Raw genomic sequence first — 72,089 nt, 5'->3', positions numbered from 1 at the left:
TACAGAAGTTTGTCTGGGATTTTTTTTTTAAACTTCAAGGATTTTTTTTATGCAATCACTATGAACTTTTTTTTAGGTTTTCTCAAAATGTTTTTTCTGGGATTCCTCCAGATTATCTCATACCATTACGCTTGAATATATCTTGTTATTATTATTGCTTCATTATAGAGATTTTCAGTCTGTTCATCTCTTCGGTTATCTCTTAGAATTTGATAAGAATTTTTCAAAGAAAGAGTTCCTAAGCCTTGGGGTCTCGAGTTAGCCTAATAGAGAAGGCACTAGCTCGCCAACTTGGAGATGGTGGTTTCGATTTCCTGTATTTTGTGTATTATTGTATTGAGCACTTAATATAAATATTGGACCGTGGATCAAGAAGTAGAAGAAGAAGTTTTTTACCCTTAGACATTTTTCAGTGATTCCCTCTTGGATTAACTCAGATGTCCCTTTTTTAATTTCTTTTGGAGTTTTTTCTGAGATTCTTTCAGAAATCCCAACAGCAATCTGAATTCATGAAATTAAATATTCTGAGTTTAACCAAGACATCTTCTTGAAATTTCTCAAAATTAGCTTTTGAGATTCATCAAAAGGTTGCTCTCAAAATTCCTGCAGAAGTTTCCCCGATTCTTCAAAACTTCCTACGGGGATTCTTACAACGTTAATTTCTAAAATCACTCCAGATATTCCTACGGCAGTTACTTCTTTTGTTTCCCCAGAATTTATTTCTGAGTTTCCTTCTAAGATTTCATCAGAAGTTTATTCGGGGATTCTTCAAAAGGATTCTTCGGGAGACTCCAAAAGAACATATGTGAAGTGATTGAAAGGTGGATGCAGTACTTCGATGAGCACGGCTATATCAGGACAGAATAGAGCAGGAATAAATCCAAACTTCCGAGTTGAGAGTAGTTAAGGGGGCTACCCTCCAGCTCAAAAACATAATGAAGCTGCTGGTTAAAATTGTATCGCAGTAAAACTCATCAACATAAGCCCACACCATAAGTTGACTGACCACCTGTTGTACCGGTTAAGCATCTAAGAATCACCACAACAACCGGGGAAGCTATAGGATGGACTTTATTCACAAGAACGGTGTTATAGTTTTTCACGGATTTTCAGTCTAACCGTAACATAATGCCGAAAAATCTTTTCACCTGTCCAGTATGAGGAAAACCTTATAAATTTGTGTTGTGTTTAATACATCACCATAACAGGATTTATTTTGAGACATGCTCAAAGGTTCTGAATAACATATGTTTTCCTACTAACCAATCATTGAACAACCTTCTGCTACGCTACCCAACATCAGAAGGTATCGATCACTGTTTGATATCGACACACATTTTACACCTCACAAGTCCTTTGAAAGAGCTCCCACACTCCATATTCATGCCGTCGTCTATAGATGGATCTCGAGGGTTTCCCCCCATTGAGCTCTTATTCTTGCAACGTCCTTCCCCTCCGCCACACACACTCCACCGCCTGAGAGTCGATGGCACAAACCAACCGTTGCGCAGCCAGCAAATAGACAAACGACGACGCAGGATAGCAAACATGAATATTTATCGTGGAAAACGGAAATTCCACTACATTGCTGCAAGGGCAGGTGTGACAAGAATGTTAGATATAGGCAGACAGGTACCCACCAACAACAGCGGCAGCAAAGCCTGGGCTTCCATCAAAATTCCTTTGAAGCAACAGGAATGCCGAGGGAACCCACATACAAACAGAGACATGCACACCGCAGCAGGAGGAGCCCTTGGGGGTGTTTTCCAACGCCAGTGATCGTCGTCCTACAGCGATGATGAGCGACTGAGGCTATTTTGAGCTTTGTGACGATTTCCGTACTAGGTATATAGATTGTGGACTTACAGTGATGTAATCGATTTTGAAACGACGAACTGCGAAAGTAGTCTGATCGGTGGCATTTTGAACTTTAAGCTGTTTGTGGAGATATTTTGGTTACAGCTTTCTCTCTTGTCGAGTCGATTAAAGCGGTTTGTTTTAAGATTGCTATCGGGAGATTTAGTCGGCGGTGGCGCGAAGCCAAGGAAGCTGGTCGGCGAGGTTTAAAGCTTCCTAGTCATTGCCGCGCCGCCATCGCCTTCGTTGCCATCGGTGCGTAACTCATTTTTGATAAGATCAGACTTTCAACCTGGAGGCGCTGAAGCGCCACTTCACTGCCACTTGGATGAAGGAACGCATCGTCTCGGGTGCGAGTGTATCATGAAGATCCAATTATTTCCATTCCTTCGTGTTACATCTTCAGTGTTGATATGGCTGGAGGCGACTGACTGTTGCAGTTTGCAATCACGCACCACAGTTTTGGAAGAAGCCAACATCGAACTGGGCGGCTGGAGACGCTCTGCTACAGGCAGCAGCGACGAGATGGTATAAAGATGGTCATTTTGATCAAATAAACTGGAAGCCTTGTAATTAGGTAGGTAAGAGGTAATTTTTACTTAATTAAGGATACTGCTTGGCAATTGCAAAGATGGCTGATTGTGATAAGCCCCATCGAGACAACGCAGCAAAAACGAGGTGGACTGAGTGCTGAAAGTTGTTCTGTGGAATGGCTCAGATTCACAGTTCCCTGTCGTAGTCTGATAAACCAGCAGAGTTTTTAATTTGAACAAAAGCGTTTACTATCATGTATCAATTCATACTTCGAATATTTTTTTTGTGTGGAATGCGGTAGGATTTACAATTTGGAAGGTTGAAAAACTATATTTTAAGATTCTCCGCAATCTATGCAGTCACTCTCATTTCTCATTTCTCATCTCTCATCTCTCATCTTTCATCTCTCATCTTTCATCTCTCATCTCTTATCTCTTATCTCTCATCTCTCATCTCTTATCTCTCATCTCTCATCTCTCATCTCTCATCTCTCATCTCTCATCTCTCATCTCTCATCTCTCATCTCTCATCTCTCATCTCTCATCTGTCATCTCTCATCTCTCATCTCTCATCTCTCATCTCTCATCTCTCATCTCTCATCTCTCATCTCTCATCTCTCATCTCTCATCTCTCATCTCTCATCTCTCATCTCTCATCTCTCATCTCTCATCTCTCATCTCTCATCTCTCATCTCTCATCTCTCATCTCTCATCTCTCATCTCTCATCTCTCATCTCTCATCTCTCATCTCTCATCTCTCATCTCTCATCTCTCATCTCTCATCTCTCATCTCTCATCTCTCATCTCTCATCTCTCATCTCTCATCTCTCATCTCTCATCTCTCATCTCTCATCTCTCATCTCTCATCTCTCATCTCTCATCTCTCATCTCTCATCTCTCATCTCTCATCTCTCATCTCTCATCTCTCATCTCTCATCTCTCATCTCTCATCTCTCATCTCTTATCTCTCATCTCTCATCTCTCATCTCTCATCTCTCATCTCTCATCTCTCATCTCTCATCTCTCATCTCTCATCTCTCATCTCTCATCTCTCATCTCTCATCTCTCATCTCTCATCTCTCATCTCTCATCTCTCATCTCTCATCTCTCATCTCTCATCTCTCATCTCTCATCTCTCATCTCTCATCTCTCATCTCTCATCTCTCATCTCTCATCTCTCATCTCTCATCTCTCATCTCTCATCTCTCATCTCTCATCTCTCATCTCTCATCTCTCATCTCTCATCTCTCATCTCTCATCTCTCATCTCTCATCTCTCATCTCTCATCTCTCATCTCTCATCTCTCATCTCTCATCTCTCATCTCTCATCTCTCATCTCTCATCTTTCATCTCTCATCTCTCATCTCTCATCTCTCATCTCTCATCTCTCATCTCTCATCTCTCATCTCTCATCTCTCATCTCTCATCTCTCATCTCTCATCTCTCATCTCTCATCTCTCATCTCTCATCTCTCATCTCTCATCTCTCATCTCTCATCTCTCATCTCTCATCTCTCATCTCTCATCTCTCATCTCTCATCTCTCATCTCTCATCTCTCATCTCTCATCTCTCATCTCTCATCTCTCATCTCTCATCTCTCATCTCTCATCTCTCATCTCTCATCTCTTATCTCTCATCTCTCATCTCTCATCTTTCATCTATCATCTCTCATCTCTCATCTCTCATCTCTCATTTCTCAGTCATTCTAAATCCAATCCAATCCAATCTAATCCAATCCAATCCAATCCAATCCAAATCCAATCCAAATCAAATCCAATCCAATCCAAATCCAAATCCAAATTTGATCCAAATCCAATCCAAATCCAAATCCAATCCAAATCCAATCCAAATCCAATCCAAATCCAATCCAAATCCAATCCAAATCCAATCCAAATCCAATCCAAATCCAATCCAAATCCAATCCAAATCCAATCCAAATCCAATCCAAATCCAATCCAAATCCAATCCAAATCCAATCCAAATCCAATCCAAATCCAATCCAAATCCAATCCAAATCCAATCCAAATCCAATCCAAATCCAATCCAAATCCAATCCAAATCCAATCCAAATCCAATCCAAATCCAATCCAAATCCAATCCAAATCCAATCCAAATCCAATCCAAATCCAATCCAAATCCAATCCAAATCCAATCCAAATCCAATCCAAATCCAATCCAAATCCAATCCAAATCCAATCCAAACCCAATCCAAATCCAATCCAAATCCAATCCAAATCCAATCCAAATCCAATCCAAATCCAATCCAAATCCAATCCAAATCCAATCCAAATCCAATCCAAATCCAATCCAAATCCAATCCAAATCCAATCCAAATCCAATCCAAATCCAATCCAAATCCAATCCAAATCCAATCCAAATCCAATCCAAATCCAATCCAAATCCAATCCAAATCCAATCCAAATCCAATCCAAATCCAATCCAAATCCAATCCAAATCCAATCCAAATCCAATCCAAATCCAATCCAAATCCAATCCAAATCCAATCCAAATCCAATCCAAATCCAAATCCAATCCAAATCCAATCCAAATCCAATCCAAATCCAATCCAAATCCAATCCAAATCCAATCCAAATCCAATCCAAATCCAATCCAAATCCAATCCAAATCCAATCCAAATCCAATCCAAATCCAATCCAAATCCAATCCAAATCCAATCCAAATCCAATCCAAATCCAATCCAAATCCAATCCAAATCCAATCCAAATCCAATCCAAATCCAATCCAAATCCAATCCAAATCCAATCCAAATCCAATCCAAATCCAATCCAAATCCAATCCAAATCCAATCCAAATCCAATCCAAATCCAATCCAAATCCAATCCAAATCCAATCCAAATCCAATCCAAATCCAATCCAAATCCAATCCAAATCCAATCCAAATCCAATCCAAATCCAATCCAAATCCAATCCAAATCCAATCCAAATCCAATCCAAATCCAATCCAAATCCAATCCAAATCCAATCCAAATCCAATCCAAATCCAATCCAAATCCAATCCAAATCCAATCCAAATCCAATCCAAATCCAATCCAAATCCAATCCAAATCCAATCCAAATCCAATCCAAATCCAATCCAAATCCAATCCAAATCCAATCCAAATCCAATCCAAATCCAATCCAAATCCAATCCAAATCCAATCCAAATCCAATCCAAATCCAATCCAAATCCAATCCAAATCCAATCCAAATCCAATCCAAATCCAATCCAAATCCAATCCAAATCCAATCCAAATCCAATCCAAATCCAATCCAAATCCAATCCAAATCCAATCCAAATCCAATCCAAATCCAATCCAAATCCAATCCAAATCCAATCCAAATCCAATCCAAATCCAATCCAAATCCAATCCAAATCCAATCCAAATCCAATCCAAATCCAATCCAAATCCAATCCAAATCCAATCCAAATCCAATCCAAATCCAATCCAAATCCAATCCAAATCCAATCCAAATCCAATTCAAATACGATCCAAATCCAATCCAAATCCAATCCAAATCCAATCCAAATCCAATCCAAATCCAATCCAAATCCAATCCAAATCCAATCCAAATCCAATCCAAATCCAATCCAAATCCAATCCAAATCCAATCCAAATCCAATCCAAATCCAATCCAAATCCAATCCAAATACAATCCAAATCCAATCCAAATCCAAATCCAATCCAATCCAAATCCAATCCAAATCCAATCCAAATCCAATCCAAATCCAATCCAAATCCAATCCAAATCCAATCCAAATCCAATCCAAATCCAATCCAAATCCAATCCAAATCCAATCCAAATCCAATCCAAATCCAATCCAAATCCAATCCAAATCCAATCCAAATCCAATCCAAATCCAATCCAAATCCAATCCAAATCCAATCCAAATACAATCCAAATCCAATCCAAATCCAAATCCAATCCAATCCAAATCCAATCCAAATCCAATCCAAATCCAATCCAAATCCAATCCAAATCCAATCCAAATCCAATCCAAATCCAATCCAAATCCAATCCAAATCCAATCCAAATCCAATCCAAATCCAATCCAAATCCAATCCAAATCCAATCCCAATCCAGTTCAAATCCGATCCAAATAATCTCAATAATAATTCAAATCCAATCTCTCTACGCGGGTCGAACTTTATGGATGCCTCCATACTTATGAAACCTTTCTTAAATTTATTCAAGCACAAGTCATTCGCTTTCTGGGGATTTAATAGAACATGACGATAAAAATTTCAATATAAATGCACGTCTTATACCAATACCTGACAAACCTGTTTCGACCAAATGTCACGTAAAGCTTTCGATTCCATCAAATAAATAACATTTTCAAATTCCACCGAAAAATCCTTCACCCATGTTAGCATTATCTTCGTGCGCGACCTTTGAAACCAACATTTTCCCACGCAAGTTCTTCTGATCAATTGTACTCCCCCAAACCACGTGCGCCCAAGTCGAAAATTCTTCGAATTCGATAAACTTCCAACGCCACGCCGGTGGCTCGTGTCGATTTTTGGCACAACTGATCATCATTTCGCTTCATTCGACACACTCCGTAAGAAGGCTATAAATTTATCTGAGTTGCAACACGGCGCGGCAGAAGTGAAGCCAGTTGAAGCAGAACCGAGAAGCCCAAGCAAGGATGAGCAACTGATGCGTAGCGGGAAAATTTTTCCACGCACAGTGTCGCGAGATGGGAAAGTTTTGGGCTCTCTGCTTGACGAAAAGGGCGGAAATGGGGCGGCGGATTCGTCACGGGGTTTTGTGACAGGCAAATTTAGGACCTTTTTCCTAATACGGTAGGAAGGGTTAAAGAACATTATTGATTTGATTCATTGTCATTGGATTGTCACAAAGTAGGGCCTAGCCGAGATTTTGCAAAACATGGAACGGATCTAGGTTTGATCTTGCGTTTTACTGCAGTCACAAGTAGACCTGTGCGCCGACTATATTTTGCTCGGCGGCGGTGTCATCGGCGTCACGCCGGTGGCAGTTTTTGGCGGCGGCGGCGGCGTGAATCGGCGTGACCAAAATTTGACCATATTTCAACATAGTCAAAGCAAAGAACATTACCATTATTGACGACATTAACTATTACGTTAGAATTAATACTTTTTTATTTCTGTTCGTGTCCATCACTGCCATTAAACCTACTGAGACACTTTTTTATTACTTATTCGATTATTTGGAAGGCTCGGGCGCCACATAGACATAACAGAGCCGAAATGATTTATACATTTTTGTTTTTACGTTGTTTACATTTTTCAAATTGTCAACAGCCATAATACTAATAGTTTGGGGAGCCGAAGTACTAGCGGCTGTTTCGAGGTTAGGGATAACAAATATTTATAATTGGAAAGGAATATTGAAGAATTACCGGTATCCTAAATATAATGCATGTTGCATTACTCCAATGCAAATGAAGGGCAATGAAATATTGATTTTGCTACAGTTTTGCCTTTCTCGTACACCAAGGTGTACCGAAAGGCTATATGTTCACTCCAAAAATAAAATTTCGATAGAGCCCCCAGAGGGGAAAGTTTCATATACCAATCGACTCAGCTCGACGAGTTGAGATGATGTCTGTGTGTGTGTATGTGTGTGTGTGTGTGTGTACAAAAAAAGGTCACCTCACTTTTAGATAGTAAATATCAACCGATTTTAACGATTGATGGCTCATTCGACGTGGCATCTGGTCCCATTGTTTCCTATTGAATATAGTTCGGATCGGTCCAGCCATTCCGGAGTTATGGCCATTTAGGTGCTCCGGAACCGGTACCCCTGGAAGGGGCCAGACATGAAAATGCACCAAACCCATGCAGGCGAACCATCAAACCACGGCATTTACGATTATCTGATGAACGGTAAGCAGGAAAATAGTCTCAGACCATATCTGAACCGGTAGTGTTCCAGGACCGGTTCTGGGTGTCCCGCCGGAAGTGGCCAAATATTAAATTGAACATAACTCATGCATGCGACACATCAAACAGCGGCTTTTTCGATAATCCGATGAACGGTTAGCAGGAAAACAGTATCAGACTACATCTGAACCGGTAGTGTTCCGGAACCGGTTCCGGATGTCCCACCGGAAGTGGCCAAATATAAAAGAGTACCAAACCCATGCATGCGACACATCAAACAACGGCATTTCCGATAACCTGATGAACGGTAAGCAGGAAAACAGTATCAGACCATATCTGAACCGGTAGTGTTCCGGAACCGGTTCTAGATGTTCCGCCGGATGTAGCCAAATATAAACGAGTACCAAACCGATGCGTGCGACACATCAAACAGAGGCATTTTCGACAATCTTACGAACGATAAGCAGGAAAACAGAATCAGACCATATCTGAACCGGTAGTGTTCCGGAACCGGTTCCGGGGGTCTCGACGGATGTGGCCAAATATAAAAGAGTACCAAACTCATGCATGCGATACAACAAATAATGGCTTTCCTGATAACCTGATGACTGGTTATTATATTATATTTGGTATGGGGAAGACTTCCAGAGTCCAAAATGGCGATCAGGATATCCAAAATGCCGATCTAAAATTTAAGATGGCGGCTCCGAATTCAATGTCGCGCCTGTTTAATTGAGTTTTAGGGCCTGAAACAATGCATTATTGGTATATTTGGTATGGGAATGATGTCTGGATTCCAAAAATGGCGACCAGAACATCAAAGATGACAATCTTTAATCTTAAATGGCGGCTTCAAATTCAAGATAGCGTCTTTTTCTTAAGAGTTTGAGGCTCAAACATCGAAAGCCAGATAAACGATATGATTTCTGGTATGATGAAATGGATTTCTGTTAATTGTATGAAAGTGCGATATACAAAAACATTTCACTTGAGTTTTATTGAAATGGGGTTTCGAAGGCACGAGAAAGGCGCCATCACCGCTAGGTGGATTAATTAGGGTTTTTTTTGTTTGGTCGACTCAGAACCTTCAGAAGCAATTAAACTTGATAATAAGGTCACACTTTTTACAATATGAAATCCCCTAATGATTTCAGGGAGGAATCTCAGATGGAATCCTAGGAGGAGCCTGAAAGAAACGTCTAAAGCAATCAATGAAGAAAATTCAGAAATAATCTCTGCAGAAACCGCTGTTTGAAACCCTGAAGAAATTTCTTCAGGAATCTCTGGTGGTTCATGAATCTCTTTTAGAGATTACTGCAGAAAATTCTGAATAAATCCCTGATTGAAGTATTCGAGGAACTACAGAAAGAAATCCAGGAAAATTCCCCAGGTTTATTCAAGCAGGAATCCCAAGGGAATTACAGCAGAAATTTACAAAGGTATTCCACGAGTAATCTCCTACGAAATCCCAGCGGGAGTTTCAAATAAAATTCGAGAGGAATCCCCAAAGGATTTCTAGGAGGAATCAACGAAAAATAGCGAGAAGGAACTCCAGGAGAAATTCCTGAGAGAATACTAAGAGGAATTTCCGAATGAATTGCACTAGGAAACCTCAAAGGAATTCCAGGAGGAATCCGTGAAGGTTCCCCGAAAGAATTCTAGGAGAAATCTCCGGAGAAATTCAAAGAGGAATCACAAAAGGAATCCCAAGATGGAATTCCTAAGGAATCTTAAGAAGAATCCTCGAAGGAAGAACCCCTCAAGAGAAACCCCTGAAGGAATTTTAAGAGGAATCCCCGAAATTACTATAGGAGAAATCTCCAAAGAAATTCCAAGAGAAATCCCCGATAGAATTTCAGCAAAACTTCTCGAAGGAATTCTAGGAAGAATTACCGAAGGAATCCCAGGAGGAAACCTTGCAATGAATTTTAGAAGGAACCCTCGAAGAAAGAGAAAGAATCCCCGAAGAAATTACAGGAGAAATCTTTGCAGGAATTCGAGGGGGCAACTCCGAAGGAATTCCGGGAGGAATCGTCGGAGGAATTACAAGCGGATTCTTCAAAGTGGAACCCCGGAGGAATTCTTAGAAGAATCCCCATAGGAAGTCCAGGAAGAATCTCCAAAGAAATTTAAGAAGGAAGAATCATCGAATACCAGGAAAAATTTCCGAAGGAATTCTAGGAAAAAATCACCGAAGAAATTAAAGAAGGAAATACCGAAAGAATTCCAGGAGGAATCCTGGAGTAATTCCATGAGGAATTTTTGAAGGAATTTAAGGATTTCTGAAGGAAATCAAAGAGGAAACCCCGGAGGAATTCAGGGAGGAATCCACGACGGAATATCAAGAGGAATCCCCGAAAAATCCCAGAAGGATTTGATGAAGGAAGTCCAAGAGGAATCCCCAAAGAAATTTCAGATTTTTTTTTTAAATTCGAGAAAAAAAAACCTCAAAGTATTTATAGGAGGAATCATCGAAATATACCCAGGTGAAATTCTCGGACGAACCCTTATAGGAATTCCATGAGAAACCCTTGATATAATTCTAGGAGGAGTTCCCGCAGGAATTCCAAGGGGAAAACCAGAAGAATTCCAGGAAGAATCTCCGAAGAAATTCGAAGAGAAATTCTCGAAGAAATTTCAGGAGGAATCCCCGACGGAATATTGGGAGGAATTCCCGAAGTAATTTCAGAAGGAATCCTCGAAGAAAGTTCCGGAGGGATTCCCGAAAGAATTCCAGGAGAAATCCTCGAAGGAACTCTAGGAGGAATCCCCGAAGGGTTTTAAGGAGGAATCTTCGAATGAAAACCAGGAGGAATCCCTGAAGGAATTTCAGGAGGAGTCCCCGAGGGAAGCCCAGCAGAAATCCCCGAAGGAATTCCTGGAAGAATAAGGAATTCCAGAAGAAATCCCTGCAGAAATCCCAGGAGGAGCACCTGCAGAAAATCTGGGAGGAATTTCCGAAGCATTTCCAAGCGGAATATTCGAAAGATTTTCAGGCGGAATCCCCATAGGAAGTCCATAAGAAATCCCCGAAGGAATTTTAGGAGAAATTAATGAAGCAATTCCAGAAGAAAACCCCAAAGGAATTTCAGAAAGGCTCCTGAAGGAATTCCATGAGGAATACCTGAACTAATCCAGAAGGAATCTCCGAAGGAATTCTAAGAGAAACCATCAAAGAAATTCCAGGAGGAAACCCCGAAGAAATTTCAGGAGGAATCCATGGAGGATATCCAGGAGGAATACCCGAAGGAATTCCAGGAGACATTCCAGAATGAATTCTAGGAGGAATCCCCGAAAGAAGCCCAAGAGGAATCCCTAAATGAAATGCAGGAAAAATCCCTGGAGGAAGTCCATAAAGGATTCAGGTGGAATCTCCGACGGAATTCTAAGAGGCATCAACAAAAGAAAATTGACGAAATATTAGAAGGAATCCCCGAAAGAATTGCAGGAGGAATCCACGAAGGAAAATCTAGGAAGAATCTCCGGAGGAATTTCTAGAGGAATCCCCGAAAGGATTCAAGGAAAAAGGCCAGGTGGAATCCTCCAAGGAAGTCCAGGGGAACCACTGAAGGAAGTCTAGGAGGAATCCCCGAAAAAATTGCAGGAGAAATCCTTACAGGGATTTCAGGAGAATGCTCGAAAGTATTCCGGAAGGAATATCCAGAGGATTTCCAGGCGGAGTCCTCGAAGGATTTTCAGAGGATCTTTCCGGGTAGGGGGAAGGATTTACAGCAGGTATTCTCTAAATAATTCCTCTAAAGATTTCCAGAAGGAAATCCTTGAGGAATTCTTGTGCAAACTCCATGAAAGATTCCTCAAGAATATCCTGGAGATATGCCTAGTTATAATCCTTAAAGAACTAATGAAGAAACTCCTACAAGATTCCCTAAGGCAACTCCTGTAGGAATTTCTGATTGAGCTTCTGGAGAAATCTCTGATGTAACTCCTGGAGGCATTCGTGAGTCTTCCTGGAAAGATCTCAATCTCAACCTACAATCTGAAGGAACCCCAGGAGCGATCCCTGGAGGAATTCCTAAAGGAACTTCTCGTAACATCCCCTAAGGAATCCTGAAGGAATCTTGGAAGGAACTCTTATATAGAAACCCCTGAATAAACTTCTGTGGTAATCCCTGGATTCCCCTGGAAGTATCCTTGGATCATCGTATAAGATTCTCTGAAGGAATTTCTGTAGGAATCCCTGAAGAAATTAAGGAGGGATCTCTGAAGAAACATCTGCAAGAATCCCTGAAACTCCTGGAGTAATATCTGATGAAATTTCTGGAAAGAACTCCTGTTGGTATTTCTAAAGGTACTTCAGAAGGAACCCCTGCAGGAACTCCTGGACTAATTTCTAAAAACCTCCTGCAGGAGCTAATGAACAAACTTCTCACAGGAATCTTGATGGATCTCCAGGAGGCATTTATGAATCCTCCTAAAAGAATCTTTAAAGGGACTTCTGGAAGGATACATGAACGAACTCCCGTTAAAATACCTCAGGGAACTTCTGAAGTAATTCCTAATAAACACCTGGAGGCATCCCTGAATCTTCCTGGAGCTATTAGGGAGATCCCTGAGAGATCAGCGAAGGAACTTGTAGAGCAATCCTTAAAAGGACTCCTAAAAGAATCTCTGAAAAAAATCTCTAGGCATCCCGAAGTATTTCCAAGAGGAATCTCCGAAGAAATTTCAGGAGGGATTCTTGAACAAATCCCAGGAATTTCTGAAGGATCTCCTGGAGGAAACTCCTGGACTAGTTCCCAAAGAAACTCCTGTAGGAACTCCTGAAGGAACTTCCGAAGGAATCCATGAAGGAACTCTCAGACTTATCTCTGAAGGACCTCCTATGAGAATCCCTGAAGGATCTTCTTCTGGATGAATCTCTGATGTATCTGTAGGAGGCATCTTTGAATTCTCTAAATGAATTTCTGAAGTTACTTCTGTGGAGATCTTCTTGAGAGATCTTCTAAAAAATCATCCTGGAGGCATCCCTGTAGAATTTTCTGGAGGATTCCTAGGAGGATCTCCTGGAAGCATCACTGAATCCTTCTGGAAGAAAAAACTTCTGGAGAGATGTGAATGTGTGTTCTAAGAGTTGAGAAATCAGTTATTGTAATTAAACTTTTATGATAGTGATCGTGAGATTTTTTTTTATCTCAACTTTTTGTAAACTTAATTTTGTTCGTGCACTGATCACCGGCGTGAAAAATGAAAATCGGCGGCGTGACAAACAGCGGCGTATGGCGCGCCGCCGATACCTCGGTCGGCGTCGGCATGAGACAAAAAGTGTCGGCGGCGGCGGCGTGGCGCGGCGGCGCACAGGTCTAGTCACAAGGTTGTTTATCAGAAAGCTTGCAGCCATTTAATAAATGCCTCAGCTTTAGGCAGTGCGGTCATTTAATTTAATAAACTTCCCCTTTATCTTGCCTTATTCAAAGGTAGTAAGGAAATCTTTATGCATGGCTTCCGAACTGAAGAAGTTTGCAAAAATAGACGTACGATACGTATGGTAATTCACTGTCTGGCTGACCCTTGCATATTCACATTTCTGCAAACGAACTTCTTCAGTAAGACCGTAGACCAAATCAAAATCATCTGGTCGTAGTCCTCTTGTCGCCTTCACATCGAAGCTTTTAGCAAACTAAAGGCACGTGCTTCCATGAGTGCCATCAAATCACTTCCACATACCGTTCTAGGAAAAACGTCATTGTTGCCATTCTGCCACACTGGTTCACTTGTTGTCCGTAATGCAAGAGTAAATTGTAAGAAAGCACACAATCCATCCATTGTGTGATCCACCAAGATAAAGATACCGAGAGAAGATTGCTACTTGTGTATCACTTACCTACCACTGGCACTGGTAATACGACAAGAGCAGCCTATTGAAGTTGAGTACCAGACCGAAGAAAGGGGAGGCACACAGCATCCGCGTGCTCTTCATCCTCAGTACAAAGTGGCAAATAGCACCAGGATTGTGAATTTTACACAAGGTAAACATCCTTGCAGGGCAAGACAAATAGAAATTAATTAAATTTGGATAATGGTTCGTTCTGGCAGGGCGGGGGGAAGAGCGTCGAAAAGTGGATCGTGCCCATGATCCAAATGGGATGACAGCAGATTGGCAGAAGCGTGCTTCTGGTGATGATTCGAGGATTGGGTGGATTGACGACGGGAGAAAGGGCGACAGACGTTTCCCGAAAATCTGTTCTGTAACGAAGATGCTTTCAGGCATTCAAATTTTAAGGACCTCACTTGACGTTTTAAAAAATGCATCATCACCACCATATCGCATTCAAATTGGACTCGCAGCTCGCAAATCCGAAAAGGAAGCAAATTCCAAACGGGCCGCTGGCTGCAGGTGATCGTGACGTCGTTTGTTTTCTTTGCCCGGACTCGCGTTTATTCCGGGGCACGATTTTCCCCGGTTTTGTTGGTGGAAGGTATCAACTTTTGTTTTTCGGCTGCATCACCACCGCCGCCACCACTCAAAACTGGGGCGGAGACTACAAAACGCCAGGCAAAACAGATTTCTGGCTCTCACATTTCACAACGCCAAAGGGCAACTTTGCCAGTCAGCTAGCCGTGCTCACACCGTCGCCGTCGACGAATTTCCGCAAAGCCGATGATACTTAAACTTCGACGCGTTGCACGGTGTTGCACGGGAGATAAAACGGAGAAATTGTGATGGTACAGATATCCATTCTTACCATCGGGTTAATTTCTGTTCCTTTGATTTCAACAAAGTATTTGCATGCTTTGACCGATACGTATTTTGGCCTCAACTGAAAGGTCGTCTTCAGTGTCTTGCACTTGACTTGGTATCAGGTATCAGGTATCAGAATGCCGGCTTCAGAGGCACGTTATCCTCCGTTTGGGACATTTGTGCCATCGCCAAAATAGTAGCCTATTTCATCACCTACCTGAAGGAAAAGGAAGGAAATAAGGATAAGGATCGGGATAAGGACAGGTAGGGAAATAGGAAAAGTACCCTGGAAGAGGATACTAACGCATAAGCGTACCACAATGGGTTCAAACAGCGCCCTGAAAAGGGCACTGTAATAGCGCATAAAGCGAAAGAGAGCCTATAGCTCTTTACCACAGCGAGTTAAGAACAACAGAATATCCTGAAGATTCAGGTTTCTGAAGTCAGTTTCGCCTAATAAGTACTTACCAAGTACTCGGAAACACAGTTGCGCAAAAACTGGACAGTTACATATCAAATGATACAAAGTTCCATAATCGGATTCACAGCTATCACATGCAGCTTGAATCAGCTTGCTGAATATTCGCCATGTAATAGCTGAGTCGGCAGTTGCTAGTCAATGCTTTGACCAGAATGCTGCAGTTCTGCTTTGACAGATTTGTAAGATACTTCGCCACCCTTGGAGATGGCTCAGTACAATACAATTTGGATTGACGACATGACTCCAAACTATTCCAGTATTGTCTGTGTTGAGTAGCAGCCCAGGTGTGAATCTGAAGCTTAATCCAATCAGGGCCAATGAAGTCATGTGATGCTCCAGTGCGAGTTAGCTCATCAGCCAATTCATTTCCAGCGATGGAAGAATGGCCAGGTACCCATACAAGGTAAACAGCGTTTGCTGAATTCAGCTTCTCGATTTGAGTTCGACAAGCGATAACTGATACGACCTTACAAAGCCGGATGTACGGGGGTGCCGGGGGGGCCCGGGCCCCGGGCCCCCACATTTTAGGGGCCCCCACAAAGACCTTTTCTGCTTATTACACGCCAACTTTTTGTTTCATATTGCTCAACTACTGTTTGAAAACGAAGAGATTTTGTTTAAGTCCTTCGCCAAGGGGCCTCCGCATCCGCTCGGGCCCCGGGCCCCCACAATCCTTAATCCGGGCCTGCGACCTTAACTCACGAGAATATACACCAGCACCTGCTCAACCTTCGAGAAGGGAGCTATCAGTGTAACACACGATGCCGTTTGAATTACTTTTCTCCAGATAACCAGTTGTCCACTCTTCCCGGTAAGGGAATTTCGTGGAAAATTACCTATATGGGAAATTGTAAGATCACTTGGAGCAAGGACAATTTTGTCCCAATTCACCAAAAGTGGGAACAACGAGGTGCCTGTTTAACTGCGGTTCCTCTAGTAGACCGAGTACCCGTAGACGGTAAGTGCCAGAAAGTGCTTCTTGTTTGAGATGAATGTGTAGTGGAGCAACGTCAAAAAGAGCTTCGAGCGCTGCCGTGGGAGTTGAAGAGAACCCTCCAGACCACACCCTTGCCACCACACAAGACATCCATAGGCCGAACAACAGTTGTGTAAATCTATTTGATATACTTGGATTTTAGACCCCAAATTGTACCAAAGGTTCGCCGGCATTATCTGAAGGCTATACAAGCTTTCTTGATTCTGAACTCAATGTGAGGTGTCCAGGAAAGCTTGGAATCAAGAATGACTAACGTACTTTACCTGTTCAGTCACATCGATTTCAGAATCAAAGAGACGCAAAAGTCGAACGCCATTACGGTTTCGCTTTTCCGTGAAAAGAACAATAGATGTTTCTACTCGGATTAACCGAAAGGCCATATTGGCGACACCATCCCTCAACTACCTGAAGGGCACTTTGCATCAGGTCGAAAAGGGTGCTGATGCACATACCGACTAACAATGTTAGAGAGTCGTCGGCAAAACCATAAGTAGGAAAACCGCTATTATTGAGTTGCCTCAATAGCGTATCTGCTACGAGAGTCCACAAAAGTGGTGATATCACTCCCCCTTGGGGGCATCCACAAACACTCAATTTCCTAATCGCCACTTGACGCAATGTCTAGAAGAGATGTCGGTTTTTGAGCATTTGGTGAATCCAATTGGAAATCATTGGAGATATACCATGACCCGGTGCGGCTTCTAATATGGCATCGAAAGGCACGTTGTCAAAGGCACCCTCGATATCTAAGAAAACACCCAAGCAGGATTGCTTTTGAGCGAATGCTTTCTCGATATCGTAAACAACCTTGTGTAAAAGTGTAACAGTGGACTCGCCAGATTGGTAGGCATGCAGGTTCACATGAAGAGGCACGTTGGCCAGATGCAGAGGTGGAAAGCATCATGCGCTTGATGTGTTTTTTGGTTCGCATCAAACACAATCTTTGCTCACGCGCTCGTGAACCCAAAAAGAGAGAACGGCTCACGATTTCCCGGATCGACGAACCAACACAAAACAAATGTCGAACGAGCAGAATCGCAGTTGGTTCGCCAGAAGGATCACAATGTATAACACTTGGTTTGTTGCCATTTTTTGTACACTTAAAGGTAATTAGTTGGGTGTTTTTTGATTATACTGGTCAGGTACCATTCCAATAAATGTTATCGACAAAAAAGTTTACCAAAATTTGATTTCATTACAGAAATATCGGCCGCGAACCTCTAAAATAAAAAATCATCGCGCTTGCAAAAGATGCGATGCACTCGTTGGCGTTCGTGTCGTACGATCGCGAGCCACAGACGTACAAACACCATCGCACAGCAAAGGTTTGCGATGCGATGGCATTTTTTTGTAGTTCGCGATCAATTTCCACCACTGGCCAGATGAACATCACGGATGTGATGATCGACAATGCGTTCTAAGCATTTCAGAACAAAAGAGGTCAAACTGATAGGTCTGAAAGTATTTGCTTCTTCATACGACGCACGACCCAGTTTCGGAATGAACATTAATCAAATCCCTTCTGAAGCAAAATAGGATAAATCCCATCTGCTCCACGAGATTTGAAAGGAGCAAAGCTATTAAGTGCCCACCCAATCGATTCTATAGTTACAATACTCCGAGCCGAAGCCAGGGAACCGTAACTACAAGAAAAGACATCAGGTTCATCCGAAGATGTAATATCCACACATCCAGGGAAGTGTGTACTGAATAAGCATTCCAGAACTTCCTCATCAGAGGAAGTCAGATCGCCATCTGGCAAACGAAGTTCGTTTACTCGGAAACCCTTAGATTTCGCAAGGACTTTATTTAACCGACTGACTTCACTCAAGCTGGAAACATTTATACAAAGGTTTTTCCAGCCGGATCGTTCAGCAGATCGGAGAGCTTTCCTGTAGGCCTTGCGAGCCGACCTGAAAGCCTCCGAACCAGCCGAACGTCGTCTGTTCCAACTCTTTCTACATTGTTTCCTGAGTTTCACCAGATCAGAGTTTAACCAAGGGGTTCCTCTTGTGATCTTCACAGACCGTAGAGGACATGCTTCTTCAAAAGTTTCCATGATGAAGGTCGTTGTAGTATCAACGGCATCATCTAAATCACTTGGAGTGTCAATGGATGGTGAATATCCATGAAATTTGGCTGCAACCAAATCAGTATAAAGATCAAAGTTTGTTGACCGGGGAATCCTGAAACGCAATGTTTGCGTGGTAACATTTAAATGTTCAAAAAAGATGTAGCGATGGTCAGATAAAGATTCTTCATCTGACACATGCCAATTGGTCAGCTCGTGACTAATTCTACTAGAGCAAAGCGTTATGTCTAACACTTCCTCTCTAGCAGATACCATAAAGGTTGGGCGGTTGCCTATGTTAAGTAATGCAAGATCTGTACTACTTAAGTACTCCATCAAACTGGAGCCTCTCAAGTTAATGTCTGAGCTGCCCCAGATGATACGGTGAGCATTAGCATCACGCGGAAGGCCTTTTGAAGTACAGTATGCGATGACTTGTTTGAAAGCATCCGTAGGGGAAGTTTCGTCATGCGGTAAATAAACAGAACAATAGACGTATTTCCTGTTGAGGGTTCCACTAGATACATCAATTGTGATATCACATACATCTCAACAGCTGCGTTGTTGACAAGCACACAGGCTCGAGGCATGACACGCGAGTTTGCCATTTCATGTTTACTGAAAGTAACAAACACCGGGTTCACAAGGATTCCTAAATAGAAATTCCCCTTACGGAAGTAAAGTTCTTGGACCAAGGCCACTTGGGCTGTGCCATTTTGCACAAATCTACGAAGATTGATTGTTGCTGTCCTTTTATGCTGAAAATTGATCTGAGCTATCCTAACCGTAGCCACTGCCCAAACTAGGCGAGATTAAACTCTTCGCCACAGCAGCACAACAAAGAACAGCAGCAACAAAACCAGATCGGTATCGATTGGAAAACGCCAAAGGCGAGGATACACAGAATACACTGTGTAAATCGCATAATGCGAAACCATATAGGTGAAAATTTAAACTAATTAAGAACATCTTCATTATACCGCCCTTATTTAGCCTCAAGTGAGACTAAAGAAGGGAAGCTGATCGTCTCGGAGAAACACGAGGTCCACTGCACCATTGCTCCGGTTAGCGCAGTAAGGGCAACATACTGTGGAGGACGCCCTGGTACTCCACAGGCTCCGTTTACGGTTAGGTTTTTATTAGACCCCCCCCCCTAGCCATTCATTCCTAGGCACGGTAAGCATAAAGCCGAATCACACCATGTATTAGGGGTCACCTGTTTAGTGGACTCTTACCACTGGATCAGGCGGTCCGTATTGTTATTCTTAGCCAATTGAGACAACCGCAACCAACACTACACAGCTATCTAGGCTGATCGAGAAAAGAAGTTAATATTGATGATCAACTTCATGCGGGCTCGAACAGCCAGCACCGACACGTATTTTGACCTCAACTGTAAGGTCGTCTTCGATGTCTTGTACTTGACTGGACACCAAGGGACAAGACACTGAAGACTACCTTACAGTTGAGTTCGGAATATGTATATGTCGAAGGATGCAAATTCTTAGTGGAAATTTTTTTATCCCATTTTCTTTTACTTAGGTATTCCATCAACACGTCCAGGCTCATCATCATTCTTACCATGTTATATATTGGGGGTGGAAGCTCAGGTAAAATATCATCTCCTAGGCGCCCATTAAAAACACCACTCCGGCGAGGACTGGTGCTTGAGCCTAGTTATTTAGCACTGTAGTTGAAGGAAATGCCAATGCAGAACCCGTACCTTCCGGGAAGGTAAGCCCAGCTCCCTGGGTTAGTGGATTGCTCTCAGGCCCTGCGAGCCAGCCGTAAAAAAGACTAACACCGGAAAATCAACAAGAGAAGAATGCGAACCGATACCAATAGCAACGACCACAGCGACGAAAAGGGACTTGCGATTGGAAGCTCGGTACGTGGAACTGCAGATCTTTCAACTTCATCGGGAGCACCCGCATACTCGCCGATATACTGAAGGACCGCGGGTTCGGAATCGTAGCGCTGCAGGAGGTGTGTTGGACAGGATCTATGGTGCGAACGCTTAGAGGTAATCATACCATCTACCAGAGTTGCGGCAACACACGTGAGCTGGGAACAGCTTTCATCGTGATGAGTGATATGCAGAGGCGCGTGATCGGTTGGTGGTCGATCGACGAAAGAATGTGCAGGTTGAGGATCAAGGGCCGATTCTTCAACTTCAGCATAATAAACGTGCACAGCCCACACTCCGGAAGTACTGATGATGACAGGGACGCATTTTACGCGCAGCTCGAACGCGAGTACGATCGCTGCCCAAGCCACGACGTCACGATCATCATAGGAGATTTGAACGCTCAGGTAGGCCAGGAGGAGGAATTCAGACCGACAATTGGAAAGTTCTGCGCCCACCAGCAGACGAACGAAAATGGCCTACGCCGCTTCGACTTCGCCGCCTCCAAGAACATGACCATTCGTAGCACCTTCTTCCAGCACAGCCTCCCGTATCGTTAAACCTGGAGATCATCACAACAAACGGAATCGCATATCGACCACGTTCTGATTGATAAACGGCACCTCTCCGACATTATCGACGTCAGGACCTATCGTGGCGCTAATATCGACTCTGATCACTACCTGGTGATGGTTAAACTGCGCCCAAAACTCTCCGTTATTAACAATGTATAGTACCGGCGGCGGCCCTGGTACGATCTAGAGCGACTGAAGCAACCGGATGTCGCCACCGCATACGCGCAGAATCTCGAAGCAGCGTTGCCGGACGAGGGTGTGCTCGATGTGGCCCCTCTACAGGACTGCTGGAGAACAGTCAAAGCCATCAACAACACAGTCAAGAGCACCATCGGGTACGTGGAAAGGAGTCGACGAAACGATTGGTTCGACGAGGAGTGCAGAGCTGTTCTGGAGGAGAAGGACGCGGGCGGTAACCTGACAGAATGTGGATCGATACAGACAGAAGCGGAAGCAGCAGACCCGTCTCTTTCGGGAGAAAAGTGCCGCCTGGAAGAAGCGGAGTGCGAGGAAATGGAACTGCTGTACCGTTTACAAGAAACACGTAAGTTCTACCAGAAGCTCAACGCATCCCACAAAGGCTTCGTGCCGCAAGCCGACATCTGCAGGGATAAGGATGGAAGTCTCCTGACGGACAAACGTGAGGTGATCCTAAGGTGGAAGCAGCACTTCGACGAGCACCTGTATGGCGAAGAGAATGTAGGCACGGGGGATCAAGGCAGCGGAGGAAATTACTATGTTGGTGCAGCAGAGGGCGGAAACGAAGGACGCCATCCACCAGCTCAAAAGCAACAAATCGGGTGGTAAGGACGTTATCGCAGCAGAACTCATCAAGATGGGCCCGGCAATGTTGGCCACCTGTCTGCACCAGCTAGTAGTCAAGATCTGGGAAACCGAACAGCTACCGGAGGAGTGGAAGGAAGGGATAATCTGTTCCATCCACAAAAAAGGCGACAAGCTAATGTGTGAGAACTTTCGAGCGATCACCATTTTGAATGCTGCCTTCAAAGTGCTATCCCAGATCATCTTCCGTCGTCTTTCACCTAAAATAAATGAGTTCGTGAAAAGTTTCCAAGTCGGTTTCATCGACGACCGGTCGATAACGGACCAGATCTTCACCGTGCGGCAAATCCTCCAGAAATGCCTTGAATACCAGGTCTCAACGCACCACCTGTTCATCGACTTCAAGGCGGCATACGACAGTATCGACCGCAAAGAGCTATGGAAAATCATGGACGATAACAGCTCTCCCGGGAAGCTTACCAGACTGATAAGAGCAATGATGGACGGTGTGCAGAACAGCGTAAGGATTTCGGGTGAACTGTGACAAGGTGATGGACCTAGGGGCGGGACAGCTTCGATAAAAATTAGTAGTATTAGCGGTATTAGGAAATACTAATCCTGAAATATACCGCCTTGGAGAGAATTTTCAACAAGCAAGCCATGATAAAAAAAACTCATGTGTTGACATGTACTGTACAACGCGTACTATAAACCTCGACTGCAACAGAAAACTGGTGAACTGGGCATTTCTAGATCACCACGTCAAGGTATCCCTCAAGAGATCGCTCGAGTGGTGCGGCGGTTGCGGACTTCGGTTTCTTTCGTTCCTCCTGGGCGTGTTGTTAGAACAAGTTTGCGTGTGTGCATGGGAGTGCGCCTGGGAGAGACGGGAGGATCTGAGAATTGCAGTGTTTGCTCCGCAATTTTCATATGTAAATCTAGACTTAGGGGGCATCCACGGTCCTAGGGGGGGGAGGGGTTTTTGAAAATCGTGACGATTCGTGACGAAGGGGGGAGGGGGGTTTGTAATTATGTGACGTCACTTAGAAAATACTTCAAATATTTTTTCCCATATTTAAAATATGTGGAATGAATTATCCGTACATCCAGTTCTTTTGTAATTAAATAACTAACAACAGTTGTTGCAGCTATTTTGTAAAAAATTATTATTTATCAAAATACCCGCAATCAAGCTATAAAAAGTAGCGCATAACATTTTCTACTTGTCTATTTCAATCTCGTAGTAGAATGATATTGTAGACTTTCCACGTATTCAATTGTAAACACCATGCTCCAATCAAACCGAGAGCCGCCATCATAAAAAAAATAAAAACAGTAACAATTCAGTTGAAAACTGAATTATTAAATTATATAAAAATCTCAGGTCGAACATAGTATAAAGCAAGAATTACTGTTTTGAACGAGAATACTGCTTTTAAAGTTGTTTGTTCGGTTATTCTTTGTTATATCTTGTCAAGAAATATCAAATAAACAAATTAAGTCCGAACCCACCAATACCAAAAACTGGTCAAAAAATCAATGAACAGAGATGATAGTCTATGAAGTTCAGCATTTATATGGTAACTCATACATTAAGCTTTTCAGAAAAGTAAATCACAAAGTATATGTAGTGTGGTGCGGGTGGTACAGATAGTAAGGTCTTAATATGAGTGAATCCAAAAATGACTATAAGAATGGCTGCCTTGCAAATATTGAAAACACGATTCTCATCGCAAAGCTGAAAATGCTATTCAATGCTTGCCCACTCGAAATAAATATTCAGTAGAATTTTCAACTTCGTGCGCTTTTTGAATGACGAGATTCGTGCTCTTGAAAACGCATTATTTTGTTTACATTAGTTGCATATGGTGTTTTGTATTGTTAGGCTTGATAGTGTGCATTGCCCTTTATAAAGTGAGTGTGAACCACCCTTTAGACCTTTGTTTATGAATGGTTGATGACAGTTACCTTCGCTCATTCATAATTGTACTTTGCGTTTGTCAAGTGAAAACAGTGATTCAAAATGGATAAGAATGAGTTGTTTAGTGCATTATTCAATGCGTTTGTAAAAGCGTATCCGGAAAGCAAAAAGTCGGTGCGTCAATCCGATGCTGTGAAATTTTGGAACCAGGCAAAAGGCGAGGAATCTGGCGACAAACATGAAGCATCCGTCCGATCCAAAATTCGTGAACTGGAAGCGCGTGCCTTAAATCGAAAAGGCAAGTTATTACAGTTTTGGAGTAAAACTGCCACCAAGATCCCGAAGGTAGACGAACATCTTTCGGAGCCGGTTCAGACTGAACAGATTCCCGCTGAAGTTTCGCAGCAACCGAGTGGATCGAGCTGTCTAAAGCGACCAGCGCCAGCGCAGGAAAAAATTAAAGTCGAGCTAAACGATGTGACGCAGCAGGTTGCACGTTTGAAAAACCGCGATTCGACTGGACTGATGTCTAACGAGGAGTTCAATGAGCTTCGCGAGCTAACCAAAAAGAAGATGAAACTGGAAGTTGATCTCAAAAATAAAATTTCTGAACAAGAAACGCAACAAAAACGCCGGGACCTGGTGAGATCTTCAAAGCAAAAGTTGATCGAGGCGATTCCGGAAGCAGGTAAGTAATGGATTACTAAAACGGCCGCTATGGACAGATTGAACAGTTAGCGCCACCGTAGCCTTGTGTGTTTGGCATAACACCACTGCTGTCACAATGTTAATGTTCATATACGGTGGCGCCTTTGTTTACATGCTATGAATGAAAGAGAAGCTTGCTTCTCTCATCCTTTTGCACCACGTTCAAATTTTACATAACCATGTTGAAAAATTTGCAGCAAATTATCTCAATGTAAGGACTACCATTGGCCGCCCGCGTCTAGAGGAACAACAACCGGATTTGCTCAAATCGATCTGTGATATCGCTTTGCATAGCTCAGCTGCCCAAGAAAAACGACAGTATGAGAGCGTCCGAAGTGTCAAAACACTGGATGAACTCACATCGGCGCTTCATGAAAAGGGATTTCATCTCAGCAGATCAGCAACTTATCTTCGCCTGCTACCTCGACGATTGAATACATCAGAGGGCAGAAGGCATGTCAAAACTGTTCCGGTGAAATTGCTTCGTGCCAGCAATGCTAAGCATAGTGACCACCAGGATGGGAAGTTTTGTACCGCGACGATTCGATCACTCGAGCAAATAGCATCACTAGTAGGTCCAGATGAAGTTGCATTCCTAAGCCAAGATGACAAAGCAAGGGTTGTCATTGGACTAACTGCAGCGAACAAACAAGCTCCCATGCTCATGCATGTGGAATACAAAGTCACTCTCCCAGACCATGACTGGGTTGTGGCACAGCGTCACAAACTTATCCCGTCTGTTACAGCTGGTATCGAAATTAAACGCAACGGATTAGGACAAGCAGAAGCAGTTGGATACTCAGGCCCTACATACATCGGCATCCGCTCTGGTAAGCACGCGTCTTCTACTGCCTATTCACATGCTGTTGATTTTAATCGTCTGATGCAATTGGAAGAGTTCGATTCGATTATGAAAACCGATGGGCTTGTGAAGCCTACTGTTATCATCATAGTTGACGGTGGTCCGGATGAAAATCCCCGGTATCGTAAAGTTATTCAGGTTGCTGTTCACCACTTTCTGGAACACAATTTGGACGCAATTTTCATTGCCACCAATGCTCCCGGAAGAAGTGCCTTCAATCGCGTCGAAAGGAGAATGGCGCCGCTCAGCAAAGAACTGGCTGGTTTAATTATTCCTCATGACCATTTTGGATCACACTTGGACTCTCAGCTTCGCACTACGGATGAGGAATTGGAGAAGAAAAACTTCAGGTTTGCTGGAGAAACATTGGCTGAAGTTTGGGGGGATTTAACAATTGACGGTTTCCCCACGACGGCTGAATACATCGACCCAGATTGTTCAGAAGTACATCCTGAGTCCCTCGAATTTCGCGATCAGAATTGGTTTGATGTACATGTTCGAACCAGCCAATATTGTCTACAAATTGTGAAATGTGATGACAGGTAAGAAGAAATATTCTATAGAAAAAATAAGAGTTTTGCTCAAATAATCATTGCTTACAGGTCATGCTGCACACAACTGAGGAGCTCTCTGGAGATGGTACTTCCTAAAAGGTTCTTACCACCTCCCATTCCCTTAGTGCAATCATCTGAGGGTCTAAGAGCGGCTACCAGAGACCAGGTTCAAAGCTTTCCATCAGTATTCGTATTGAACACAATCGACGCTTTGAAAATCCTGCCAAAGTCTATGGCTGGCTTTAAGATACCCCCGTATGATCTGTACTGTTCGTCGATTAAAAATTCACTGAAGTACAGAATTTGTGCGTTTTGTGGGCTTTATTTTGCGTCGCAGGTAATGCTTAAAGAGCACAAGAAGGTTCACAAAGTGACGCAAGCCGTAAGAAAAATTCTCCCACGAAGGGTAGCAGCAAGGCGGAAACAGGAAGTTCTAGTTCTTGCTAAGGATGCTGACGAGTTGGAATGGATGGATGAAGATGAAGTTGATTTGAAAGAAGCGTCGTTTGACAAGTTGGAAGCTGCTGAAACGTATCCCGTAGTTGCAATCGAGGAGCATCTGCAAAATCCGTGGATTGATGAATAAGAAGTGTTTGGAAGTTCATTTATCTTTGAAAGATGTTTTTTTTTATTTATGTTTGAACCAAGTTTGAAATTTAAATTAAAGTTGAAGGTTGAATTAAAAATGCTTGAATAAAAAAATCTTTTTATTAAGGTTGGGGAGGGGGGGGGGGTTGCAGAGATTGTGACGTATTTTTTAAAGGGGGGGGGGTCAAAATATTGTGACAAAATGTGACAAGGGGGAGGGGGGGAGTCTATTTTGACCGATATTTGCGTGACGTACTAAATGGATGCCCCCTTAGTGTCCAACCCATTCAATTGGTTTCTAGGAATCATCGTATTGTGTTAAATTTTTTTTCTAATTTTTATTTATGTGTATTTTAACTTACATGCTAATTCTACACTCGTATTGTGTTACAGAAATCTGGCATTAGTACAGGAGCCATTCTTCGAGCTTCTGGATCGGGTGAAGGTTGTGCAATGTACTTGGTAGGAGTATTCAGGTATTATGGACAGACCGTTACGCGTATACTTATATTTTGGACACTTGCGGTAGAATCAAATGGAAATGTCCAAAATATATACGCGTAACGGTCTGCCCAAATTACCTGAAACACCCTGGTAAGACGCCCACTGTAGTGCACTTCTCCTAGCCCGTATTGATCCGTATCTATAATAGAAATGCTAAACAAAAAAACCTAATTTAAATGAAGAGCAACTCGTACTACTATACATAGGGCTCTGCACGAAATTCCCACCCTCTCTTTCGCTCTGATTGATATTTAGTAAACAACAAGGCCAGGAAATGACAAAATCCCATACAAAATCAAAACAGTGCAGTGCCCTATCGCTGGTGCCTCAAGTGCTAACATTCGTTACTGTCAATTGGGTTTTGTATTTGGAAAAAGTCATGACATACTACAAAAACTTCGATCCAATTTTGGTTGAAGATTAGGTATCTAATATATATTAGCGAGCATTAGCAGAGGTATTAGGAGTTGTCCCGCTCCTAGTGATGGACTTTCCTGCCTACTATTCAACATCGCCCTGGAAGGTGTTATGCGACGAGCCGGGCTCAACAGCCGGGGTACGATCTTCACGAAATCCGGTCAATTTGTCTGTTTTGCGGCCAATTCGTTTGTGCATGCGGCTAAGACAAAGTACATGCTGGTAGGTGGGACTGAGCGAGACAGGCCAAACCTTGGCAGCGATGTTAAGATAGACAGGGATATTTTCGAGGTGGTAGAAGAATTCGTCTACCTCGGTTCCTTGCTAACGGCTGACAATAACGTGAGCCGTAAAATACGAAGGCACATCAACAGTGCAAGTCGTGCCTACTACGGGCTCCAGAAGAAACTGCGGTCAAAAAAATAATTACCCCCGCACCAAATGTACCATGTACAAGACGATAATAAGACTGGTGATTCTCTACGGACACGGGACATGGACGATGCTTGAGGAGGACTTGCAAACACTCGGAGTTTTCGAGCGACGGGTGCGACGAACAACAACCCTGCAAAATTGGTGTTTTCTAACCATCCGGTTGGTACAAGAAGGCGTGGAGCACAGAGAGCACGATGGCCGGACCAGGTGGAGCATGATCTAGAGAGCGTTGGGCGGGACCGACGTTGGAGAGCTGCAGCTGCAAATCGATTATTATGGGCGGCAAATTGTTGATTCGGTGTTATCATGAATTCGATGTTGAACTAAATAAATGAACACCTGAAAGAATTGATGGAGGAATTTCTGAAGCAATTCATGGAAGGTTTTCTAGAGAATTTCTTAGAAAAATTTCCGGAGGATCCTCTAGACGTTATTCTGAATGAAACTCTAGAGCAATTTCTGGAGAAATCCATGACAGATTTTCTAAAAAAGCTTTCGAAAGGATTCGGTAAAAGACATTCTGAAAGAAATTCTTAGAAGATTTTCTAATGGAATCAATCAAGCAATTCCGGAAGGATACCAAGTACAAATTTCCTGAGGGCATTCCAGACAGAATTTTTAATAAGTTAACCGTTATGTGGCCGGCAAACTTTTTGCTTTTTTCTACACCGTGTATTTTATATGGGTGCTGGGTACCCGGGTACCCTGCCGGCCACATAAGGGTTAATAAGAACATTTTCTGAAGGAATCGCTTTGGGAATTTCTGTTGAATGTTTACATTATTCCGTGGAGTAATGTCTAAAGACATCTATGAATTGTTCTCCAAATGCACATGTTTGTACTTTCATTTAATCACAACTTATAATATACCCACACAAAATTTTTGATACTTCATGCATCAACCGTGCACCCCCGTCGGATAATAGGCATCATCCGAGTGGAACGGTTCCGCGTGTGCATTTAAAAATTCGGGCACACTGCCGCTGCGCTGCCATATACCCGGCGGCAAATTCGTCGCTTTTTTAACGATCTCACGATTATTTTACTCCACCATTCCGGCCGGGCCCCTTGTCCCGGTTGGTAGTGCCCAGTTGGCACTTGCAACGAGTAGATACACATTTGCAATTGCAGTTTTTTTTCTGTTTTTTTTTCATCGCGTCGCTGAGAAAAGCGTGAAACCCTTATGTATATCACACTGCTCGTTGTTGGTGCGCGTTGCGATACAGGAGGACACCGTGCAATTTCACCGCGAGAAACGAAGGATAAGTGAAAGGATGATTATGGGGTTCATGAGCCGCGGATCGTTTTCAATAAACCGAAAAGCGGACTCCGTTGGAGTCGCTTTTTTTTTTCAACCGTTTTAAACTGTTGATGAAATTTGTATGATGCAACAAGCACTTGGGAGAAAATTGAAAAAAAAATCGCAAACTTACATCTAAGGAGCAGATTGTCTCATCATTCAAGCCATAAGAACGGAGGACCAACAGTACCTGGAGAGCACCGTAACAGCTGTGTACAATAAGCACCTAATTTGAACCGTATCCTGTTCGTCAAACCAGGCAGCTGTGCCCCTTCTTGTGAAGAACTTTTCGCAAGAATTTTCATTAAACTCGCTAAATTAAGCTCCATCAAAAGCGGGAAGTTTGTGTGTATCAACTCCCGAAATTCAGCTCTTCGCAGTGATGATCCAGTCGTCGCTCAGGAAGAGAAATGCAGTTGACGCTAATGCACTGTGAACGACTTTGGAAATAGTTTTCCTTTTAACGATGTAAGAATGCAATTACCAGAACTGAGTTCTTTACGAGAGTTTGAACTTTGGTTAGTTTTTATTGAGTTCCCTAAGTATTGTACTGAAGTTTTAGGTTAACTAATTTGATTGTATTGTATTCACAATCCCTTTTACTAAAACTTTAGTAGAACAGTCCCTCAAAATTTCGCACATTCTTCATAAGCTGCAATAGACATTTGACATAAACCCCTTTGCAACAAATGTCCATTAAATGTCCACCCAACAATCACACATTAAGCAGCTTACACTCAACTGCCATTTCTCATTCCCAATATACTCACTGCAGAAAGTGGCACCCCGGTCGTCAAACAAAACTCATTGCTGTCCGTCAACAAACCAACTAGCAACTAGGTACGGCGAGTTGGGTTGGTTCGTTCTGTTGGTTTCACGTTGGCAGGCAACACCCTTCGAATCAGGTGAGCGTAAAGTGTGCTTTGAAATTAATTTAATTGCAACCGTTTGCCCGCACCGCACATCGTTGCAAAACAGTTTGTATGTTTGCCCCGACAACGGTGCGGGGGCGCTGTTAGTGCAACACCACCTTTTGCGTAGGTACCTAGTCAACTCAGTTTGTAAGGACTGGTCATTAAGGGTAAAAAATATACAACCAGAATGCAAAATGGCCCTCTTCATATATCTTATTCGCCGTTACCAACGCTCCGATTGAGCTGAAATTTTTACTGTAACTCGCAATTATCTTATAATTTAAATATTATTAAAAACCGGCTACTCAGTCTTGAACTAACAAACTATGTTTATTACTTGCCCAACGTTTTGACACGGGGTTAGTGTCTTCTTCGGGGGGAAACTAATTGTCTATATTGGTCTTTGAAATTTCTTCCAGAAAAGTTTCAATCCTTTCAGAATTCTTTCAGGAAATCATCAAGAGATGCTTACAAGGTTAACTTCAGGAAATCAAAAGTACAGAATTTCTCTTAGATTTTTTTAGAAAGTATTTCATAGACTCCTACAGTTTTTTTATAAAGTTTCTTTAAGAAATTTTACCACGAAAACCTTAAGAAATTTCCCTGGACATCCCCTCAAAAAATTTTTCAATGAGATTCCTTCAAACATTTATTAAATAATTTGTTTGTCTTCACACTTAGATGAGCTCGGCTAATTAATATTCTTCTGCCAAGATTTGCACAGCCGAGTGCTCGGCAACCTAAATTCAACTGAAATATCGGCAAAAACTCAATTTTATTCATAGCACTACCTATGGGTGCCGCTGGCATCAAACTTCAAACGTCAAATGTTTAGCTGCGATTTGCACAGCCGATCTCGGCATTCTGTTTTAAGTGTGTTCATTTGATTCCTTCCAAAACTGTTCCATGGCTACCTTTAGAAATGACTCTAGGAATTCGGCCTTGAAAATTACCAACGTTTTGCCTTTCTCGTACACTAAGTGTACTGGAAAGGCTATATGTTCACTCCAAAAAATACTTTTTGATAGAAGGCCCGGAGGGTCGAGTCACATATACCAATCAACTCAGCTCGACGAATTGAGGTGATGTCTGTGTGTGTGTATGTATGTGTGTGTGTGTATGTGTGTGTACAGAAAAAACTCACATCACTTTTTGGCAGTAAACCTCAACCGATTTTAATGACCAACGGTTCATTCGACGCGGAATCTAGTCCCATTGTTTCCATTGGTCCAGCCGTTCCGGAGTTATGGTCATTTAGGTGTTCCGGATCGGTACCCCAGGAAGGGGTTAGATATGAAAACGCTACAAACCCATTCATGCGACACATCAAACCACGGCACTTTCGAAAACATGATGAACGGTAAACAGGAAAAAAGTCTCGGGCCATATCTGAACCGGTAGTGTTCCGGAACCGGTTCCGGGTGACCCGCCGGAAGTGGCCAAATATGAAAGTGAACCAAACCCTTCATGCGACACATCAAACAACGGATTTTTCGATAACCTGATAAACAGTAGGCAGGAAAACATTCTCAGACCATATCTGAACCGGTAGTATTCCGGAACCGGTTCTGGGTGTTCCGCCGGAAGTGGCTAAATATGAAAGTGAACCATATCCATGCATGCGATACATCAAACAACGGCTTTTTCGATAGCCTGATGAACAGTAGGCAGGAAAATATTCTCGGATCATATCTGAACCGGTAGTGTTCCGGAACCGGTTCCGGGTGATCCGCCGGATGTGGCCAAAGATGAATGTGAACCAAAGCCATACATGCGACACATCAAACAGCGGATTTTTCTATAACCTGATAAACAATAGGCAGGAAAACATTCTCAGACCATATCTGAACCGGTAGTATTCCGGAACCGGTTCTGGGTGTTCCGCCGGAAGTGGCTAAATATGAAAGTGAACCTAACCCATGCACGCGATACAACAAACAGCGGCTTTTTCGATAGCCTGATGAACAGTGGGCAGGGAAACATTCTTAGACCATATCGGAACCGGTAGTGTTACTGAACCGGTTCCAGATGTCACGACGGAAGTAGCCAAGTATAAAAGTTAACCAACCCCTTACATGCGACGTATCAAATCGCAAGCTCTTCAGCCAACCTGATAAACGGTTAATAAAAGAGAATAGTTTCAGATCATATTTGGATCAACCGATAGAGTTCCGGAACCGGTTCCGGTGTCCCGCTGGAAGTGGTCAAATGTAGTAGATATCAAAACCCATGCCTGCGGCACATTAAACAGCGGCTTTTTAAATAACGTGATGAACGATTAGTCAGAAAATAGGCTCAGACCACAACGAAGATCTATATAAAGGCTACCGATAGTGTTCCAGGACCGATCTAGGGTTTCCAGCCGGAAGTGGCCAAATGCCAAAAAGAACCAAACCTATGCATGCGACACATCGAACCGCGGTCTTTTTTTAAACCATGAGGAACGATTAGCAAGAAAATAGGCGCAGACCACAATAGAGGCTACCGATAGTGATGCAAAACCAGCATTGGGTGCTTCCTAGAGTGCTTCGCAGGAACTTCAAAAATGAACAACGTCAATGCAAGCGATAAATATGTGTAAAAAACAAAATCTTGACTGAACTAAGGCCACATACATACAGACGTCTTACTCTACTCACTCTCCATCGTCCTTGTTTTCAACGGTTGAAACAAATATGTATTAGTCGTTGTTGCTTGTTTGACGTCTACTCACTACCAACATCAAGCCGCAGTGAAACGCAACCTGATTAGCATTTGGTGATTATTTTTTTCGTAACGATGAAGCAATATGTTACGAATGATATGTCTGTTTGTCTGTGCTAAAGCAATCTCATCAAAAGTTCACTGTTGCATTCGTGCTTTCGAAATTTGATGTCGAAATTTAATTTCTGGCCCGTCGACTGGTATGGAGTATCACTTGTGACCCGCGGCCACGAAAGGTTGGGCAGGCCTGCCGTAAAGTCATCTGTGATTGTGAAAGACGTTATATCCTAGCTTGTAATTATCATCTTGATGTTGATCGGTCTTCAGTGATAGTGAAGGTGCTCAAGCAGTCAACTGAAAATTCTGATATTTTTCAGCCCAGTCTATACGTTTATCGTAACGTCGGAATATGTTCAATTAATAAATTTCCCAATTTTATTAAAATTATTGCATTTCTAAATAAGGTATTCTCAGGATTCAGGAACAGTTCGCATTACGTCGATGGAAAGATCATGCCTCGGAATGATGGCCCTAGCACAGAAACTAGCTTAACAAACAATAGTAGAAGATTCCAAAAACAGGAGCGAATTCTAAACCGCCCGATAGGTAGGAGATTGTTCACATCACGACGGTTTCAAACCGAACGGACTCAATAAATAAAAGGCCATCTTGACTAGGAAAAGTTGACCGATTGAACCCTTGAAAAGGCGCCATACAGATCGAAACGTCGGAAAAAATCATAAACTAGTGTTTTCGATTCCCCCAAAAGGCTGAAGCCAACATTCTGAAGCAAAATCATCCCAGTCGTATCCCAACCAAGGAAAGATCATGAGTACATGTTCGACGAGAAAGGCACTATCACCACTAGGTGGATTAATCTGGTTTTTTTTTTAAGAAACTCCACCTACGGTTTCTTTAGAAGTTCTCCGATGATTTTTTAGGATTTTTTTTATCTGTATTAACGAGATTTTTAGCCCTAGGCTAGTTCATCTCGGCATCCACGCTTTACTTCCCTTCCGAAGGAAGAACTCACATTTTGTGAGTTTGTCGGGATTGGGATTTGATTCCAGGTCCTCGGTGTGATAGTCACGTGTTCTTTTTAGGAAATTTATCAAGGGCTTCCATAAGAAATTCCGTCAAAAAGTTCTCTCGCATTTCTTCCAGGAAGATCGTCATGTGTTTTTTCTTATATACTGTTACGCAGTACTCTTTCAACTTTTATTAGGAAAAAACAATCTGATAAAAAATCCTAAGGAAAAACATCAAATTTTGCCACAGGAATTCCTTCAGCAATGCCTTCAAAGATTATTTAACAGATTCTTCTAGTGGTTTCTTCTGAACATCTTCCAAAGATACCTTCAGAAAATCGTACGGCTATTTCATTAGAGAGTCCACCAAAGATTTGTTCAGACTGAACTACTTCCTTCAGGTATTCATCCATAAAATCCTGCAAGAATTTCTCAAGAGATTCTTGCATCGTTACTTTCTGCGATTCCAGCACCCAGCATGAGCATTTTTGTATTTTTTCTTTCATGGAAAATCAAAACTTTCATTTTTTTTGCTGATATTAAGGACTGTTCTGTATGTCTCTAAAAGGCTAGTGTCTTTTGAAGCGTATTTACATTCATTTACATCAATCAATGAAAAATGGATTTCAGATGTCATAGTATCTTTTGTATTTAATCACAACAATTAACATATTTAAAATTTATTCCCAATCATTTTATCAAAGTAAAGTAGTTAGGGGAGATCAATACACTTTAAAGCATTTTTCATTAAGGCCGAAACAAATCCCAATTTCTTCTTTTGTCACACTGGTCGTTGACTCGTCAAGGGGGACGATGATAAATAATAAATGAATGTGATGAAAAAAATACTCAAACAATTAGGCAAAATCGTTAAACTCATCAGATTTGTTCAGAATTTTTCTGAGTAACTTTAATTTCACCTTCAAATTTTAAAATTTCTTGCATAGTTCATTAACGTCACGCCTTAAATGTGTCTGCCTAAAATTACACGAAAAAAATACAATACAACAATAATCATGAAATCTTTAAATATTTTCGTCTCGAAATATTGTTACTCCAAATAGACTTCCATGCAAAAATAAATAAGGGTAGAGATGCTCAAAATTAAAAATCAAAAAATCAAAGTTCAAATGATCACGAACTAAAAAGAATCAAAAAAATGGGTATCAGAAAGTTAAGGCGAGGATTCCTCTATAGATAAATCTAAGAATTTCTTCATGAATTTTTAAAGGATTTCAGAAACATTGCCTGGGAATTCATACAGGATTTTGTTCGGAAATATCAAAAATTTCTTTCCAGGAATCTTCACAGAAGCTTGCACAGCGTTTCTCCAGGTATTTCTGAAAGAATTCTTTCAGAAATACATCAACAGATTGCTTCAGGAATTCTTTCAAAGAATCATCTAAGAACTTTATTGAAGGATTTTCCTAAAAAAATCCTCAATAATATTTTCTAATCATTTCTTCAAAGGTTTTCCGAGAAGTTTCTCTTTGTATTTCTCCAGGAAGTCTTTCCGAAATTCCTCCTGGGACACTCCTCCGATAATTTTTCGGGGTTTCATCAGATTATTTTGTAGTGATTCATTCAACGGTACTTCCTGAGACTTCTACAGCGATTCTACAGATTCTCCAGTATACTGATACTGAAGATTTTGTTTAGAAATTACTCCCGGGTTCCCTTCAAAAATATTTGCAGAACCCTTCTTCAGATTTTCAAAGTTTCATGGAGAAATTCCGGCAAGGGGTTTCAGCAAAACCATCTCCAGAATGTTTTGCAGAAGTTCTTCTAAAAATTCTTCATAACTTTTGCAGAGATTCCTTCTGAAGTTTCTTGAACCTATGAATTATTAGGAAAACTTCTCATGCAGTTTCTGAAACAATGAGTACACAAAATAGAAAAAAAGAAATTTCCAAAGAAAATCGGCCAGAAATTGAAAAAAACCAGGAGTAATTCTTTGGAAAACCACTGAAGAAATTCATTTTCTTAAGGAACCGCTGAAAAAAGATGAATTGTAGGCAATCCTAGAAAAAAATCTGGTTGACATACTGGAGAAACGTCTAGGAGTTCCAAAAAAAAAAAGATTTCACTTTTTCTAGAGCATTTTCTGAACAAATGCCTGCTCATGCTCATACTCATGCTCATGCTCAGAATTTTCTAAACATATGCCTGAAGAAAGACACCTATAATCTCTGTGAAAAAAAACTCTCTGAAAAATGCATATTAAAAAAAACATCAGAAACTCCTGGAGAAATCTCAGAAGAACTTCTTGAAAAATTTCCAGAATTCCTGGAGAAATCCTTAATAAAACTCCTAAGGTAATGCCTTCAGAAATGTTTAAAGAAATACATTATAGCGCAAATTTCTGTAGCAATCCTTGAAGCAATTTCCAAGACTATCTCTGAAAGAATTACAGGAAAAATTTCTGTAGGAATTTTTGAATAAAACCGTAGACAACTTTCAAGATAAATCTTTTGCGAAATTTCTTGAGAAACTTCAGAAGAAAACCCAAGGAAAATTCCTGGACGAGCTTAAGGAAGAATTTTGAGAATATGCGCAAATAAAATTTTAATGAGTGATAATATTGTTCTTATACCTATAACCTCATAAGTATCTTCTGAAAAATATAAATCAAAAATCCATTTTAACTATTTTGGTGCATGAGTGAGAAAATTTAGGTTCACGAATTGAATTCAAAATTAAAAGCACTGTTTTGATTAGTCTCCTCACAGACTGTAGTTTTCCATCATTATTGAAAGCCGAAAAGAAAAACATTCAAATTATCCTCAATGACTCACTTTCTGCGGAAAGGTTTATTTGATGATGCTTCAATTACTCACTTTTCCAGTGCTTTCCAAGTGCGACCACGAGTGGAATGGAGCCAAACGACCTGCCCCATCCGTGCCAAATCCCATTATTCTAATTCACTATCGCTCCAGTAAGCCTTTACGGCCTGGAAAGAAAAATTTCCCTTATCCTCGAGAGTACCACCGAGAGTTTTTTCCCAACCGGAAGCTTTAATGATGCCCTTCCTGTTTTCTCCGGAGTTTTATTCATACAACATTGCTAGCCATGAATGATTCGAACCTTCAGGATGCACTGCAATTTAATTTCGCGAAAGTCAAGTCAGCCGAGTCGAGCCGTCCGTGTGCCAAGGATGATGTCGACAAAATCCCAAGAAAAATGTGCCTGCCTGTCGGTCGGCTGTCGGCGCAATGGAACCCGGATGATGACTACCATGATGGTGATGCAGGAAAAATAAAAAATGGGATACAAGATAGCAAAGCACCGTCGTCGTTGGATCGAAAGGATCTTCAAGGCATTTTCACTTTTCATCTTCAAGCGATGACATTCTTTCCTCGTGAGTCACTCCGTGTCCTGCTTCTTCCGCAGGAGACGAGACTTAAAATTGTGAAACGTGGAAAAATGGTGAAACTGTACTCTTTTACAAGGTTCCTTCTTATCTAGAGCAAGTAACCGATAACTGAAATAGTAAACCGCACTGTGAGTTTTAGGGAAGTGGACAAAATTTTGATTTTTTATTTTGCTCCAATCTGGATTGACCTATCACCTTTTTCCTGGTTTTCCAATTCCACAGAGAAAGTCATAAACATCTGAATTCAACACATTACGGCCGTGTGTTTGCACATCTGTGCCATTCGCCATGGGACTTGTTTGTACTTTGCTCACTCACCTACTTTCAACAGCCGTAATCCTTTCCTTACAGCAGCACGTGGGAGTGTATCCTTGAAGAAAAATCACCTCCGCTGGCACCACAGCAGGAAAACGATGACAACGTCGACGTTCCGTCGTCTTTGCCCTTCGCTTTGCAATCAATAAAATGTTATTGCTGCTGTATTCGCTTCCATGGTTGCGTTCCACAACCAGCAACGTTGTTGTCACAAGCTTGTACTGATGCGAAGAGATGTTGCGAAAGGCCCATGGAACTCCATATGTAGTTGCTTCTCGACGGAAAATTGGTCCCTCAGAGAGCTGGTGGGATTATTTTTCCATGATTATGCGATCAATTTTCGTTTAGTTGAATCATGAAACTTTCATGCGGTATCAAGACCTTACCACAGGAAAGGTAGAGGAAAAGGTCAACACAAATAAGCTTCGAATTGTAGAAGACCAGAGAAGAAAATTCTCTAGTTGGCTTCACATTAATGAGAATAGATTATTTTTCGTACTGAATTCGATAATGCTGATGACGGCAACGCGCTAGGCAACAGGTAAAATTCTCATTTTTCAAAAAATGACCTACTTATAGCTGTAAGCTGTAACTTTCTGTGAAATGCAGTGGTGTCATCGATGCATTGTTTCCTTCAGGATTTACTCCAGATTTTCAAGTAGTATTCTTCAAGTACTGTAAATTCATATGGCGTTTCCTCTAAGGATAACTCAAATAACTCCTCCACGGACTGTTGAAAAAAAGAAAATATTTAAAATATCCTAGGTACAGAAATTATTTCACAAATATTTCAAGAGTTTTTTTTTCTAGGAACCTTTGCAGATGCTTCAAAAAATTTTTGTTGAATAAATTCTTCCACACATTTCGGCAAGAATACTTTCAGAAAATTCCCGGAAAATTGTATCAAAGGATTGGAATTTCCGTGTATATTCCACTTTTTTTTGCTAGAAACCACGGGTGGTCCGAGGTTTCACGTTCCGTATTACAGAAACGACAGATATCACTCTGAATATGGCCAATATTTTTCAAGTGATACCTGCTCGGGCAGTGTCCAGTTAATAGGCCAGTGTATGTACATAGAGCTCTAAGAGCTTTTTGGTTTTATAAGCATTTGGTGTTATAAATCGTTTTGACTGATTGCAATTTTCGACATCCATCCAATTGAATATCACCCTCTGCTCAGCCCAGCGTTTCAGATCCATTTTAATTGTACAGTTTGATATACCACAGAATGGTTCTGGGCCAGCAAACTGTAAATTGGAAAAACTTTTAGCAAGCTCGTCTGCCATTTCATTATCCCTTCAATGCCACAGAGACCTGCAACCCAGTATAAGTTTACTGAATTCCCTTGGCACAGCCTGCGCAGTGAAAGAATGCATTCGCAGACAAGCTTTTAAGTATATTTGTAAGCGCACAATGCTTTTAGTGCAGCTGGACTATCTGAAAAAATACAAATATTTGCATATCTGTATTTTCTCTCAAGGCAGATATTCAAAATAGCAAGAATCTCTGCTTGAAACACCGTAGGATAGTGTCCCATCGCCACTGAAATTTGTATTCCAGGGCCGTAGATTCCTGTTCCCGTTTGTATTCCAACTTTTAAGCCATCTGTATAGAATTTGATTGATCCTTGACGAACAGTGGGACCTCCGACTTCCCAATCTGCACGAGTTGTTTCGTGCAACTTGTAAGGAACATCATTATTCTCCACAGGTTTCATCCAGTCTTTAATCATTTTCATTACTGGACCATTTTGGAAGTATTGTGAAATGCTCAGGTGACCTACAAGATCACCTGGCATAAATTTTTCAACTCGTTCAAGTCTCAGCAATTCCTTTTCTGCCTCTAATTGCACGTACTCGTGCAAAGGTAGCAGATTGAGAATCGCATCTAAAGCTTTTGATGAAGTGCTTCGCATCGCTCCTGTAACAGCAATGGACGCAAGACGTTGAATTTTCGCAAGCTTTGATTTTGTGGTAACCTCTTTTGTTTTTGGCCACCAGACAAACGAAGCATACGTCACTTTTGAGTGGGTTATGGCAGTATAAATCCACATTATCATTTTTGGTTTCAAGCCCCATTTCCTTTCAATAGTTTTGGAGCATAACCAGAACGCACTTGTTGCCTCACTGATCACGGACTCAATTTGAGCATTCCAGTTCAGTTTAGCATCCAGTATCAAACCTAAGTATTTGACTCGATCACTAGGATGAATTTGTATCCCTCCAAGCCGAAAAGCTTTTAGGTTGATCTTCCTTCTCCTAGTGAAAGGGATACTAAGATACGAAGAGAAATTCGGCGATAGTATTCTTTCTGTAAACATTACAGATTTTTTTTTAATAAATCCTGAAAGAATCCTCAAAGGAACTTCTGGCGGTGTTCCTGAAGGCAATTTTCTAGAAGTTTGGAGGAGAATTCTTGCTAAACTTATAATAGGAATTCCAGCAAGAAAGTAGCCTCCGCGATAATTTCGGCAATAATAATAAATTTTTAAGGTTTTAATTTCAAGTAACTTGCTCCAATTTTACCATAAATTACATTAAAATTATCAAATGTTGCCAGTTGGCTTATTAACTGGTACGAATTTGGAGATTGGGTTGTTTTAAATAGAGCTGGAGAAATTCTAGTGAAACGCTTGTTTTATCCAATGTTAAAAAAATCCGAATATCCATGACTGATTCCATGACTGATTTTGATCTTCGAAAAAATGCTTGACTAGATTTTAAATTGTTTACCAGCTGGCAGCACTTCCAACGTATGTTAAAAAATAATTGACCATTTAGACTTCACACTCTAATTGCTTCCTATCGATCGCCTTTTTAACGGTTGATTCAAATATTCAGGAGTAGGTCGATCGATCACTCGCGGCGCTGGTATCGTTTTTGCTCCTGTTTGACGTTTGCTCACTACCGCCATCTAGTGGCGGCTTGCCCAAATACTGTACGTTTATCATTGGGCGATTACGTTTTCGTGACAATGTTTTTCAATGAAATTTGTTACGTCTGTATCTCTGTGATTTAGGTTTTAGGATTTAGGAAGCACATAAGAAACTTCGGAAAAGCTGAAGTGGGTGTCGTGGGCAGTGAAGCGTTTTATAAAGACACGGACACGTTTAGTACTTCCAGTGAGCTATTTGCTCTTTGAAGGAAGCACGACACTAGACAATGGACTAGCATGCAACGCCCAGTGGCACAGCCGAAAACTTTTCCTGTCAGCTACGGCGGGAATCGAACCCGCGCTCCTAGCACGATGCGACTAAATGCTTGGTGACACTAGCCGCACGACCACGAAGCCACACATATTTTTTTAATGTACTATTCTCAAGCTGGCAACACTGTTTCATATTTCAAAAAACACTTTGCTCATGGAAAAAAATAAGAGGCTATCGAATTTGAAACGTCACACCAAAAAGAAAAGTTAAAAGAATATGCGTGAATAAGTTAAATATTGCCAATCACAGAAGACTCCCAAAATGTGTTTGAAGCTGCTCCATCAGCAGCGTCGGCATTGAATCGTATGAAATTTTATGGATATTCTTGGAAAAACCGCTTCCAGCACAGCCTCCCCCACAAATTTGCCCAACATCCATCCCACATATCTTAACTCCCACAAAAAATGCGTGATCCCATGCCGATGATGATGATGCTGCTGCTAGTCGCTCCCGGAGGTTGGCAATTTCCCGAACATTGAATGTCAAGATAATTGGAAGGTACGCCACGCCACGCCGCCATCCTTAGTGCGTTGCGTATATTCTTCTTGTTTTCGAATGTAGGCGGATCGCTGCAGCGGCGGCGGCGTAGCGGTAGAAATTTCCATCAAAGAATTCAACTTTTCCGAGGAGGAATACATCACTAATTGGATTTTAAACTTCACGCTGGAAAACCTTTGCAGCCTTTTTTATTTGTAACAACTTTACCACGCTGAGGAAGTTGGAAAGTTACAACAGGTCGGCTGGATAATTGTTGCTGAAATTGTGGAAATTCGGTTTGCATATTTTTTTAGCGGGATGAGAGGACGGAGGACTTTTTTCGTTGGTCGTCTGTAATTGACTTAGCGTTTGTTAGTCGTTTCGAAGGTGAAATAACGCAAATTGAAATTATGATTGCTAACAGACGAAATCCAATTCTTACTTTATTCGCCTTGAATAATTCTACAGAAAACATCATCGACGATGTCACCAAAGTCCATCGCATCTTCGGTGAGATTCTTAGCGATATTTGAAATGCTTTCCGACAGAGCGTCTTTGATGGATTGTTCCTGTCTAGCTTTTTGAGTCAATCCCTGAATGTTCGCCGTTTGCTGACACATATCGAAGCCAATCAGTTCAAGTTGTTTTTCCTCAGCTTGTGCGCGGAATTCATCCTTCCAGGCGCAGTTCCACCGGTTACCGTCCAGATTTATGTTCCCCAGCGAAGGCAGTTGATCCAGAACATTGTCGATGCGTTCCAAACTATTACTGGATACATCCAGCTCACCCAAGCTGGAAAAATTCCACCGTGAAACGTCGATTGTGTTGATGCTGTTGTGTGCCAGATTGAGGAACAGTAGTGAGGGCAGTTGAACATGTCCGGTGGAGAAAACAACCTTGATGCTGTTATAACTCAATCCTAGAATGGACAATTTATCCAAACCATTGAACTGGTTCATATCCAAAAACGAAAGATGATTATTCGACAGGTCGATCATAGTCAAATTGGTTAAGTGGTTCAAACCGTCTGGAACACTGGCCAGTTCGTTCTCAGGAAGATGAAGTTCAGTCAACTGATATTCTTCTGCAGTATCGATGTTAAGTTCATTCAGCTGACATCGGGAGACTCTGAAATATTTCAGTTCTGGTTTCAGGAATGATTTCTTAATGTAACTATTGAAAATATCCAATCGTTCCACATTCCGCATACGGTATAGCATTCGAGCCGAGAGTTCTTCCAGGTTGGCAAACTGCAGTTGGATCGAAGTTTGTTCGGGGAAGTCAACTCTGCAAGGATGTGGCTCGGCTGTAACACTTGACACGAAACAGTACAAATCTTCCTCGGGATAGTTCTCACAAATGTAGCGTGCTCCATGCGTAGTGGATTTGAAAACAAGTAGCCTAAAATGAAAAAAGACAGTTCACATTGATCAACGCTTATACGTAACAATTAACTTACAATACAGAAACAAGATAAGCCGCGAATGAAACCATCATTGAAGTAATGGTGCATCAAGCTCTGTTCAAATTGAAATGCGTTCTCTTTCGATTGAACGGTGATTCGAACTGACTGTGTGAATCACAAGCTTGCTTCTCAGTACTGCACTGTCTTATCACGAGTTATGCCAAATACGGTGCAATCTCTAGGAAGCAATTACACAGTTTAACGATCTTCTGCCACTGTTCAACGCCGCAGTCTGGAAGTTTAACGTGTAGAATTTTGTAGTTTACGTTTCGTAGGGTATATTGCAGTGTTAAATAATTGAAATTGATATGCAAGTATTCTGAATTTATCATTAATCAATTAGAGCAAAAAAAAATGCCTTTGAAAAATTTGAAAATTTTAAAAGTTGTCAACTACATAAGCAACCCCTGAACATAACAACTCTGAATCAGATACTTATTTAATTTAGTCCAATAATTTGTTTTATGTCACCCTCCATTCAAAAATCTTAAATTATTGAAGGGGTAAAAAAAAACCTTGCCAACTGTTGACTCCAACTCCATTTTCAATAGATAAATTTCTTTAATTTGTTTTATATAGTGGATTCTTCTTTTAAAATGAGTTGAAATATGTTTTTTTTCGTTTTCATTATTTCGTACCTTGTTTATTTTATCCGCTCCTTCTACCCTATGAAAGGTCTCGGGCATAAAAGAAAAATAATATTTGCTTCGGCCCAATGTATGTGTTTTGATTGAAATAAGTATTTTGTTGCAAGTTTAATTATACAAATATTAACCCTAAAAGGGATACCTTCATGGCCTCAGTTTCGTCACCTCGCTGAGTGTGTTCCATCAAAGACGAGCTCTGAAAGGTGCCTGGGGTCCAATGAACACATCAAATGTGTGCTGCCATTCACTGATAACCTCCAATAATCTGGTTATCTGTCGGCAATCTTATTCTATGAATCATTTGAAAATATTGTAGCCTTCGTGTGTTTTTAAACTACCGACATGAGTATTAGAGTGGCCCACACTTATTTGAAAAACAAAAACTTCAAAAAATGCCAAGTCCTATCTCTTGAATCAGTTGGTTTGGACTCCCAGAAAAAAAACCTTACAAAATTTGATCAAAATCGATTAAGCCCTAGGGGGCGGTCAACAAGCTTGAAGTTTAGCCAAATGTATGCAGAAATCTTAGGTTTTCGATTTTGGCCGCTAGGTGGCGCTGATAGCGTTAAACCCTTTGGTGTTATTATAGGAGAATACATCTCAAACAACTTTGATGAAGACCGCAAAGTGATCCAACGTATGTGAAAAAAGGCGGAACATCCTCTTAGTTACATAATTATAATGATCACTAACGTGATTTTTTTTTTTCGAAATTTTTTGCGCACTCATAAATCCAAGAGAAGTTCTCTTTTGCCTTTTTTCATATTTCCAATTTTTGTACCCTCATTCATAAAAAAAAACTCTGTAATATTGGGATTTCTTTCAGAGCTTTCTTCAGAAACCCAGGAATTCTTTCAGAAATTCATTCCGGGGTTTCTTCATATCATCATATCCTATAAACTAGTATATTTTGTGCTACCGTAAGAACAAACACAACATTCATGACACGCCAATTGTTGAACACTCCATGCTTTTCTGGTAAGGTGAGCAACAATTGGCAATTTATTTCTGTCACCCCCCTGAAATTTCTGAACACAATATTTTGAAAAAAAAAAAATATATATCATAGATTGCTAAATTCCTGCATAAATTTATTCAGAATTTCTTTCTGATTCCATCCATTTACCTCTTCAGAAATTCATGGGTCCCAGTAGGAAAATCTTGGGGTATTTCTTGAGACACTCCACAAACGATCTCAACTGAAATCTTCAAGGGAATTTTCAATAAATTTTGCCAGGAATGCCTTCGACAATGCCTACTGACAATTCTTTTTGGAGCTCTTCCAGGGATTTTTTCATAAAACTCATAATTTCATGTAGAATTTTCTCCAAAGATTGCTCGAGAATATTCCTAGAAATTATTTAGGAATTCCATTGGATTCCTCTTGAAATAACTCCATTGATTTTTTTAAAGAAATTCCTGAATTTCTTCAGAAATTTTCTTAACAGCTTCTCAATAAACTTGTCCAAGAACTCCACCAACGATTCCTCGTGAAGTTTCACCAGGAAGTTCCGCATAAATTCCTCCTGGGATTCCTTTAAGAATTTACCTAGAATTTTTCCAGATATTTCTCAGGAAATTTATTCTAGAGTATTTCCTTTTGAGATATATGCTCCTGGAGATTACTTCAGAGATTCCTTCAGGGATTTTTTTTCGGAAATTCCTGTTCGGTTTCCTTTAAATCTCCAGACACTTTTTCAGATTTTTTTCAAACTTCTTCAAAAGTTTCTCCAAGGATTTTTTTTTCAGAAATGTATCGTAACTTTTTTTTAATCCTGCAGAAGTTTTTCCAAGATTTTTTTTTTTAATCTCTTCAGATATTCCAACAAAAATTTCTACAATGACTTATTTTAGAATTTACTTTAACTGTTCCGTTAGAAATATCTACTGTGATTCCTGAGAATTATTTTTCAAAAATAGCACAAACTTTGCTGTAACAATACTCGAAATAATCCTTGAAGGAATCTTTTAATAAATACTTGGTGATTTGCAGACTTATGAAAGCAATTCTTGACAACTTTCAGTGGCTGTGGCCCTAGAGGCCATCTTGGAGTTCATTTTAAGGAAGAGCATGTCAAGGATTACATTCTAAAAGAATTCTCAGAGGAATCCTCACTGAACTCATAAAAGAAATTCCCACAAGAATGCCCTTCCATGATCATTAAAAAAATGGTGAAAACATAATTCATACCATGGCAGTACTTGTCCAACGGTCAAACCACCGGAAAACTATAAACCAGTGAGGTGAATAAGCGGGTAAAAAGTGTCACCAATTTGATAACCTTGAAGTAACCATTATACGCAGAGCACCTAGTTTTAAGTAGATGAATGTAAAAATTGAGTGAGAGGCAAATAAGATTCAAAAAACATCTTACATTCTGAAGAAATTCCAGGATTCATGAATCATGCCTGGAGCAAATCCTATGGAAACTCTTTATAGAAATCCTAGAAGAGTGTTTTGAGAAACATATGAAATAATTCCTGGAAAATGGATGAAATTTCTGGAGGCTTTTCTGATGGAATTCCTGAAGAAATCCGTAAACGTTTTCTGGAGAAATCCTTGGGAAAAATATTGATAAATATCTGGATAAACCTCTCAAATATTCAAAAAACTTTTTGAAGAAATTTATAAAATAATAATTCATGTGAAAATATTTCAGGTAAAATTTTTGAATGAATTCGTGAAGCTAGGCTTTTAAATCTATATATATAAAAATGAATTTCCGTCTGTCTGTCTGTCTGTCTGTCTGTCTGTCTGTCTGTCTGTCTGACCGCTATGCATTCGGAAACTACTGAACCGATCGGTGTGAAATTTTGTATGTGGGTACTGTTAGGGCCAGGGAAAGTTCTTAGCTTAGTGTGAGACCTCTCCGGTCTCTGGAACGGGGGGCTCCCATACAGATGACTTTGTGGGGGACGTCTCTACGGAGCTGCATGTCAAAAAACACAGTAGGCAGGCAGTACGACGTTAGCCGGGACAGCTATGTTTCAAAAGTGATTCTATTTAGAAACTAATTTGTTGATGTTGTAACCGCCTTAATCAATCTGCTTAAAAGGGATATTAAAACCATTTTTTTTTGGCTTCGGATGTCAGTGACAAAGTCGGTCAAAGACAAAGCAATGGAGACGGACTGGATGTGCCAGCGTCCTGAAAATACCCTGCAGATTTGACACAGCCAAGGACGACCGCGAAGGGATTATCACCTTTGAGACCGACGTCTCTCTGAAGGCAAACGTAATGGAACGTAAAACTCGCTTTTGACCCCGGGCGAATCTTGCCGCTCCAGAAGGGGACGTCACTAGGCCCCAAGCAGCTGGTCTGAGCCGTGGCCGCTTCCGGGGTCGGCAAAGAAGGCCTCTTATGCTCCCGGGTCCCAGGGCGTTGTAAGTGTGGGGAAGTTTGCGGATGTGGGTGGTCCTGAAAAGTGGCTACATTCACTTAGTACGTACCATTTATTTCTATTTATTATTATTATTTATTATTATTTCTATCTACTCTACAACATGGGGGTAATGCGACGTGACAGCTATCGTAGGTGGTAGCGTCGTGGCGTCGAGTGGTGTCCAGTAACTGGCACCACGTAGAACTTGACGGTCCGGCGAAGACGACGCTGGAATACAAGAGTGGTAAAGGCTTCTGGTACAAAACCTTTCGGGATTATTTTAAAAATGACTCCAATCACTCTGCTTGGGATTCCTCCAGAAATTTCTTCGGGAATTATTCCAGGATTACTCTGTGAATTCCTTCAGGGATTCGTCTAAAAATTTCTACAGGGATTCGTCCAGGAGTTCCCCTATAAACTCCGCTAGAAATTCCTCCAGGTATTCCCCTAGCATGTCCTCTAGAGATTACACCAGGGAATCATCCAGGAATTCTTTCAGGGAATTGACAAAGAATTCCTCCAGGGAGTCTTCCTGAAAGTTCTCCAGTGATTCTTCAAGAAAACAGTCCAGAAATTCCTCTAAGAATTCCTCTCAGGAGTACCTTAGAAGATAGCACAAGGAATTTCTCTAGAGTTTTCCCAAGAAATTCTCTCAGTAGAAACGGAATTCCTTCAGAAGCTCCTCCAGGCATTCCTTCAGGAGTTCCTCTAGGGATTGCTCTTGGAATTCTTCAACAAATTCTTTGAAGAATTCCTCCAGGAATTCTTTCAGAAATACCTCCAGGCATTCCTCCAGGGATTTACATGGGGATTTCTCCAGGGATTCCAGCCATTCCTTCTGGATTTAATTCTGGGACTTCTTCAGGAATGCTTTTGAGAATTCCACCAGGAATTACCCCAGGAATTCCTGCAGATATTAACTCAGGAATTCCTGCAGAATTTACCTCAGGAACTCTGTATTTCATCCAGGCATTTCTTGCCACCAAGAATACCTCCAGGAATCACCCCAAGAATTGATCCAGGAATTGATCCAGAAAATTCTTCAGGGATTCCTTTTTGAAATTCTTTCAAGAATTTCTTAATTAATACCTTCAGGATTATTTTTCCGAGAATTCTTCCAGGGTTTCCTAGAGGAGTTTTTCCAGTAATTTCTCCTCCAGGTATTGCTCCAAGGATTCCCCCAGAGATTTCACCAGGGATCCCTCCAGAAATCACACCAAGGAATTCCATCAGGAATTGGTCCAGGTATCTACCAGAAATTCCTTCAGTGATTCCTCTAAAGATTCTTCCAGAGATTCCTCCAGGAATTCCTTCGATAATTCCTCCAATAATTCATCCAGATGTTCTTCTAAGATTTTTTCATGGAATTCCTCCAAACATTCCTCTGGAAATTGCTAATGGAATTTCTGTAGGGATTCGTCCTGGAGTTCTTCTGGAGATTTCTCAAGGATTCCTCGAGGAATTCCTCCAGGTATTTCTCTAGAGATACCTCATGAAATTCCTGTAGAAATTCCACTAGGTATTCCTCGAGGAATATCTCCAGAAATTCTTTATAGGATTTCTCCAGGGATTCTACCTAAAAGTTTTCCAACGATTCTTCAAGAAAATCTTCCAAAAATCCCTCCAGGAGTTTATCTGAAGATTTCTCGAGGAATTTCTCTAGATATTCGTCCAGGAATTCGCACAGGCATGTCTCCAGGCATTCCTTCAGGAGTTTCTCTAGGGAATCCTCTAGGGATCGCTCTAGGAATTCCTTTAGGAATACCTCCAGGAATTCCTCCAGGGATTTTCAAAGGGATTTTCATAGGGATTCCTTCAGAGATTCATCCAGGCATTTCTTCAGCATTTGATTTTGAGACTCCTCTAGGAATACCTTTATGAATTCCACCAGGATTTGCCCTAGAAATTACCCAAGGAACTCCTGCAGAAATTTCCTAAGGAATTCTTGCAGAATTTAATGCAGTAATTCGTTCAGAAATTACAACAGCAATTTATTCAAGAAATCATCCACCCGGAGTTTATACACGCATTATTCCAAGAACCCAGGGATTCCACCAGGAATTGGTTCAAGGGATGCCTCCAGTAATTCCACCAGGTTTTCCCAGTAATTTACCAGGAATACCTTCAGGGATTTCACTAAAGATTCTTCCTCCAGTAATTCATCCAGATATTCATCCAATAATTCGTGGAATTACTCCAGAAATACCTCTGGGAATTTCTCTAGGAATTTATTACTCGCACTAACTGTCTGTCTGTCTGACCCTTATGCATTCGGAAACTACTTATCCGATCGGTGTAAAAATTTTGTAGGTAGATATTTTTGGATCGGGGAAGATTCTTAGCTTGGTGTGAGACCTCTGCGGTTTCCGGAACGGGAGGTTCCCATACAGATAACTTTCAAGTCACACTGTTCAATTTTCTTTACGCATAAACTGTTAAAATGCACAACATACCTAAATGTTTCCTTCTTTTTATCGAAGGTTTTTCTTTCAAGTGGCGCTGTTGTGTAGTTTATAGCAGTTGAACTGTAAATTCTATGGTCGAGTTGTCCGTTTAAGTTACATTGATAAAAAGTTGGTTAGCAACCAATCCACAAAACAGCATTCTTTATCTGAGACAAATGTTCCATTTGGATAACGTGCCTCTGGAGCCGGGTTTCCGATGTTTATACAAATGAGTTTACATACTCTTTGGAGTCATACAACTAAAAATTGTGTCTTCATGGTGGGTGGCTATGTTCATTGTAGAACAAGTTAAGAAAATGAACAAAAACGTTGGAAAAACTGTGCAAGAGCAATAATTAAAATGGGCAATACAAGGTTTGCCGGGTCAGCTAGTCCTTATAAATAAACATAATGAATCCTGGATCAATTTCTGAGAAAATACATGGGCGAATACCCAGAGAAATTTCTGAAGTATTCTTGGAATCTCAGAAAAAAGAACATTCAAGAATTTGTGGTGGAATTTCAGTGGGGGGTGTGGAATATCTGAAGGAATCTCTAGAGGAGTTTTTGAAGAAAAAACTGGAGAAATGACCGAAGATATTCATGAAAGAAGCAGCAGTATATGCAAATATTATTTGATAGAACCGGGAGAATTTTTTAATAAGGAATCCGTGGAAGGTGATATCCAATGGATGAAAGTTGGTGAAGATTACAGCTGAGTATACACAAACGCAATAAAAACCTACTCGTGAACTAAGGAGGTCCGAGAGCACTCGCACTTCTTAACTCGTGAGTAAATCAAACCGACATGCATTCGCTTGTGATTCTCATAGCAGCTATGAGCTTTTTGCAGTTTGTTGAAAAATGCATTTTCTCAACTGGAAGCACTGCTTTTCAGGACATGATGATATTGGGTTTATGATGGGTAATCATTTGATTTTGTTAAAAAAAAACCCGATTTAATCCACCTATGGTGAACAGAACCCTTCTTACACTTATTAAAACTATTGTTGTATAATTTGTATTTAACATATTTATTTTGTGTGATGGACCAAAAGTTCTAAAAAATATTGTGGATTTGGCATCAAGTGGATTGGTTTCCAAAATAGCATCATGGACCATATACTAAACTACCAGAAATGTCAGACACCTTCTTGAATCTTGTGTGATTTTTTCTGAAAAATAGCTTACATATTCTGGAATATTGTATCTTTTGTTAACTGCCAAAAGATCTTGAATCGATTAACAAATGGGTAAGAAAATCAGCGAGATACACTTTGTCTAATATATCTAAATCAGTTGAATAAATTAACTCCAAAGTAATTGATATTCATGGTTATGGTGTTAAAAGGACAAAAATAATATATCTACTATGCTAATCAGTTTTGGAATTAGCTAGTTATTTCGACTGTCCAGTTCTTGCATTTTTCCCACAATACACAGCTTTCATTTAACATATTTGTTAGTTTTAATAGAATTCCTGTTTATTTGTAATTTGTTATTTAAAATTTTATTGAAAACTATAACCTGCTAGTATACACTTTATATGAGGTCAGCATTATTGATTGAACAATAATTTCTCATAGACTGGTCAAAAGCTCAAAAAGGGAATTTATTAAAATACTCTTCGAAAGATATCTCAGTTACCAAATGTCCAATCGAAATAAAATTTCAGGGCCTTTTACAAGGTTTCATTTGGTGCTAAGAGAACCCAAATCGGTTGACAGATGGCTGAGATATTTATTATGATACACTTGGTCAAAAATCTCTCAAAAGGTTAACCTGTATTACTCCCAAGTACTCTTTGAAAGATATCTAGATAACCAAATGTCCAATCCTAAGAAAATTGTACAGGGTTCTACTAGGATGTTATAGCTTTCATTTGGTGCCAGGAAAACCGAAACCGGTTGACAGACGGTTGAGATATATATTATGATACACTTGGTCAAAAATCTCAAAAAGTTTAGTTGAATAAATCCTATGTACACTTCGAAAGATATCTCTGTAACCAAATGTCCAATCCTAATAAAATTTCTGAGCCATCTACTAGGATGTTGTAGCTTTCATTTGGTGCCAAGAGAACCCAAATCGATTGACACACGGCTGAGATATTTAGTATGATACACTTTGTTAAAAATCTCAAAAAGTTTAGTTGTATAACTCCTAAGTACTCTTCGAAAGATATCTTAGTAACCAAATGTCCAATCGAAATAAAATTTCAGAGCGTTCTACTAGTATGTTGTAGCTTTCATTTGCTGCCAAGAGAACTCAAATCGGTTGACAGACGGCTGAGATATTCATCAATATGCTACATGTCAAAAATCTCTCAAAAATCTAACCTATATTACTTCAAAGTACTCTTCGAAAGGTATCTCGGTAACCAAATGTCCGATCGTAATAAAATTCAATAGGGTTCTACTAGGATGTTGAAGGTTTCATCTGCAACTAAGAGAATCCAAATCGGATATCAGACGGCTGAGAAACGTGCGTGACTTTTTTTGTAACATACGCACACACACATACACACACATACATACACACACACAGACATTTGCTCAGTTCATCGTGCTGAGCTGATTGGTATATGAGACTCGGCCCTGCGGGCCTCGGATCGAAAGTCGGTTTTTCGAGCGGTATTTATACCCTTCTTATGGGTGTAAGAAGGGTAAAAAACACTAAAATCCACTTCTCGCATCTCCAATAGCCCTTAATGAAAAAAAAACTCTTCCTTTTGCTTCATATTCACGAAGCCCTCTCACACGGCTTACTCTTGGAAACGCGAGTAAGCGTTGTGTTGAGCTTTCACTCGTGAATTGCTTCACGATGGGAACATTTCCATCACTGGTTTTCTGAAAGGTAGTTTTTTAGGATTTTACAGAGGCATCCATGAAGCAATTTCAGAGGGAATCTATGGAGGATATTCAGAAAGAGTTCACGAGAACAAATCTAAAAAGATCTCTTGGGGAAATTTAAAAGAAATTTCTGGAGAAATTTATAAAGTAATATCTGATTTTCTGACTTCAGAAAAATAGCTGGATGTACATCTGACGAAAACTTTGAAAGATTTTGTAAAGGGATTCCTGAAGGGAATTCAGAAACATTTTCTGTCATGTTAAATTTGTCATTATATTTAAAAAATGGCAAGAGAAATAATCTTATTAGCGTTTATTTATTTGTGAGAAAAGAGATTTCCAATATCTCGAATATCAGAAGAGTGGAAGGAAATTCCCAAAAATAATGAATATTTTTTTACAGGCACATAATCATATTTAAGTCGAGTCAAGAACTAGTCACAGAAGATGGCCTTACAGTTGTGGTCGAAATATGTATCTGTCATAGGACGCAAATACTTAGTTGAAATTAAAAGGAACAGTACTAAACTCGATTTTCTTTTAATTAATCGAATTTCATCCAAAACTCTAAACACACATAAGAAAAGTGAAATTCGTCTGTAATCCGTGCCCAGCGACAAATATTTAACTCCCATTTCTTCGTCCCATCGATGACGACTACGACAGCGAAAGGTCATTATGAGTTCCGCATGTCACACGCTCTTGAGCCGCCCGACTCCGATCAAATCCAACTCGGAACATCTCAATCAGTGCCAAGCCAACCAGCAGCGTTGTCCACGTCCGCCGCAGGTCACTCGGTGCGTGTGTCATATCAAAAGGCAATTTGTCTCAATAATCACTATCTATTTTATGGTTCGACCAATTCCATCCTCGCTGATGCGGGAACAAAACTAGGTGTCAGCTTTACGACGCTTTGGAACTGTGGTATTGCGTGGCCACGGTCACACCGTGCCGCTGCCGCTGGCCGACCGGTCAGTGACACCTCCTTTCCTGCGGTGACTTTCCACATGCGATGGGAGCCGAAGATGAAAAAGTGCTGCCGACAATCTCCATCCAATGAGTAGTGTCCGAGCCGCAAATGCAGACTTGCAAAGCGCGCGCGGTCCAACGCCGAAGCCGAAGCCGAAAAGCCGCATTAAGAGATAATATTTCTATGCTAATTTTATTAATGCCATATTAACCTATATCTATTTCGACATCACGCAACCAATGGGGCGTCCATAAACAACGTGAACCAACGTTCGATCAATTCAAGCCACTTCCGTGAGTTTGTCTTTACTCAAAAAGTCTACGTAGCATACGGACGAGCCCCTTCGGTTCCTTCTGCTGGTGGATTGATGGAGCGCGTTCGATGGCTTGAATGGCGTTGAGATGAAGCAATCAATAGCCACTCGTCGCGAGATAAACGCTTCCATTTCCTGAAGTGGTCGTGTCCGTGGTCCAGCTAGGTAGTGTTTGGGTGACAAAGACGGGACGGGAGTATTATCCAACGCCCGACCCCGAGTCGGGCGAGTGCTCAAGTGTAGGGATTTCTCGTGCTTCGCAGGAGATAACACACAGGTGATAAAGGAAATTTTATTCACTTCATAAATTGCCGATTTTTCTCTTTTGATTAAGATGTCAATAACTAATGGGATCTTGGTTGGCCTGGTGGTAAGGTCCGTGACTTTGAAGCAAATCTGTGGTAAAGGCGGTCTGGTCTAGGTTCTTTTCCGATTCGGAGATTTGGGACTTCTTTGAGTCTGGATATCATTGTTGTTTTGCAACAAATATTTTGCCAATGTAAAATTTAATTGGTAGGTATTTGCGACTGTTATTACAAAACACACAACTTTCAAATGATGTAATCTCTGGTTGAGGCAATTATACAGTAACGTATTTAACTTTTTTGGTCGTATATGACTACTACATTCTTGGTTTTAGGCTGATGAATGGCATCCTTAACTATCTTAAGCTTGCGAGTTGGATTAGTTCGTTCTTCTGTTGCACTGACGTTCCAGACAACCAATTTGCGCGTATAATGAAGTTTATGTTCATGTTATACGTACTTTTATGCGTTAAAGTCACATCGCATAAGATGCAGCAAAAGTGCCTTAAGCGTACAAAAGTGGAGGCGCTATACGTGCATTGGCGGAACAATAATAACGCTATATGACTTGAAGCGATATCTTATGTGATGCTCCGCGTGCACTATTGCGACGCAATTTAGCATCTTATGCGATTTAATGATATTCAAAAAAAACAATTCTGTCAGCTCGATATCAAACTAATGACCTCTGAATTGTCGAGCCACACTTCACACACAACACCAAACGCTGCTTATGAAACAAGCTGATTAATTATCATAATATTCTAACTCACCTCAGTGCTTGTTGGAATGCGTTTTTTGGAATGTGTTTGGCAGGCTAAAATGAATTCCCGTACAGTTTTCACTGCCCCTCTCTGGCTAGCACCTCCCATTGATGATTATCAAGCCAACAAAACAATTAATGATGACTTTGCAACCATAATTATGGCTGTTCACTTTCTTGTAGCTTTTTGGCACTGCATACACAGTGCAACAGAAACTCTTTAATTGTTATCACATATCAAATCGCGTAATGCCAACATAAACGCTTCTAGCTTAGGCGAGTTTGTATGCACACTTCAACGAGTTTATTTGTACCCAATGCGAGGTAAACTGACATAACAAGTAAAGTACCAAGCGAAGTCGTATAATCATCGCAGTACGCAATTATGCGAATTCGTTTGACACTTTGCAAGCTCGCTCGCACGCTTTTGCGAGTAAGTAAAGTTCATCGCAATAAAACATCAGAATATCATCTACTACGTTGTGCTCATACCATATAAAAGTTTATTTGTATTCTTATATGACTTTACCTGATACATCGTAATAAGTTCAAAATATAACATCATATGCGATGAAATTTGTCAGTCAGCCGTTTCCTCCGTAGCCCTGATCTCCCGTGCCCACCTTATCCTGTTGCTTCACAAGTGTGTTCGTTAAGAGGCTCCCGTCCTAATACCCAAGTAACACACTTGTCACAGAAGAGTCACGGCGGCGCAGATTTATGTTGCGCAGAAGTCACTGTGACTTACTTCTAGCAAGTAAGTGTTTATTTGGTAGAAGCAAGTCACAGTGACTTCTGCGCAACATAAACCTGCGCCGCCGTGACTCTTCTGTGACAAGTGTGTTAGTTGGGTACTCGTTGGGATACGTTGAGCTTCTGGTAGAACTTATGTAATTCTTGAGAACGGCACAGTTCCTTTTGTTCACGCTTCGCTTCTCCCTGGAGGTTTTTTTTCCTCCGAAAGAGGCTGGTCTGCTGTTTCCGTTTCAGGTTGTAACATCCACGTTCTGCCGGATACCTTGCTGCAGCATTACCGCTCACACTGCGTTCTTCTCCTTCAAAGTCGCTCTAAACTTTTCATTGAACGATTCGTTCTGTTGAATCCTTTTCATGATGTTCATGTCGTTGATGACTGCTTTTATTGTACTCCAGCCCAGCAGTCCTTTCGACGGGCCACTTCGAGTTCGCCCTCGTCTAGCAACGCTACCTCGAAATTCTGCGCATACGCACAGGCGGCATCCGGTTGCTTCAGTCGCTCAAGATTGTACCTACCATGGCGGTCACCGATACCGTACATTGCCGTTGACGGAATGTTTTGGGTGTAATGCGATCTTCACCAAATAGTGGTCAGAGTCGCCACGTTAGAAGACGTGCCGTTTATCAAACACAATGTGGTCGATTGACGATTGCACCTGCTGTAGCTAACTCTGTTGTAGCAATATGGGAGGCCTGCGATCTCAAGAACGCTTTTAGAGATTAGAAATGTCTTTCAGAATGTATTGAGGGATTTCCTTGGAAATACATAAAAAATAATCAGTTGTTTTCAGGTTCTTCTTTGAACATATCTATGATTTTTTTTCTCGAGGTTTGCCGCAGTTCTATTTTTTATTTCTCCCAGAGTTTCCCCTAATATTTTCACCAGACCTTTTCCACGATTTTCTGGCGTTCCTTCGGGGTTTTATGGGAGTTGTTCTTGAGATTTCTACTGGTGTTCCTTCCAGCATTTCTGCAAGAGAGTTTCTTGGTTTTTTTTTTTGCAAATGTACCTCCCGGGATTTTTACCAGAAGTTTTTCCAATATTGCTAACAGAGTTTGTCGTGGGACTCCTTCCGTGGATCCTTCGATAATGGTAGGGGCTTAACCCCTAAAACCTCTCCCTTTGACATGGACTTTGTTTCTCTTGTGATGTTTGCGAGAATTCTGCTAACTTCTCCCACACAGCAAAAAAATTCTTGTAATATCACATCATTTTCGATGCACATCAGTCGCGTCGTAAAATTGATGTAAAAATTACATCCGTTCTACGCAGCAAATCAGCCACCGCAGCTTGAAAGTGGGTCTAGCAATCGCTAGAACCGGAAAGATTGACGAATCATATATAAGTAAAATATTGGCATGGATTCGTACACTGATCCGTTGATTGTGAGGCGTATCCCTTACCTCTCGGCTATTTCACCGAGTTGGGAGGTAGATGATAAATATGATACTGCTTCTGAGTGTTTGCTGGAATGGATTTGTTGACACTTTCCGGTGCCAACAAGGGTGTACATGGTGAGTGTGATAAATGTTGGAAAACGATGTAACCGAATGAAATTACGTTCAAAAATCGATACATCACCAGAAATTACGTGCCTGGATATTACAAAATTATTTGCTGTGCAGGAGTTTCTTCAAGAGAAACTTCCGGAGTTTTTCCTTGGAATGTTTCGCAAGATGGTTCCAAGTGGTTCCTACAAGGATTTTCCTTGAAGGTTTTCAGATTTGTTCCGGATTTTCCCAAATTTTCCAATCGCAGGAAAAAAGTCATAAACTAGCGTTTTTGATTTACCAAAATGACTGCAACGCCAACATTCCGAAGCTGCTTATCTGGTTAAAATCTAATCTCTTGGAAGTCGGCAATCAAAAGCGAAGAAATGTGTTCTATTTATTGTATAAATATCTATGTCTCTGCTCAGTGAGAGGCACAAGCAGAACCGCTCCAGGAAGGTTTCTGGGTACGGGAAGGTCTCAGGGGCATTTTAGATGGTCTCAGGGTCGTATCGAACGTTGTCATAGGGCTCCGAGGGATCTCAGGGATGTTTCATGAAGTTTCAGGGGGTACTAGGAGATATCAAGCAGCGTTTCAATCCCAGGAAGTATCAGGGGGCACCATGAGGATTCAGAGGCGCTTCATAGGGTCTTAGGAGAGTATCCCACCTTTGAATGCCCCCCGAATCTAGGGGCTACCCAGTCAATCAGTGATCGTATAAGATGTTGAATAAAATGCTAAAGTGGAGGCGATATGCGTGCATTTTACTTGCGCCCAAATGGAGGCATGCACGCATATGGCCTCCACTTTATCATCTTATGCAACATCTTATACGATTACTGGTTGTCTGGGTATAACGCCTTCGATTACTGGTTGTCTGGGTATAACGCCTTCGAAATCCCTCTCAAATTTCTGGGATACCTGAAATGCCCCCATAACCTCCTGTGACCTCCGTGAATTCTCCTGATACTCCTGGCACCTCATAAACGCACCTAGTGCTAATGAAAACCCCTGAAACCCCGTTAGTTCTCCTAAGTCCTCCTTACAATCAATGATGGTGAATAGAAGTGGAAAATTATTTATGTCGTCGAGAAACATTTCTGACTAGGAACGCCGAAACAAAATGACATTCTTATGACATTTCCCATCTCTGTTCTGAAAACCCTCTGAGAGCTCTTAAAACGCCTCTGAAACCTAAACGCCCCTGAGATCTTCTGGAACTTCTCTAGATCCCCTGAAGCATCCTTAAGGCTCTATTAAACGCCCTTAAAACCCCCAGTGATAACCCTGAGACCCCTGAAACGCACCTGAGACATCATGATATAACTTGAGTCCCTCAGGAACAACCCTGGAATTCCATGATACCTATTGAAGCACCATTGAGACCTCCTGGTATACTTTCAAACCCCCTTGACACGCTCCTGAGGTCTCCTGGGACCTTTTTGAAATGCTCATTTGTTGTACTGGTACTCTCTGAAGCGCCCCTGAGACCTCATGGTACCTCCTAAAATTCTATGGGACCTTTGAGTCCCTCTGAGATCTCCTGGTAGCTCCTGAAATTCCCTAAAACGCCCCTGCGACTTTTTGGTACTTCCCTGAAATCCTCTACAACCTTTTTCAGCATCCCCAAGGCCCCCTGGAACGCCCCTGAAATCGTCTGAGACAACCCTGCGACTCCATGATGCACCCCTCCCAAGTAACATTTTTAGTTTTCTCACAGCTTGCAAGTTGTTGTTACTTCTAAGTGCTTAAAACTCTCTTTAGAACCAATAAATCTTGACAGCTTTAATAAAACTGTGATAAAGCTCCTTCAAGAAAAAAAGGGCCCACTCTACAGGAGGTTGCTAAGATATTTCTTTAAGTCAATTTTTGTGCTTATTAGATTTGTGAAGTGTGGAATTAATATACTCTTGTAGTGTGCTTTACAACACTGCTAAGAGATGAAATTTGGTCTTAATAAGATAAACAAATTCACTCGAAGCCTTCCAAAAAGCTAGTTTTCAGGGCTAATAAAAATGAAAAGTTTTAAAGAATAAATTTAAGTTCAATTTCTAATTCCAGTTGGTGTAGTAAAACCAAAATGAAATCCGTCATCTCATAATCATGAAATTTCTATAACTCAATATTAAAGACGCAGAAAAAACAAACACAGTAGCATAAAACTATATGCCGACAAAATTTTACCGATTGAATGTTACTTGAAAAAACGAATTATGACAAAGCGCCACAATAAAAATGACGATACTGGATTAATTAATACAATCAAGATTATAACGTATTGATCGAACTGTGTGTTTTTTTGCTTCAAATACTGCATATCAGTCTATACTCCATACCTCTCAATTCAAGGTATCCCTTAATTAATAATCTATTCAAGTTTTCTAAGTAAAATTGCACATACCGCAATCAGTTCTTGAAAATGGCATACCCAATTTGCAGGCGGCGATGGAATTTTACTATAATTAAAATGGATTCTGGTGAGTTAATTACAATTGATCTTATTCACGACTGTTCCAGATCAATTGGCTGTATAGAGGAAGATTTAAATACTCTCTAGATATGACGATCTTTCAAAATGTTTTGCAAAGAATACAATAAACCTGAATATTCCTAACGCACAAAACTAATGCTGCAATAAAACTGTCAGGTTTTCTGGCAGCACTGCTTCAGACTGCAAGCATGCAGATTAACAGGGAACTGTCACAAATGTAAACATTGGCAAAATGTTCGCTATCAGTGTTCGTTAACGTTAAAACGTTTAGACAAAGTTTTTATCACATTTTGAAGTGGTTCTACCAGTAAAAGTTGTGAATAACAGGTATGTAGTACAAGGATTTGTGATGCGCTGAAAAAACTCATAAGCCTTTGTTTCAGAATGCCTTTTAAAATCGTCCAAACCACTGAAGGTGGAGAGACGTGCTTGAGCGTAGTTCCCAGCAAGTGGGAGACAAACGGAACCCTGTATTGGCCGAAGAAACACCTAGTAGCGAAACTATCACTGGAAGAGGAATCAGTTCCGTCGGACAAATGGGAGAAGCTCAATTGCGTCAGGAAAAGAGAGTTTTCTACTCGTGCTGAGGCATACAATGAGCTGGAGAAAATGGAAGGACATTCCGACACGGAAATGGACGATCATGGATCAAACCGGCTACCACCGAAAAAACCGCGACGTCAATGTGCAGACAGGGGAAACATTTACTTCGCCAAGCACGATTTCAACCAGCTTGCAGAAATCCAGAGCCAGCCCCCGACAGGCCTCATCCAAACAACACCTCAAACTGCCGAAGGAATGATGATCATTAACACCGAAGAGGAGGTAAGCAAAACACTCTCACAGTTAATATGACAGTCGGGTCCCCTATGAGGGAAGTCTTTAAATTACGCCACGTATAAATGCCAATTATCAACCCCACTTTTCCCTATTCCACACTTTTTGTATGAGACTTTCGAAATTTGTATATGGGTCGTCACATTTTGTTGAATACCCTTCATCCTGGTGTAATTTATGGACTTCCCCTAATATACTGCCACCCTCTTTACGTTCACTACAATTCCTTAGCTGTGTCGCATTCATGCTGATTTTAGTGTGTGATTAGTGTCTACTGCAGCTTTGTTATACATCGAAAATTAACGAAATGGGTTACAGGACAGCTGAGAAATTCCAGTGAGCTTAAAGTGGGTGGAAGCATCTTATAGGGGACTGTATTTATGTGGGTGTAAATTCTATGTTTGATTTCTCATTCGCTTATGATTTTGTGATAATTTCAGATGGGCATTGAGCCAAACTTCGTATCAACTCAACAATCGGAACCAGCTCTTGATCCATGTTCGGTACCACAAATTATTTATGTCGATCCAGATGTTTCGGTCAGTAATTTGGAAGGAAACGATAGAACGGCTACCATCATTGCAAACCAGGAAAAGATCCTTGATAACCAGGGTAAAATCATGCAAACCCTGGCAAAGATACTTACGCATGCTGAGTACTCTTCTCAGGCAATAAACGAGGGAGCATTTGACAAAGCCACTCCGAATACTACCCGCATGGATGAAGGAATCGATCCGGTGAACACGTTGGAAGAATTGGACGTTTTGGAAGCTTCTCTCAAAGACGATAACACTGTGCAGAAATACATTCGTAGTATGAGCTTTATTTGCGGCACGAATGGTAAATCCAATGGCCTGGATTGCTGCTACAAACTTGTGGATTACTTTATCACTCGGCAATTCTTACTGCAATGTTCTTGGACAGGCAATACTAGAGCAACGGGAGGACAGGTGGCAGCTGATGGAGAGTCTTCTACCGCTGAAAACCATGCCAAAGTTGGTCTGAAATTTTACAAAAAATTCCGTGATTTGTTTCTCAAGCTGATTATGCTCGCAGACAAGGATTTCTCGGAGATTGACTGCGACAATTTCTTCAAAAGGATCATGAAGAATAGCAGACAAAGAGTCGAGGCAAAAACAACAACTTCCAAGCATCGTAACCGTCCCAAAAACCTTAAATACAAGACTAAGAAAGCCGATAAATGTGAGACTGCATCGAGCAATGTTCCGACAGCTGATGAGCAGAATTAAAGGCGGCGCCTCTAATGATGATTTTATTCGATCGACAATGTTTCTCTTTTTATAAACTTTGAAATACTTTTTTTCGTTTATACGCTTTTATGTTTGCGTTAATTGGCGTAAGTGTAAGTAAATGAATGCTTGCAAATCGTTTTTAATAAAGCAAAAAATCACAAAGAATGCAACAAAGGAATGAATACCACTTCACTTTTCCTCGGAATAGAAACACCTACCATTTTACATTTGATGTCATTGATATCATAAAACCTCTCAAAGTTCTTTTTCAGAGACGAAACATAGATATACAAAAATGACGATCTAATTGGAGTTTCGAAAAATAGGCTCAAATCTTTCAATGGGCTTCCATTAATCGCAATTATTCCATTATTGTTACAAACGTATTTCATCTCAACTATTTCGTTAGTTTTAGTAAGAAACCACTTATTCACGCCATCGTTTTTCAAACAATATTCATCAAACTCTACGCATGAATATTTAGTTTCATGGGGTGTTTCTGTACAGTCAGCAGTTAAGTCATGTTTTTCTAGAATTGGTTTTTTCAATTGTGGATTGGAAGACTTCAGCGGTAGGTTTTGCTGTACAAATTCATTGATTTCATTTATGCGCTTAGCTACTTGGGTCAATGGTAGATTCCCAGATCGAATTAGGTTCATTATCTGATACAATTTACTCTCAAACGGATATGCATTAAACTTGGACAGAATTCCAAAACGCTTCACATCATTTACCAAATGACTGAGGTTATGCACATTACTGGTAATGAAGTCCTCGCCGTAAATATCTCCATAATATTCAATGTAATGTAATAGTAGAGTATGTGCTAAGTAGAGCAAATGTGCATACTCATTTGACGAGCATATGGTGACTGCACAGAATAACGACAAAAAATGTTCGTACACATCAGAGGGTAGGAAAGGTTTCAATATAACTATTGAAATATAATGCAGAAAGGTTCTGAATTCCAGGCCCTTCCAATGGGAAAGACAATCTAGACCCCGTACTGATCTGTGTATCTCTGATGGCATTTTGATTTGTTGTAACAAATTGGATATTTCAGCAACATCCTTTGCGCACCACTTTGTCCTGTAGTTACCAAAATTACCATCACGCCACCCAATCAAGCATTTCTTCATAAGACCCAAGTCGATTAGATGTAATGAATCCGCAACGGGGAAGTCGTCGATCATGTTGATTGGAAGCCGTAGAAGTGGGGAGTCGTGCTTGTGATGAGACGCATACATTTTGGCCCGGAAACCTGCATCTGTTCTGCTTTCGTTACACGTCCGTGGGTAGTAGTTGCAATGTGAAAGATATGAATACTCCCCAACAGTAGTACACTTCTGGCAGCCGTTTTGGGCATTAAAATTGGCAACTCCTGTAAAATACAAATAATAATAATTGAGTTGTTTTATCTGAATAACTTCTGCTACTCGGAACATCCAAATATGATACCTTTCACGAATGATCTAGCCGGGGAATCACAAATAAAGCATCGAATGGACACCGAAAATGTGTGTCCATTGATTTGGACACCATTTTTGAGAACTTCTTCCATTTCATCTACGAAAGGCTTGAGAAACAAGTTGATATCACAAGGTTTGCTTTTGCCAGAATAGACGCCTATGATCATTGGTGACAGTCCTTGAGCTTCTTCGATATTAAACAGAATAGGCCAAAATTCGTCCTTCGAGCTTTTATAAACGGGAAGGCCATCTATGTTGATTTTGATCGATATGCGTTCTAGGTGATGAATCACTGGGAAAGCTTGTTCAAGACATTCTCTGAAACCGTTGTGCCAGTATTCACCATCACACATTGACTGAATTTGAACAGTCCGGTCGCTTTTCAAAAATGTTCGAGGATCTTTTGGGAAAACATTAGGTATTTTTTTGTCGAGAATGTTGATCAACTCCTTCAGCGCGTTTTGTTTGATATTGTTTTCTACTGCCCATTTCTGAAGTTCTGTATCGAGGATTTCATTTTGGTATCTGTTGACTGGAGAATCTGGAGTGCTTGGTATCTGAGCTTGATCATCAGGAGCTTTGGGATTTGTTGATTGATATGTAACCATTTGTGTAGGTACAGAAAACAACGGGTTCTCGGGTGCAGTTTGTAACGAGTGACCGCTGCTTGATGGTAAATATGCATCATTTTTCGCCGATTCTTTGATGGTAGGAGTGTTCACAATTTTTAGATAGTTTTTGTTAATTTTTCGCTTGAAATGTCCACTAAACTTCAATCTTTTCCACTTATCGGACATTTTGCCAACTAATTTTACGATAATATGGCTTCTCAATACTTTTCTTGAACCAGTTTTATTGTAACACTGTAATATCCATAAATGATTTGACATAACTTTAAGTTTGGCTTAGTGCAACCCGTTTAGTTTTAATACAGAAACAATAAAACTATCAAGCGGTATAGTGAGTGGTTTTATGCTCCAGGTTTTAATGTATACTTACCAGCTCGTTTACAATACTATGTTTGTTTACCGAGTTTGACGTGTAAATAAGACTTAAGTAGAGACTTTGTAGATGCATTTAAAGAGTTTTGAAGACGTTCGTGTAATTAAAACTTATCGGCAGTTAATAAAGCTCTTTCAAATCCAACAAGCTTTAGCACGCCCATAATAAAACCTCAATAAATAACTTCTAAGTCAATGAAGCCTCGAAATTGTTTCTTGGGCTTGAAACCCTCTGGAACTGGAACCCCCTTCCCACGTCTCTGAGATTTCCTAGAACCTTTTTTGAACGCCTCTGAGATCTAATGATACCTCCTAAAATCCCCTGAAAAGTCCCTGAGATCCTTTTAAGCGTGCCAAAGGCCCACCCGAAAGCTCTCTGAGACCCCTTGAGCCCCTGAGGCACACTCGAAACCCCCTGAAACGCTCTGAGATCTCTGGAGCCTCTTAAAACCCCCTGAAGCCTTCTGAAACGTCCATGATGTACTTTAAAGCGCCTATTGCATCTTTTGGTACCCCTTGAAACCCATGTGCCCCCCCTGGAAAGCCTCTGCAGCCTCCCTTAACTCTCCCCTATAAACGTCCACTGGCCTCCGATGCCATAGTTACCGTCATTACTACGTAACCCATTGAAGCACCAACGTAACCTGTCAAAACCCCTTAAATGGCTCCTGACTCCTCTAAAACGACCCTGGCCAAAAATGTAACGTCACTTATGGACGCTATATAAACAAAATAATCCCACTTTTGTTTGTAGTTTTTCATTTATGTACATTTCCAATGTATTACCTTCCCGAATTACATCCACAAGTTTTTCCAAGAAATCTCAACTTTTGTCCCTGGTTTCAGAGGTTCCACCAGGACTCCTTTTGATATTTCTCTTACAAAGAATTCCGCAGGTTCCTAAGATACATTTCAAGATTATTTTTATAAAAGTCCGGGGGTAACTATTAAGGGCCCATTGAGCTCTCTCTCTCTCTTCTTGGCGTTACGTCCTCATTGGGACAAAGCCTGCTTCTCAGCTTAGTGTTCTATGAGCACTTCCACAGTTATTAACTGAGAGCTTCCTCTGCCAATGACCATTTTGCATGCGTATATCGTGTGGCAGGCACGAAGATACTCTATGCCCAAGGAAGTCAAGGAAATTTCCTTTACGAAAAGATCCTGGACCGACCGGGAATCGAACCCGTCACCCTCAGCATGGTCATGCTGAATACCCGTGCGTTTACCGCCTCGGCTATATGGGCCCATTGAGCTATTGGGGCTATTGAGGGCCCATATATCCGAGGCGGTAAACGCACGGGTATTCAGCATGACCATGCTGAGGGTGACGGGTTCGATTCCCGGTCGGTCCAGGATCTTTTCCTTGACTTCCTTGGGCATAGAGTATCTTCGTGCCTGCCACATGATATACGCATGCAAAATGGTCATTGGCAGAGGAAGCTCTCAGTTAATAACTGTGGAAGTGCTCATAGAACACTAAGCTGAGAAGTAGGCTTTGTCCCAATGAGGACGTTACGCCAAGAAGAGAGAGAGGGTAACTATTAAAAGGTAAATCCCTGGGAATCTCGGAACAGTTTCCAGTAAAATATCCGGCAGGAACTCTGAGAATTAGGGCCGGCATATAGTCTAAAAAAAGTCTAAGAAAGATCGCAGCAAAACATCCCGGACACCACTAGCAGTAAAAATCTGTAAACCCCTCTAAAACAGATCACGGGAAAAACTACATGAGAAATATAAGCATTTGCTCCTGCAGAAATTTTAAAAGGAAAACCTCCCGAAACTCCAAAAGAAATTTTTGTGGAAAGCTATAAAACCTTAAAATCTCTGAGAAACATCCCGGGAGCAACACCGGAAGGATTGTTCCAAGAGAAGTCTCGGGAGAAATTTCAAGAGAAATCTCGCGACAACCTTCAAGAAATGTCTTTGGAAAACTTCTGTAAAAATCCAGGGAGAAATGAAAAATTCTCGACTAGATTACTAGAGAAATGCCTTGATGTTCTCTGGGAGCAATACAGAGAAATTCACTGGAACAAATCTGGAAATGAACTTCTGCAAAATCCTGTTAAAGACAAACCTGAGAGAAGTGTTGAACAAATCTCAGGAAAAACTACTGTACAAACTACAAGAGTTTCCAAAAAAAATTGTGAAATATTATTCAGAAGGAATCCTGGAAGAATGAGATTAAAACACACTTTTTTTCTGAAAATATGTTGGGAAAAATTCGTGAAAAAATCCTTGAAAAAAAACCTCAAGAGAAATCTAATAGGAATATCAATAGTTGAACATTCGTAAGAAATTATGTATGGGATGAAAAACTACAGGAAAAATCAGAACGATGGAAGACTCTCGAGAATAAATCCGGGTATGTAATGCTTGAATCTTCTTAAAACGACGGTAGGAATCCAGAAGGATTTCCTGAAGAAATTTAAAAAAAAGTGTGCGAAATCTGTGACGGAATTTCTGGAGAAATCCTTGTGGAGGAGTTTCGAGATAAATGTTAACTTCCAGATTCATTCAGGACCATCTGGAAATTTCTGCATCTTTTTGAAATCTTTGGTTTCCCGGATATATCTGCTTGAATCTTCCTGTACACATATTTTCGATTCCTTTTTTGATAGTCTGATAGACAAGCATTTAATCAGCCGTGTCGGCAACACTGCTCTCGAGTGCACAAGTGCTTTCTAAACTAGCTCAGCTTTTACTAATTTTTTTGGCAGAATTAAGTAGTGAAAAATCGTGAGCTATAGTGCAAAAGTATTCTAAGGCGCTGCCGTTTAGATCTTTGCTAGTGCATAGGTGAGATTAGTGAATTCAAGTGTAGTTAATTCCAGATTTGTGCTCAACATTGGAATTGTAAAAGAAAGAAAGGAAAGAGGCCATCATGCATGACGAGGATGCAACTGCAAGAATTTCTTGTAGTGCATAACTGTCAGATGCTTTAATGTCTTCTGCATGACATATTGAAAGTGTTCTTGCATACAATTGGGGTGGAACTTGCACAGCATTTATGGTGCAATATACACGGAAAAAGTTCTACGACAAATAAAATACACGAAAGATTAATACATAAATAAACAGAAAACCGGGATCAGAAGCACAAAATATTATCCTTATTCTAATTTATTTACTTTTATTTTATTTTATTTTATTTTTTTTTTTCCTTTCCTTTTTCCCTAATCAATTTTGACAGCTGTATATTTGCTAATTCCAAACCGACTACATATTTTTCTTGTGTACATAAGTACTACAAGAGGCGATAAAAAAAAATGAATCACGAAAAGACAGTGATTAACACAATTGTCCATTCGGAACCTGAGGAAGTGGATATGGAAGTAGCTGAATCTAGGGAGAATGATCTGCTGAGTGATTCTGCCTCAGAAGTTCCGTCGTGTTCCTCTTCGATACTCAATACGCCGAAAAATGACCTGGTGGAAAGTGATAGTGACGACGATGGTATAAATGTTACTATCAAACCGATTTCCAGTGTGATTTTTAGGTCTGCTATCGAAAGTGAGATCAACAATAGTCGATCTCTAAGTGATAGTGAGCCTAAAATCAAATGGCGTAAAAATATGTCAAAAGGACAAAGGAATAAAATGAAGAAATGTCTGGAAGCTGGGCTGAATAAACACGAAGCTCGGAAACAAGTATTTTCTAATGTTACTCCTGGCACTCCAAACACAACTAAAAGATTGAGAGAAGGTGAACAAGGTAGTAGTGAAGAGAACCCAAACGCAAAGAGGACGAAGGAGAACCTCTGTCCAAAGATGCGTGCGGGGTTAATCTCTTCTAACATCCAAGACAAATATATGAAGGAGAAGGAGACTGTTAAGAATTCAGGGAAGGCTGCATTAAAAGTTCCGGAATATTCTGGTAACCTGCCAGCCATTCCAAATTCAACAAAACACTCCTATAGAGATGCGGCAAGGATGGTTAAAATGGGCATACTAGTAAAAGATTATCCAAATCATCAAATGACAACAGAGCAACTTGATGCTCTGCAGGAAGCAATTCTTTTAAAAATAGAGAATCAAAGACATGAGAAAGTTAAACCCAAATTTACAAAATGTAGCTATAGGCATGGTTATCTGGTCCTTGACTGCAAAGACTCAGTAACTGCAAATTGGCTAAAAGATGTAACTGGGATGCTCTCTCCTTGGGAAAATGCGGAACTAATTGCGTTGGATGAAAAAGATATTCCTCGCCCGGAAGTTTTTCATGCGTTCTTTCCCCTCAGTGCTGACTACAGCGATGAGCGGCTTAGAGGACTCATAGAGAGTCAGAATGATGGTCTAAGCACAAAAGGCTGGAGAATTCTAACCCGTTCAAACGCGAATAAACACGCAGAGTGGATGCTAAACGTAGATGAAGGTTCCTTGGAGATACTGTCGCAAAGAAACTTTATTCTAAACTTCCGCTTTGGCGAAACGCAGCTGAGAAAGGTGAAATATCCTGGGCAGCGTCATTCGGAGATAACTGCCACTCCTCCCAAAGGTAACGCATCAACTGTAGGTGCAAAATCGAACATAACGGAATATACAAAGGAACCTTTCATTGGTTCAAGCAGTAAAGATGGCCAGCATTCCACGAAAAGGAGTGTGCCTGAAAGGATGCCTGATAAGATGAGAGAAACCCGTGTATTTCTTGAAAATGAAAACGATAGGACCATCGCTTCCTGCAAAGGCAAAGAAAAGCGTTCACTGCCTTCTCATGAAACCGATTAAGTTCGTGCAGGTGAACCTCCATCACGCAAAGGGTGCGTCTGCTGTGTTGAGTCGGAGGTTCTGTAAGCAAGGCTTGGGCGTGGCTCTAATTCAGGAGCCATGGTCCAATAAAGGAAAAATACTTGGTATTGAAACACAAAATTGTAAGTTGTTCTATGACGAAACTCAGAGTTCACCTAGAACTGCTGTATTAATTGATAAAACACTCAAATGCTATCCAATTACAGAATTTATTAAACGAGACATTGTTGCGGTCATGGTGGAGGTACCAACAACTAGGGGAAAAACAGAGGTCGTTGTGGCTTCAGCGTACTTCCCTGGTGATGATACTGTGGTTCCTCCTCCTGAGATCGATCCATTCGTCCAAAAATGCAGAGAAATCAACAAGCCATTCATTCTTGGGTGTGACGCCAACGCCCATCATACGGTGTGGGGAAGTAAGGATATCAACAGTCGAGGTGAGTGCCTATTGGATTATCTCTCAGCAAGTAACATAGATATATGTAATAAGGGAAATGAACCAACTTTTTCAAACGCAATCAGACAAGAAGTTTTAGACTTGACTTTATGCAACGCTGCAATTTATGAAAGAATTTCAAACTGGCATGTGTCGGATGAAACCTCTTTGTCTGATCATAGACATATTATGTTTGAATGGAAGGAAGGCGATTGCCTTGCTACTACATTCAGAAATCCCAGGAAAACAAACTGGGATCAATATGTACAAAATCTGAATACGAGCTTAGTAACGGAGAGGGGAAAGATTGATTCAATTCAGGAATTAGAATCCTTTTCTCAAAAGTTAAACGATAAGATACTCAGTTCATTTTACCAAAGCTGTCCTACCAAACGAGCGTCCTCAAACAGAGACGTGCCGTGGTGGAGTACAAAACTTGAACGACTTCGGAAAATATCTCGTAAAATGTTTAATAGAGCGAAAGCTACTTCAGACTGGTCTCAGTATAGGAAGTCTTTAACTGAATATAATAATGAAATAAGGAAAGCTAAACGAAGATCTTGGGTTCGAACATGTGAAAACATCAGCAATACCCCTGAAGTTGCAAGGCTACAGAAATTGCTAGCAAAAGATCACACCAGTGAACTCGGATATTTAAAACGTAATGATGGGGATTTTACAAAAACTCCTCGCGAAACTTTAGACTTAATGATGGAGACTCATTTCCCTGGATCGGTTCAATGTGCAGATCCGGTAAGATCTGAAGGCCTTGATGGTGAAAGGTGTTCTATGAAGACATCTTACATGTCTACCAGAACAGAAAACATCAGTCCAGATCTAGCCGACAATATCTTCACGAGAGCCAGAGTAGAGAATGCAGTTAGATCTTTTCAGCCTTTCAAATCTGCTGGAGTAGACGGAATATTTCCTGCACTTCTTCAAAAGGGCGAGGCAGTTTTAATTCCGTCTCTAATAGAGATTTTCAAGGCAAGTATAAGATTGAACTACATTCCATCAAAATGGAGAAAAGTAAAAGTCATTTTTGTACCAAAGGTAGGGAAGCGGAATAGGACGCATCCTAAATCATACAGACCCATCAGTCTTTCATCAGTTTTGTTAAAGACTATGGAGAAAGTTCTTAACGATTTTATTAGTTCAAACTACATGCAAGAACATCCACTATCAGAAACCCAGTTTGCATACCAATCTGGGAAGTCAACAGTCACGGCGTTGCAATCTCTGGTGTCTAAAGTGGAAAAAACACTTACAGCAAAAGAAATAGCACTATGTTCATTTTTGGATATTGAAGGTGCTTTTGATAACACTTCTTATTCTTCGATGGCTCGTGCCATGGTAAAAAAGGGCTTTGATACGGCTATCATTAACTGGATTCATTCTATGCTTGCAAAAAGAGAAATCATTTCTGAACTAGGTGGGTCGTCTATAATGATTAAGGCAACGAAAGGTTGTCCTCAAGGAGGGGTCCTTTCACCACTGATGTGGTCCTTAGTTGTAGACGATCTGCTAAGAAGCTTGGAGACACTTGGTTTCGAGGTTGTAGGCTTCGCAGATGATATTGTCATCATAGTAAGAGGAAAGTTTGATAGTATCATTTCAGAGAGAATGCAACAGGCTCTGCAATTTACCCATTCATGGTGTGTGCAGGAAGGCCTTAACGTCAACCCCTCAAAAGTAGTAATTGTTCCGTTCACTAGGAAAAGGAAGTTCAACCTCAAAACATTGAAGATTGGAGGTGTACAAATGCGTCTTAGTGAACAAGTTAAGTACCTTGGTGTAATATTAGACGCCAAATTAAACTGGAATGCTCATATTGAGTATGTAATTGGCAAAGCTACCAGTGCTTTTTGGTGCTGCTCCAAAACGTTTGGAAGAAAGTGGGGCTTAAAACCAAAAATGATAAAATGGATTTACACATCTATTATACGTCCCAAAGTAACGTACGCTTCGCTCGTGTGGTGGCCAAAAACAAAAGAGGCCACTGCGCAGGCTAAGCTTGCAAAACTTCAACGCCTGATGTCCATCGCTGTAACGGGAGCGATGCGAAGTACTCCGTCAAAATCGTTAGATGCAATTCTTTATTTGCTACCATTGCATGAATTTGTGCAATTAGAAGCGGAAAAGAGTATGATCAGATTAAAACGGTTGAAGGAATTTATGCCAGGAGATTTAGTAAATCACTTAAGCATATCAAAACACTTCCAAAGTAACTCTGTAATGAATATGAATGGAGATTGGATGAAACCAGTGGATAACTATGACATTCCTTACAACGTATGTGAAACATCGCGTTTAGAGTGGGATGCCGGAGGACCAGCTGTTCGTCAAGGTTCCATTAAATTCTTTACAGATGGATCAAAAGTTGGGACACAAACGGGGGCTGGGATCTTTGGCCCTGGAATAAACATTTCAGTGCCAATGGGGAACTATCCAACGGTGTTTCAAGCGGAGATCTTTGCTATTCTAGTATGCGCAGACTCTTGCTTAAAAAGAAAGTACAGATATGCAAATATTTGTATTTTCTCTGATAGCCAAGCTGCGTTGAAAGCACTGAACGCTTATAAATGTACATCGAGACTTGTCTGGGAATGCATACTCTCACTGCGAAAACTGTCTCAAGAGAATTCAGTAAACATATATTGGGTTCCTGGACATTGTGGCATTGAGGGAAATGAAAAGGCAGACGAGCTCGCAAAACAAGGATCTAATACACAGTTCTTTGGACCAGAACCTTTCTGTGGCATATCATACTGTGCCATAAAAATGGAATTGAAACGATGGGAAGAACAAAGGGTGATTACCAACTGGATGGTAACCAAAAGATGTAATCAATCAAAAAGATTTATAACACCAAATGCAGGTATTACTAGGAAGCTCTTGGAGCTTAATAAGAGAACTTTGTGCACGTTCACTGGCCTAATAACTGGACACTGCCCGAGCAGATATCATTTGAAGAACATAGGTCGGGTTCAGAATGATATCTGTAGATTCTGTAACATTGAATTGGAAACCTCGGAACATCTGCTTTGCAGCTGTGGTGCTTTGTACAAACGTAGATCCAAATTTCTAAATTATGGTTGCTTGCAACCGAGTGAAATTTGGTCTCTCAACCCCGGGAAGGTAGTAGGTTTCATAAACTCTATTTTGCCTAACTGGAAAATGACGCGTCAGGATACTTAAGCGGATAACTTAATAAAGGGTGATCAGCTTTGTAAGATGCGAATAGTAAACAGGGGTATACCACAAAAGTTCAACTCACTGGACGCAGTGGTTCAACTCCCCCCAACAAAAAAAAAAAAAAAAATCAGCCGTTTAGTGGTCCAAAATCTGCATTTAAGCCAGCATTTAAGGCGCATATACCGCTAA

At 40.9% G+C, this 72,089-nt stretch overlaps 3 protein-coding genes across 3 annotated transcripts; 2 read left to right on the top strand and 1 right to left on the bottom strand.

Moving 5' to 3' along the window:
• Positions 1-41,491: 41,491 nt before the first annotated feature.
• Positions 41,492-55,522, bottom strand: LOC109426052 (phospholipase A2 inhibitor beta). The gene is made up of 2 exons (XM_062858333.1): positions 55,373-55,522; positions 41,492-42,504 (listed from the first exon to the last, which is right to left on the bottom strand). The coding sequence occupies exons 1-2, from the start codon at positions 55,520-55,522 to the stop codon at positions 41,527-41,529; spliced, it is 1,128 nt and encodes a 375-aa protein (XP_062714317.1). The 3' UTR covers positions 41,492-41,526.
• A 2,647-nt stretch (positions 55,523-58,169) lies between these two features.
• LOC109403536 (uncharacterized) lies at positions 58,170-62,510 on the top strand. The gene is made up of 3 exons (XM_019676358.3): positions 58,170-59,291; positions 59,348-59,789; positions 60,242-62,510. Exons 2-3 carry the CDS (start codon positions 59,349-59,351, stop codon positions 61,049-61,051), a joined length of 1,251 nt encoding a protein of 416 aa, XP_019531903.3. The 5' UTR covers positions 58,170-59,291; position 59,348; the 3' UTR covers positions 61,052-62,510.
• A 4,162-nt stretch (positions 62,511-66,672) lies between these two features.
• On the top strand, positions 66,673-68,675 carry LOC134289869 (uncharacterized). Its single transcript, XM_062856537.1, has 2 exons — positions 66,673-68,391; positions 68,476-68,675. Exon 1 carries the CDS (start codon positions 66,791-66,793, stop codon positions 68,246-68,248), a length of 1,458 nt encoding a protein of 485 aa, XP_062712521.1. The 5' UTR covers positions 66,673-66,790; the 3' UTR covers positions 68,249-68,391; positions 68,476-68,675.
• The last annotated feature ends 3,414 nt before the right edge of the window (positions 68,676-72,089 follow it).

Source organism: Aedes albopictus, chromosome 3 (assembly GCF_035046485.1).
Source record: "Aedes albopictus strain Foshan chromosome 3, AalbF5, whole genome shotgun sequence".
In the NCBI taxonomy this organism is placed as follows: Eukaryota; Metazoa; Arthropoda; class Insecta; order Diptera; family Culicidae; genus Aedes; species Aedes albopictus.
Note: the sequence above shows the minus strand (reverse complement) of the source record. Positions and strands in the feature narration are given on the sequence as shown.

Coding starts and splice junctions, on each gene's coding strand:
- LOC109426052 (XM_062858333.1), bottom strand. CDS start 55,522: ATGTACGGTATCGGTGACCGCCATGGTAGGTACAATCTTGAGCGACTG. Junction 42,505..55,372: donor GAAAGGACTGCTGGGCTGGA/GTACAATAAAAG, acceptor TGATCAATGTGA/ACTGTCTTTTTTCATTTTAG.
- LOC109403536 (XM_019676358.3), top strand. CDS start 59,349: ATGCCTTTTAAAATCGTCCAAACCACTGAAGGTGGAGAGACGTGCTTG. Junction 59,790..60,241: donor TCATTAACACCGAAGAGGAG/GTAAGCAAAACA, acceptor TGATAATTTCAG/ATGGGCATTGAGCCAAACTT.
- LOC134289869 (XM_062856537.1), top strand. CDS start 66,791: ATGAATCACGAAAAGACAGTGATTAACACAATTGTCCATTCGGAACCT.